At 35.9% G+C, this 72089-nt stretch overlaps 2 protein-coding genes across 2 annotated transcripts; both read left to right on the top strand.

The window, feature by feature from the left end:
* The first annotated feature begins 6554 nt into the window (after positions 1 to 6554).
* On the top strand, positions 6555 to 7178 carry LOC126690072 (uncharacterized). The gene has a single exon (XM_050385207.1). The coding sequence runs from the start codon at positions 6555 to 6557 to the stop codon at positions 7176 to 7178; it is 624 nt and encodes a 207-aa protein (XP_050241164.1).
* Positions 7179 to 33895: 26717 nt separating this feature from the next.
* Positions 33896 to 45404, top strand: LOC126688405 (3'-5' exonuclease-like). Its single transcript, XM_050383080.1, has 5 exons — positions 33896 to 34304; positions 39081 to 39211; positions 39324 to 39485; positions 44663 to 44773; positions 44867 to 45404. The coding sequence occupies exons 1-5, from the start codon at positions 33926 to 33928 to the stop codon at positions 44942 to 44944; spliced, it is 861 nt and encodes a 286-aa protein (XP_050239037.1). The 5' UTR covers positions 33896 to 33925; the 3' UTR covers positions 44945 to 45404.
* Positions 45405 to 72089: the final 26685 nt, after the last annotated feature.

The following is a 72089-nucleotide window of genomic DNA, read 5'->3' as shown; positions in this document are numbered from 1 at the left end:
GCCCAACCCTAAGATTGGCCTCCCATCATTATGTCCTATATCTTAGCCCTATTAAAACCATTTAAATACTTGTATTCTAGACTCACACACACACTAACATGCATCCAGCAAACAACATGGCATCTTTAACCCTAAACATATGCTTATCCATCTATCCAAACAAAAGAGAGCCAAACATGTAAAAGAAAACCCTAACATTCATCTAAAACAAAATAGCAACTTAAACATGGCAGCAAGCATATCATCAAACAAAACATATCAAAAACAAAACGTAAACATATTAGAAACCCTAATCATACATCTAAAAACCCTAACACAAATGCATGAACATTGCTAATGCATGACTTACGCTTTACTTACCTCTCAGCAACATAGCACCTATGGCATCAATGCATGAACATGTAAATGAATGGCATTAAAACTAAGAAAACCCCAACCTAAACCCTAATCTAAGCATGTGATAACAACCAACATGTTAAAAAGGTAAGCAAACATTTTTATGGGGATTAAAAACAAAAGAGGCATTGTAGACAAACATATAAAGGCAGAACAAAACAAACAAAGAATTAGCGTTTTCTTGGTAACGGCATCACGCACACTAGAACAGGTCTAGTACACATGAGTTTAGCCTACGTGCGTAGGCTAGATTGTGCATACGCAGATCCTTACCTAAAAACCCTAATCAACACAGAAATAAAGCAGAAATCAAAAACGTAAAATCTAGTAACCTATCATGCTTGAAGATAGAAAGAAAACCTAAAACTAACCTAAACAAACAAAAGTAAACATAAACTAAGCAAAAGAAGTAGATTAAAACAAAGATTAAGGCAGAAAAGAAAAAGAAATTTTTTTAAAACATACCTTAAAGAAAAAGCTCCTGGGCTTGATTTTTGACTGTTCTCTTTAGTCAAATCTATCACAATTCAATGAAATAGTGATTAGTAATCTTAAACTCAAAGGATTGGGACCAGAAAATGTCACAATCTGGTCCCAATCAAATAAAAAGAGACTTGAGTGTTTTGTGAAAAACTCCCTTTTGATTCACTATTTTCTAGTAAATCTTAGGGTTTTCCGTGTGCTTTCTGTGTGTCTTGAAAATGTACCATGTAAGGCCTTTTATAGTGGGAAAAATGGGGTTTGGAACGACTCCCAAACGATGTAGGATTCATTCCAAGCCTGAGCCATTTTTGCAGAAAACTTGCCTTCCTTATACTTCTGAAACCTTAGCTACGTACGCAGGAATGTGCCTGTGTACGCATGCTTTAGCCCGCATACACAAGCTGCGACTCACGTACGCAGGCCGTGGGCTACTTCGATCATTTTATTTCCAAAAATAGATTTTTGCTCATTCAAAAGGTTATATTTTCTATTATTAACACTCCTTAAGTCAACTTAATATTTAATTGGGCTCTAAACTGGCCTTAGGCCTTAGAGTTCGAGCATCATTGGGGAACAGAGGCCCGAGTTATAAGGGGTACAAAATGCGGTGTCTACAGTATCATCAACATGCTCCACAAAAGATTAAGAAAGCTATTGAAATGGACATCTAGTTGTGTGCCAAAAAGTCCAGAATAGCCCCACATACAACGAGCTCTTTGACAAGGCCAAAAAAGATGGCCCAAGGACTTAGAACTCACCTTACATTCCTCACATAGATCATCATTTAGAACATGTCTCTAGCATAAATTCTCCTTAGTGGGGAGAATATTTTGGCAAGCCCTCCAAGCAAAATGACTAACCTTATAGGGGACTGGTAGCTTCCATAATCGCTTCCACAATTTTTGAATTGGCCATCCTCAGAGCTTAAGCCACCCACTGAACCATCAAATAACTTCATTGCCACCTTATATGCATTGCGAACCATGAATGAGCCATTTTGAGTCTTAGCCCAAATAAGTTTATCATTTGGCAACCTACTACAGAGTGGAATAGCTCTGATAACATCAATTTCGAAAGGGAGAAAAAGAGAATCCAACAACCCAGACTTCCAGCAGCATAAGTTTTGATCAACAAGATCTGAAACTTGAAGGTCTGGAGAAGAATCACCACGTGGAGAAATCACCTTATGAATATTTGCACTAGGTAGCCACTTATCACTCCATACCCAAATCCTAGACCCATTACCCACCTGCCATCAAATTCCCTCCTTCACCACTTGTTGAGTTGGCATAATACTCCGCCAAGTATAAGAAAGATTATTACCAAGTGAAACTTGAATAAATACACAGTTTCGAAAATATTTAGCTTTAAAAACTTGATACACCAAAGAGTTCTACACCATCTAAAGCCTTCAACCTTGTTTAGCTAAAAGGGCTAAATTAAATTGCTTAAGCTGTTTAAAACCCATCCCTCCACAAGATTTCGGCAAACAAAACTTCTCCCAACTCAACCAAACCATTTTCCTCTCCTCTTGTTTTTGCCTCCACCAGAAATTCTGAATTAGACTCGTCAATTCCTTACAAAGGGAATTGTAGACATTGCATTTTGTACCCCTTACGATGATGCTAAATTCTAAGAACCAAGGTTGGTTTAAGGCCCAATTAGATGTTAAATTGACTTGAGAAATGTCAAAATGAAAAATATAATTTTTAATGAGCAAATAAATTTATTTTTGGAAAAGTAAAACCAAGGAAACCCTCGTTATGCACACGCAAGAATCAGCATGCGCACGCAGGCATGATCTTACGCACGTATAGCAGATTCTAGAAACATAAATAAGGTAAGTTTTCTGCATTAATGTTGAGATTTGGAACGAATCCCACATTGTCTGGGAGTTGTTTCAAACCCTTATTTTCACAATATAAATAGTCATACATGGTATATTTTCAAAACACACAAAAATCCCATAGGAAAACACTAAAATTCACTAGAAATAGTGAATCAAAGAGAGTTTTCACAAAACATCCTCAAGTCAATTTTCTTTTGATTAGGGCATTTTTTGGCCTTGATTTTTGAGTTTAAGATTACTAATCACCTTTTTATTGAATTGTGAATAGATTTGCCTGAAGGGAACGGTTAAAAATCAAGCTTGAAGGGCTTTTGTTTGAGGTATCTAACCTAAACTTTCCTTTTTCTTTTCTTTCCTTTATGTGCTTTAATCTTTCTATTTGTTTTAGTTGTTTGTTATTTTATGCTTTAACATGTTTATATAGCTTAAGTTTATGTAGTTGTATGTTTTAAAAGCATGTTAGGTTGTTAGAATTTGTGTTTCGAAGCTTTGCCTGTTTGCTGTGTTTCTAGGGTTTCTGGGCAGAAACCCACGTGCGCATAATCTTGCCTATGCACGCAGGATTGTTCATGCATGTGCATGAACCAACCCGGAAACCTTAATTTCATTTCATCTATTTTTGTTTCTGCTTTCACATGCAATACTTCTATTTAGACTCTTTTCCATGTTTTCATGCTTTTAAGCTACTGTTTCGCATGTTTAATTATTTGTTTGTCTTTCACATGTTTGAATTAGGGTTTGTTCTATGTTGTCTTTATTTCAATGCCATGAACATGTGAATAATGCCATGAACATGCATTCACATGTTCATGCATAATGCTATAGGTGTTGAGTCGCTGCAAGATAAGTGAGGTAAGTCATGCATTAGTATGAACATGCATTTTTGTGTTGTTTAATGCTTGATCTCATGTTTAAGAGTTGGAATACATGTTATGACCCATGTTTGATTGCCATGCCTATCTTTCTGCCTTGTTTCTGTTGCTGCCTTGATTGATGATGATATATTTTGCCATGATTAGATGAATGCAAGGATGAGGTGACATGTATGCTAGATGAATGTTAGGGGATGCCATGCTAGATGAATGTTAGGGTCTATGATGTGATGTGATGTTATGCATGATTAGATGAATGTTAGGCTTTGGTTAATTGCCATGATAGATGTATGATTAGGTCTTTTGGGATGATTGATGTCGTGTTGTGTGTTTAGATGTATGCTAATATGTGTTTGAGTATAGATGCAATATTGAGTGTGCCTTTAATAGGGTTAAGACATAAGACACAATGAAGGGAAGCCAATTGTACGTGCAAGTTAGATTTGTAAAACTCGTGTGGAAAGTGTGTGAGATATCTAACAATACATTTTGATGAAAAAGCTCAAAACAATAAAATGGAAGCTTTAGCACCATGTTGTCGAGAGAAAAAGAAAGTAATGCAAGGAAAGTAAAGATGACAATGGGATGTACGTGGAAAACCCTTTGAAATGGAGGAAAAACTACAGGTGAGCAAGGATGAATATCCCTTGCTCTATCAAGCTTTGTATTATGTAAAAATGGAGGTTTCCCTTGTACAATGGTGATATTCTCACTAAAGGAAGGACATTTTCTCTACCTCACTTCCTTACAAACTTTCTACCATTTTCTCTATTGTTCTATCCTGGTTCTTCCCTAATAGTCCAACAACATGTTCCTCTTATAGTCCGAGGAATGTTGCTAGGTACAAGACAGATGTCACATTGTGATTCCCCCATTAGAACCCTAATACAACTGTTGTACTATGTAGTAGTTGGAGGAGAGAGAATAAGCATGTTGAGGTCAGTATAGCGGCATAAAAAGTAACCCTACCACTACGTGAAGAGCAATCCTTGGATAAGGAAAGGGACATTAGGGGCCTTGAGAGCAATACACATGTCCCCAATAGTGGTCCAGCACAAGCATAGCCAATGGGAAGGAAGGGATGGATTCTTTGAAAGCTGCGACAGAATCAAGAAAAACCTTGGCACTCTCAATAGGAACTTCGTGAAGGAATGGGGAAACTTCCCTTATTATGGCTTCCCTGAACCTTGGGTAGGCAAGAATAGAAAGGAGTATCCGGGATGGGAAATGTTCTTTAATGAAAAGCTCACCTTTAAGGAGAAGCCTACTGTTGTGGTCAAAGAGATACAAGAAGAGGTCAATTGAGTGAACTACATGGATGCTGGAGCAATGAAGACCATGATGAAGACAAGTGGGGATGTGTTCGCCATCATCAACGAAGAGCCAAGTGATCCTTCCAAATTCATCATGCCTATTGTGGGGCCCATTAATAATTGGACTTAGGTTGGGTTCTTTGAAAACATGGGGAAAATGTTTTGTAATGCAAGTTCCAATGTACTTTTCAATATTTTCAATAAGATGAATTCTGATTTGGCTTACTTTGATGTGTCCTATAACATTGAAATTCTGCACTTAAATGATTCAAATGAATTTGAAAATGAAATTAATAAACAATTGGAAAGGAATATTGAACCTATGGAACCAATTTTTGAAACTATTAATTTGGGCAATGATGAGAATCCAGGCTTAGTTAAAATTGGCTCAACTTTAAATGAAAAAGAAAGAAAAGATCTTCAAGAACTCCTCATGGAATTTCAAGAGGTGTTTGCATGGTCATATGAAGATATGCCTGGAATTGACCCCGAGATTGCTCAACATCTCATGGATACTCATAATCACATGGTACCCATCAAACAAAGTTGAGAAGAATGAGGACCAAATGGCTCTTAAAAATCAAGAAGGAAGTCACTAAGCAATTAAAGGTAGGGTTCATCAAACTCGTACACCAAGCCGAATGGATAGCCAATGTCGTGCTTATACCTAAGAAGGATGGGAAGGTGAGAATGTGTGTGGATTTTAGGGACTTGAAAAGGGCATGCCCTAAGGATGACTTTCCTCTCCATTACATTGATGTCTTAGTGGATAACACGGCAGAAAGTGCCTTGATGTCTTTCATGGATGGTTTCTTAGGGTACAACCAAATCAAGATGGCTCCCAAAGATATGACCAAAACCACTTTCACTACCGAATGGGGAATCTATTGTTACATGGTGATGCCGTTTGGCCTCAAGAATGTTGGGGCAACCTACCAAAGGATGGCTACGACCTTGCTACATAATATGATGCATAAAGAGGTAGAGGTGTATGTCGATGATATGATAGTGAAATCCAAGGATAGAGGAAGCCACATCGTAAACTTGAAGAAGTTCTTCGAGAGGATTAAAGAGTATAGGCTAAGATTGAACCCACAAAAGTGTACCTTTGGAGTAATCACCGGAAAATTGCTAGGCTTCCAAGTGAATGATAGAGGGATAGAAGTTGACCCATCCAATATTAAAGCCATATTAGAGATGTCTCCACCCAAAAGTGAGAAAGAAATAAGGGGTTTCTTGGGTCGATTACAATACATTAGTCAATTCATTGCTAAACTTACCTCTACTTGTGAGCCCATCTTCAAACTCCTAAGGAAGAATGAACAACATACATGGAACGATGAGTGCCAAAAAGCCTTTGAAATTATCAAGGAATATCTCCTCCACCCACTTATCTTAATGCCTCAACAACATGGGAAACCCTTACTCCTATACCTTTCCATCATAGGAGATGCGGTTGGAAGTATGCTTGCACAAAAAGACGATGACAAGAATGAAAGGGCCATATAGTATTTGAGCAAGAGGTTCCATGATTATGAGACTAGGTACACTCCCATAGAAAAGTCATGCTTCGCACTTGTTTGGGCTGTACAAAAATTGAGACATATCATTTTACCTTTCCAAATATGGGTGATAGGAAGAATGGGCCCATTGAAGTATCTCTTTAAGAAACCCACTTTGAGTGAAAGATTGTCAAGATGGTTGATCTTATTGGCAGAATTCGATTTGAAGTATGTGGCTAGGAAAACTATCAAAGGAAGCGTTGTCTCAGATTTCTGTGCCGAGAATCCTATAGAGGGAGAAGATGGTAAAGAAGACTTTCTAGATGAGGAAATTTTGGACATTGAGTTAAGGGTGTGGAGAATGTACTTTGACGAAGCTATAAACCAATATAGGAATGGGATAGGAATACTCTTGATCACTCCCGAGGGATCTCACATACCTCTAGCAATCAAGTTGAACTTTGAAGCAACTAATAACATGGTTGAATATGAAGCTTGTATTGCCAGAATGGAAGCTTTTCAAGAATTGGGGGTAATGGAGGCCGAACTCTTTGGAGATTCAACTTTGGTTATAGCCCAAGCACAAAAGTTGTGGAAGGTGAAGGAAGAACATTTGAAGCCTTACCAACAATACTTGGAGGACATAACCAAGACCTTTGACAGAATTGAATACACAATCATTCCTAAAGCTCCAAATCAATTTATGGATGCCTTAGCTACCTTAGCCTCCATGGTTGAAATACCTGAGGGAGTATGGACATGACCTTTGGATATTGAGCAAAGTTATGAGGAAGTGCACAAAGGGAAGACTGAAGCTGCTGTAATGACCATAGAGGAAGAGGAAATTCCATGGTACTATGACATCATGAAGTTCTTGGAACTAAGGGCATATCTGGATGGTGCCGACAAGGGAGAATGTCATTCCATTAGGATGATGGCAACACAATACATCCTATGTGAAGGACAACTCTATAGAAGATCCTATGATGGTATACACCTTTGTTGCTTGAAGAAGGAAGAAGCCGAGAGAGTAATGGAAGAAATTCATCAAGGGATTTGTGGCCTTCATTTGAATGGAAGAATGTTAGCCAAGAAAACCCTAAGGATGGGGTACTTTTGGAATACAATGGAGACTGATTGTGTGGACTATGTGAAGAGTTGCCAAAATTGTCAGACGCACGCCAACTTGAGCCATGTACTACCTAGAAAGTTGTATAGTATGACTTTTCTATGGCCATTCTCGGTTTAGGGCATAGATGTGATTGGAAGGATAGCTCTTAAGGCTTCAAATGGGCATCAATACATTCTTGTGGTAATTGACTATTTCGCTAAGTGGGTGGATGCAGCCTCCTACTTTGTATTGAAGGCTAAGCATGTAGCTCGATTCTTAGAAAACAACATCATATGCCGGTTTGGGGTTCCCCATGAGATCATTTTTGATAACAGTTCCCACTTTGAGGGGGAGGTTCGAAGGATTATGGAGTTGAACAACATTGAGCATCACAAGTCTCACCGTATCGACCACAAGCTAATGGTGTCGTAGAAGCAGCTAATAAGAATGTGAAGAAAATCCTAGCCAAGATGGGAGTGACATACAAAGATTGGGCCGAGAAGCTTCCATTTGCCTTATGGGGTTATAGAACTTCTATCTGTACGTCAACTGGGGCAACACCTTACTCTTTGGTTTATGGTAGTGAGGCAGTGCTTCCTATTGAGGTGGAGATACAATCTTTGATGGTATTGGTGGAAACCAAGGTCCTAGAAGAGGATTGGGCTAAGGCAAGATATGAACAATTGGCTTTGATAGATGAGAAAAGGGCTAGGGCAAAATATCATGCACAAGGGTACCAAAAAAGGATCGCTAGGGCATTCAACAAGAAGGTGAAATTGAGAATCCTTAAAGAAGAGGACTTGATCCTAAAGGTGCTTAGAGATGAGACTTTTGACCCAAGAGGGAAGATGAGCCAAGGTGGTCTAGGCCTTTTATCATTAAGAAGATCATGTCTAGAGGTGCTACTAGAATCATAAATTTGGATGGGGAAGAGATACTTCACCCAATTAACGTGGATAGACTCCAGAAATACAACATCTAAAAAAAAAAAAAAAAAAAAAGAGATAAAAAAGTCTGCTAGATTGAAAACCTGAAAGGGCGGCCTAGGCAAAAATTAAGGCGAAGGAACCCCACTAAATTGAAAACTAGAAAGGGAGGTCTAGGAAAAAATTAGGGGAAAAGACCATGGGCATGGCAAAAATTCCCAAAGGGACGTCACGGGCAAAAATTAAATGGCAAAGGAAAAAGAAAAGAAAAGAAATAGAAAATGAATAAATGACAATAAGCAAAGATAATAAAAAGGTGATTCTCTTATTGCTCAAATTAAAAGATGATATGACTGTTTTCATAGGGGATTTGGAACATTCTAATCCTTTATTAAATTCAAAAACAAAAACATGAGAATCATAAAAGTACAGAAAAGTAAAATATGAGGCACATCAAGGTGGTCACTCAGTCCTCCTTGCTTTCTTGCTAGTCTTCATGTAAACTTTCTCATCCCTCAGAATCCACTTCATGTCATCCTTCAACCATTGCTTGTACCCCGTTGTGGGATAGATGTATCAAGGAGGAATAATGCCTTTTGTCATCCTACAGCGTGGCCAAGCCTTACTAATCCTGCCCAAGATCCTATTGGTAAACACCGTAGTATGGAAGGCACCTTCATCGTAAGGAGTTCCTTGATGTTCTCCAAATTGCCTTGAGATACAACAAGTGGAGTAGTATGAGTAGGAACGAAGTCCAACTAGAGTCACACAACAGTCCTTGCAGCAACTATGGACCATGCTTGAGATGTGCCATCACTTCACAATCCACTGAATGTCGGTATTCTTGAGGTGACCCATAAGTTCCATGTATGCCTCAAAACTCATGTCATTCTGATGAAGTCGGCAGTCCTTAAGGTGCCTAGGAAGGTGAGTGCTGAGAGGAACGGTGGGAGGTTGAAGCAACCGAAGCCTCTCTTGCAGCCATATCTGAAAAATAGAGAGAGAGAGAGAGAGAGAGAGAGAGAGAGAGAGAGAGAAGAGCAAAAAAATAAGAAGAGAGAACATGAGTGAAAAAAAAAGTAAATGAAAGACAGTATAAGGTGCCTCGATGGGTTGAAAACCGAAAGGCAACCCATGCAAAAATTATAGGGATCCCGCTAGGTTGAAAACCTAGGCAAAAGTTAGGGATTATACCTGAAGGAGAAAAGGACTTCCCACAAAGTAGCTTACTTCCTTCCTATGAAAGGCATCCAAACCATTGAGGGTCTCCGCCAAGATCAAGCCCATTGGGTTACCTCTTTTTAGTTCATAAGCTACAATGCACATCCAAATGTCCACATAATACGAGTTTTGAACCAAGAAATACCTTACAAGAGCATATAAGCAAAAGGCGTGAAGAAAGTACGAATGTGGACTCTCACCCTCGGGAAAGGCCGAACCAAAAAAATACTTAAAGACCAACCTAAGGTTGAGCTTGCCAAAAACACACCACCTATTTGCCGTGGCAGCAGGGACACCCAACACAACTTGCAACAAAGAAGGAAGATCCTCACCCATGGTAGGGAAAAGGAGATATCAATCTCCGGTTCACCCTTGATAGCACAAAATTATTTAATAGTGGGGCATAGTTCTATTCCATTGAAGTGGAATACATGCTGAGAAAGAACCCAATAGTTGGTAGTAGCACGAAGAAGAGGCTCATCCACCCTAATTTGATGGTATGAGAAGATGTAAGAAAGACCATAAGGAGCGATGGAATCCTTGAAATCAGGACCAAGCCTCCTAATCCAAGTCGAGACATCAAAAGGAGAGTTTTCTGCCATTAAGGGACCTCAAAAAGGGTTCTCTGGGTTGAAAATACGTTGGTGAGGGTTTTGAACTCAAACGGCTACTTTTATACTTAAATAAGTCGGTTAGGGTTTTTTTGATTCGCGGCTCGCATACGCAAAGTCAAAGCTACGTAAAAAGGCTCATCTCCATGTACGCATGGCACTTGGCAGAAGCCCATGTTCCCCTATTTTAAGCAGAGTTTTTCACTCCAAAGTATTCCTAGGGTTCCCATAGCCTAAGGGATCATCCAAGACACATTCCAAGCACAAGATTTCAAGCATCAAAGAAGCAAAGTTGTATAGAAACATACATAAATGCTAAGTTCCAATCAAAAGCATAAATGTAAAAATATGTTCTAAATACTATCCTTTGTCTCAAACTAAATCCAAATGTTTGCTAAGGGGAATAAAAGAAAAAAACCATAAAAGCAAAAAGAAAAAAAAAAAAAAAAACTGTGTTGTATGTCTATATGTCTTGAACTGTAAGTAATCAATGGTGTCACCTCTTCCTTGGTTGGTAGCTAGGAGTTGCCCCCAAATCCTTCTCATCACCTCTATCATCATTATCGTCATCATCATCACCACTGCCCGAGTGGGCTACTCCTCTAAGACCGTATAAGTGCCTTGAATAGTTGGTCACCTCCAACTTGAGAGTCCTAGCTAACCATACCAACTCCTCATGCTCTTGGATAGTGAACTGCAATTCAAAGAGAGAAGGGTTAGTGACAGAAACAAAAGGAGACGAATGGAAAAGGAGAAGACCGAAGGAAGAAAGAACTTACCACCTAAGTGTTGGGAGGGAAAGGATAGCCTGTGACATTAGGATTACGGGGCAAGGCATGCTCCTGAGCAAAGCCATCAAGACCATATGCATAGACCATCCAAGGGAGATGTAGAGGGTTAATGGGCTCATTGACAATAGGTCCCACCCTGTTACAATTTCCCACATTAGAAGTCATGAACAGTAAAAATAAAAAAATAAATAAAAAATAAAAAATAAGAAAAAAGAACATCTCAAGATTGCCCCATTTCGGCACAAAATTATCAAAGGACTCCCTAATGAGCAGTAAAGGAAGTAGAAGACTCTTCCCCCAATAAAACATGTACATCCCAAAACCATCCCTAATGGATCAAGCACATCAAGAACACTATCCTCAGCAAGGAAGCAGTAGACTCTTCCTTAATAGTTCAAGCACATCAAGAACATTATCCTTAGTACGAAAGCAGAAGACTTTTCCTTAATAGTTCAAGCACATCAAGAACACTATCCTTAGTAAGGAAGCATAAGACTCTTCCTCAATAATTCAAGCACATCAAGAACACTATCCTCAGTAAGGAAGCAGAAGACTCTTCCTCAACGGTTCAAGCATATCAAGAACACCATCCCTAGTAGGGAAGCAGAAGATTCTTTCCTAATGAATATCATCCCCATGGAAGAGGCAGGAGATTCTTCCCCGATGAACTCAAGCACATTTAAACAATCTCTAGTGAGGAAGCAGAAGATACTTCCCCAAAGTATCCCTAGTGAAGAAGCAGAAGATTCTTCCCCAGTGAGTCAAATACACAAACAAACAAAAAATCCCTAGCGAGGAAGCAAAAGATTCTTCCTTAAAGTCCTTAGCAAACCATGAAGGAAACAGAAGATTCTTCCCTAGTGGATCTCACATCTACACTACTCCTCATACTACTCCTCAACAAGTTTCTCATCCCCAAGTAAGTCATAAGAGGCAGAAGATTCCTCCCCATGCACATCTACTCCTTAGCGAGTTTTCACCATCTCTAGTGGGCCCAACAATCAAGACTACTCGTGCACATATCCTCCGGGAATTGAACATGCAAGCATGGTAGAAAAAGGTAGAGATAGTGATAGAGAAAGAGACCAAGGTCAACCCAAGGCAAGAGCCCTAGATGGACACCACAAGGACTATATCCTTTTGTTGTTTATTGGGTTAGCTCGTAAGAGCACCTTTGTTTATTTTCTTTTTTCTTTTTAAGTGACTCTAGGATAGTGAGTTACTCACCGTTTGCTTGCAAATGGCAAAATAGGTTTTGGGATAGTGAACTTGCCATTGCTCATTTCCCGAGCAACAAAGGTTGGCTTCGAATAGACAAATCCCACGCAACTCTTTGGAGTTGCACCCCGCCCCATGTATGTGTGATGTGTGTCGTGTGTGTGGGTTGGGCCCGAGCCGTACATCGAAACAAATGTTTTGTTTCTTATTCTTTTGATTCCATTAGCGAAGCTCACGAATCAAAAGAGGGGCCTCTATAGATACCGTATTTTGTACCCCTTAGGACTTGGGCCCCCATTCTCCAATAATGCTCGAACTTTAAAGCCTAAGGCCAGCTTAGAGCCCAATCAGATATCAAATTGACTTGCAAAGTGTTAAAATGAAATGTCACTTTTTTAAATGCACAAAAATATATTTTTGGAAATAAAAGACCAAAGTGGCCCTCGGCCCATGTACGTGGGCAGAAGCTTGTGTACGCGGGCCAAAGCATGCATTCGTAGGCATAATTCTACATACGTAGCTAAGGTTTCAGAAGAATGAAAAAGGCAAGTTTTCTGCAATAATGGCTGAGGTTTGGAATGAATCCCACATCGTCTGAGAGCTGTTCCAAACCCCATTTTTTCAACTGTAAAAAGTCTTACATGGTACATTTTCAAAGGGGACACACAGAAATCCCACAGGAAAAACTTAAGATTCACTAGAAAATAGTGAATCAAAAGGGAGTTTTTCACAAAACACCTACAAGTCATTTTTATTTAATTGGGACATTTTCTAGCCCAAATCCTTTGAGTTTAAAGTTTCTAATCACTGTTTTATTGAATTGTGATAGATTTGACTGAGGGGAACAGTAAAAAATCAAGCCTAGGAGCTTTTTCTTTAAGGTATTCTTTCTTGCTTTCCTTTTTCCTTTTCTGTCTTTCTTTTTGGTTTTAATCCTGTTTCTTTGCATAGTTTAGGTTTTATATGTTTGCTTAAGTTAGTTTTATAGTCATGTTGTGTTCTGAGCATGCTAGATAGTTAGAATTAGGGTTTTTGTTTGTGCTTTATTTTTTGTTTTAGGCTTCTGGGCTAGGGTTCTTGAACAAGTCCCATGCACGCATGTCATGAGCATGTGTACGCAAGTTAAATCCTTCGTACGTAGGCCTCTGGCTGCATACGCAGGCACTTGTCCAAAAACCCTAATCTAGATTCCTTAAGTTGTTTGTTTGGTTTGTTTCACATGTTTTGTCCCTTTTTAAAAGCCTTTTCATATGTATTTATGCCTCTGCCTCACATGCTTGTTTGTCTTTCAATATGCTTAGATTAGGGTTTTATATTTGATGCCATGAACATGCATTCACATACTCATGCATAATGCCATAGGTACTGAGTTGTTGAAAGGTAAGTAAGGTAAGTCTTGCATTCACATGAACATGCATGTTGTTTGTTTAAAACTCCCCTTGATATATGTGTATGGAGTTAATGCCTCATTCATAATATGTGTTGCTAGCTTGATGGTATGCTTGCTGTCATGTTTAGGGCTGCTGCCTTGTTTAGATGTATGATAGGGTTTTGCCATGTCAGATAAGTGCTATGGTTTTTTTTTTTTTTTTTTTTTTTTTTTGTGTTTTGCTCTCTTTTGCTTTATGGATAGATAAGTTTGCTTGTTTAGGGATAAAGATTCCATGTTGTGTGTTAGATACATGATTAGTATGTGTGTGAGTTTAGAATACAAGTATTGAATTAGTTTTTAATAGGGTTAAGACATAAGACAAGATGATGGGAGGTTAACCTTAGGGTTGGGCAATTTTGTGTGCCTAACACCTTCCCAAAAGCTTACCTAAACTCCGAACCCATAACCTGGTAGTAAGATCAAAAGTCCTTCCTTGAGAGGACACTATATATATGGTTCCTAGACCATTACAAAAACTAGGTGGTGACTCTCCCCTTGTGTCCACAGTACTTCTTCAACAAAGCTATCAATCTTCTCCTCTCTTCTTCCAGTAAACCTTTGCTTATCTTAACCGTCATCTTCTTTCCTCCCTCATTGAGATTGACTTCAATGAGTTCCTCCTTGATAGACCAAGAAAGTATTAACCCATTGTGATGAATTAATTGATTAATTAGCCAAGTTTATTAATTAATCAAATTAACATGCAAAATGCGGGGTAGCACAAAAAAATCACCAATTAAACTAAATACAGTGGAAATTAAATTGACACGTTGATTTGTTTACGAATGGGGAAAACCTACACGGCAAAAACCCCACTGGGTGATTTTAAGGTCATCACTCCCGAGAATCCACTATTATCAAAACAAACGGTTACAAGTAAAGGATTCACAGTACCTTATACCAACCTACAGTAGAACCCTTACTCCAATACCTAATTGGACTTGTTTTGTAGTGACAATCTCTCCTTTGGCATGGCTTCCAGTATGTGACTAACCAATAGATGCATAGTACGCGACTTAATCACCAACTTGAGAAGAATGTTGGCTGCAAAGTTCTTCAGTTCATCACACGATGAAGATCAAGAAACCCTTTTGTCAAAAACCCTAAGGTGTACAAACACAGCAGCTTCTTCAAGAGAAAGATGAACTAGGGCAAATTTTGTCTCCGGTCACAGTTTACACGAACAAGACTTTACTTCACACTTGTGCAACTTGTGTAACCTTTGACGACCTTCAAAATAATCCTTATATATGTTTAGGGTTGTGAGAAAAAAAGCCTAAATACATACTCATGGATTAGATGAAAAACAGCTCTGAAAAACTGAGTTGCATAAACCTTGATAGATAGCCAGCTGTCGAGCCACGGGCTTCAGCAGCTTTTAAACCTCGATAGATGCTAGCTGTCGAGTTAGCTGTCAAGCTTTAAAAACCAGCACTTCTTCACTTGTTTCTGGGACAGACTTGCATGACTTTAACACTTGAACTTGAAACCTTATTCCTTGAAGTATTAAACACATCCTAGATCTACCCAATTACAAGTAAAGTGCGTTTTGTCAAAAGATTAGCCAATTACATAAAATAGTGACATATGTTCCTAACATTGAATCACATATGTCCTAACAATCTCCCCTTTTGGCAATTTGTGACAAAACCACAACAAACAAATGAACATATGAGAGAAGTTATAAATCACTCAACTCATACTCACTTGTTGAATACAATAAAATCTATCCTAACACAAACTCTTGAAAAGCTTTGCAAGAAGAGAGTTTACGGGAAGAATAGAGTTTATGGCAAGAAGACTTTGACAACCTGTATTTCTGAAACACTTTAAACAAAACTTATCACGGCATCTTAGTGTAAAACAGAAATAAAAGATTGCATACAATAAATAAGAAACATGTGTATAAAGAGAGAAAAGAAACAACACATGGAGAGATAGGTGAAATAACATACATCAATATATATATATAAACCAAATATAAGTACAATGTATGTCAAATGGTCACAAGACCTATACAAGAGATAATGTATCTAAAATAGAAAGAAAAGAAAAGATACAAGAATCCTCACTACATCCCTCATATAAACACTCCCCTTATCTCCTATACTAACCCTCCTCCTATGAGTATAACTACTCCTATCTCAAAACTACTTCCCTTTTTTGTCACGAGTGACAAAGGGGTAAGTATATCAAGTAGACATCTCATCATCACTAGGTGAGCCAGCATCATCATCCTCATCACTGTCGGAGCCATCATCACTCACATCCTCAGATGCCTCGGGAGAAGGAGAGGAAGCCATAGTGAAACCACCCATGACAGCTTGTCATCACACGATGTGACCAACACGGGTGTTCACCTGACACAACTCATCGCTAAGAGTGTCAAGGCAGGCATCTATGTGCACAAGCTGTGCCATGATGGCCTTAAATGTCACTCTACTCGTTGAAGACGAAAGAGCAGAGGTGGATGGAGCAGTAGAAGCTGGAGGAGCTGCCGTTTCTGTTTGGGGCTACCTTGGTCGAGGCTATGCTGTGCTCCGTCGAAAAGTAGCTACATCTATGGTACACATGAAAGTGAAGTGGGGAGACTCAAGATAGGAGACAAAGAAATGGCGAAGGAGTCGCGTGATAGTCGAAGCGAAAATGAGCTTATCACAGGTCGCCGTATCCTTATAGACATCTATAAGGGAGAGTATGAAATGAGAAGGAAAGTCAATAGAAAGATCCTCAATGAGGGATAACAAAAAGTGAGCACGAGGCTCTGTGATAGTGTTATAGTGTGACAAAGGATGAAGAATAAATGTCATCACCATGTTAAGGAATCTTAGTCCTTCAGCAAAGGCCGAGCAAGGGGTGTTTTGATGCTTACCCTGAGAAGATGGTGTCTCACAAAATAGAGATGCGAGTTCATCTTTGGACACTATCCTCAGATGCTCAATACCAGGGTAGTCAGGATGCGCTACCTTGGGAACGTATAGTACCTCAAATACAATATCCGGAGTAATTACCATGCGTATACCCCGAACGCGAGTGGCAAACTGGGGTATAGAATAATCAAATTGGTGCAAATTGGAGTAGAACTCCTGTATGATCACGGAAGGGCACATGACCAGGATGCCACATAGTGACTCCTAACCCTTATAATAAATGACAATGGGTAGGTTAGTGTTAGAAAAATCTGACAGAACGACTTGGTGTTCCGAATGAATGCCTCGTCATGAAAAGTTCTCTAAGAAGTCTGATTTAGCCTTCTCATCGCGGAACCGTACGTGAGATGGAATGGGGTTAGATGGAGAAAAAGAAGAGGATGCCCCGGAACAAAGAGGGTTCTAGGACGGAATGGATTTACGTTTAGGTGTCATGATGCAACTAACATAAGAAATAGAGAGAGAGAGAGAGAATCAGAAAAGCACCAAACATATTTACTATCAAAAGATAAAAACAGTAAGGTACGTATGCATGAATATGTGACATACAAAATTTAAATGCATCATGGGCTCAGCCCAATCCAAACCTACCAGCACACAACATAGCAACAAAGTAAACACACGTATAAAATGCATGAAACAATATTATAATGCATATGTGATGCAATGCATGAAGTTTTAAACTTATTGAAGCAACACCCATCGCAAAAATTGTAGAAAAACTTCATTAATTTTGAAAAACCCCAAAGTTTATAAAAAAAATCCCAAAAGTTAGGTTGGAAGATATGAAATGCATGAGAAAGAGGGAGAAATCAACATACTAGATGAAGAAAAATGATCTTGAGATCAAAGATTGGGTGAGGAGGAAGTTTAGAGTGCTTAAGAGGTGTTTTGGGAGGTGAAGACGATGAAAGGATTGACAGAGATCGAGAGAAATGAATCTGAAATTGCAAGGCTTCTTTATATAGAAAACTCATAACGCTTGATTGATCGAGAGCTATCGAGCTTTAAAAGGTGTTTTTTAGCTATCGAGATAGCTATCGAAGAGCTATCCAAAGGTTTCCTCAGCAATGAAGTTCGATAGATCGAGGTAGCTATTGAGAAGCTATCAAGCAGACAGAAAGTTTCTCGATGAATCGAACTAGCTATCGAGAGCCATCGAGAATGTGATAAAAAGAAGCTGAAGGGTCTCGATAGATAACTTATCTGTTGAGAGCTATCAAAAAGCTATCGAGATTGCTTAAAAACAGTTTTTCAAAGAAGAGAAAAACACAGATATGAATGCAATTAAGCATGCTACATAACCAAAGATCCAAACAACATTTTAAGCTCTCAAAATCATCTCTCAACAAGAAAAGTGTTAAGCACATAGATCCAAAACACACACACACACTAAACAGGTCTAACCAATTTTATATTTCAAAAATAAGTTAAGACAGTTTAGTGAGCATACATTAACACATGCCTTCCTTGTAATGGCCAAATCACATTGTACCTACACATGTATCAAAAGTAGCAAAGAATATTGCATGTTGTGTGTGAAAAACATCACAAGATTGCATAAGTGTCTACATATTATGACGATTTGAGATATAAGAAAATCACTTTAACTCACACATAATCATAACTGTTTGATGGGGACTATCACCTTTAAGGTACATCCTATAACTCTCACATCTCCTAGAATACATGCTTGCAATCATATATAAAGCATTTTGATCTTTTTGCTTTTATTTTTCTTTGCATATATTTTTTCTTTTTAAGCAAATCATGCATGGGCATATAGGATAAGCATCTGACATTCCACTTTTGCTATGCCGAAGCATACAAATGTCATTTCATGATTGGTAGGCAACAGTGGTGAGATGGTTATTTATGCCTTTCTCTTAAGATTTTCTAGTCCTTCCCGTCAAAAAGAGTGATATGAGTGTTAAGTACAAGAGATTACTTAACCTTACTCATCACAAGCACGAGCCACAAAACTCACTTGCTTAGTTGTGCATAGAGATGCTCATCTAAGTTACAAAAGATACAAAGTTTAGAAAATTTTGTTTCAATGGCCATCCAAGGTACACAAGTACCAATGTACACAAAACACACTATTTTTGTATTTTTTTGATTTTTCAATTTTTTATTTTATTTTTATATATGAAAAACTAAATAAAACAAAACTGAAGAGTAAACAAACAAAAACATATTAAACAAAGCAATGCATAAAACTAGATGCAAACGGATAAGGAAGAAGGAGGAGAAGGAGAGATCAATCCATGGAGATGACACCAATGTTTTGGTGAAGGAATTCAAACTGTTTGCTGTCAAGAGGTTTGGTAAACAAATCAACCTTTTGATCATTAGTGTGAGTACCATCTTCGACAAGCTCCCTAATGAAGTGATGTCGAATCTCTATGTGTTTAGTTCGAGAACGTTGACTTGAATTCTTAGAGATGTTGATGGCACTGGTGTTGTCACAGTAGATAGTAAGATGTTCTTAACAAATACTGTAATCATGGAGGAGTTTTTGCATCTATAGAAGTTGGGTGCAACAACTACCGATAGCGATGTACTCAGCTTCTGTAGTGGATAATGAGATGAAATTTTTCTTTTTGCTCATCTAGGAGACAAGATTATTACCCATATAGAAACAACCCCCCAATGTACTCTTTCTATGATCAGCATTCCCAACCCAATCAGCATCAGAATATCCAGCTAAGACATCATTTGTGTCCTTGCTGTACCACACACCAAAGTCGGCAGTGGTTTTGACATACTTTATGATTCTTTATGATTCTTTTCAAAGCAATCATATGAGACACTTTGGGATTAGCCTGATATCTAGCACACACTCCCACACTGTAACTAATGTCAGGTCTACTAGCAGTAAGGTAAAGAAGACTACCTATCGTGCTTCTATAAAGAGATGAATTTACACTTTTACCTAACAAGTCAACAATGAGTTTAACATTTGGGCTCATAGGAGTTCTAACAGAACTAGCAGATTCTAAACCAAACTTTTTCACAAGATTTTTTAGCATATTTAGATTGAGATAGGAATATACCTGAATCTTGTTCACAAATCTGTAATCCAAGGAAGTGAGTTAGCTCTCCAATTATGCTCATTTCAAACTCGGCCTGCATGAGTTTTGAGAAGCTATGGACAAGTTCATCCTTAGTTGACCCAAAGAAGATATCATCAACGTAGACTTGAGTAACTATCAACTTGCTATCTTCCCTTTTTATGAAGAGAGTTTGATTTGCTTTTCCTCTTGTGAACCCATGTGACACCAAGTATTGTGTGAACCGATCATACCAAGCTCTAGGGGCTTGCTTTAACCCATAAAGTGTCTTCTTGAGATACAACACATGATCCGGAAAGTGTGGATCAATGAATCCTTTTGGTTGAGCTACATAGACATCTTCTTTAAGGATCCCATTCAAGAAAGCGTCTTCACGTCCATTTGATAGAGCTTGAACTTTAAATGACATGTCAGGGCTAGGAGAATTCTAATGGATTCCATACGGGCTACTGGAGCAAATGTCTTATCATAGTCTACTCCTTCCATTTGTGAGTATCTTTGAGCTACAAGACAAGCCTTGTTACAGATCACATTACCCTTCTCATCAGTTTTATTACGGAATATCCATTTTGTGCCGATGATGTGCTCACCCTCTGGTCTAGGTACCAAAGTCCAAACATCATTCCTTTGAAACTGAAGCAGTTCATCATGCATAGCTTTAACCCAGCTTTCATCCTGAAGAGCTTCCTCAACTTTAGTGGGTTTAACATACGACAAGTAACAGAAATAAGACACAAAGTTAGCAACACATTTATCAACCGTACGCTTCCTTAGTGTAAGTTCATTCATGTTTCCCACAATAACTTTAGGAGGATGATTCAATTTGATCTTGGAGGTAGGTCCTTTCTCCTCATGGGATTCAGAATCAGGTGAAGTAGATATGTCAGCTGAATTTTCTACAACACTTGGAGTATCGGGAGTACTTGGAGATGCAGGTTCTTATTCAACAATTTCTTGAACTTCCTTCGGCTTAGGAGGAAGAATTTCTTTGGGGATTTCCTCACCAAATTTATCAGAACTAGATTCTGAGGATTCATCAATAACAATATTCACTGTTTCCATTACCTTCATGTTTCTTTTGTTGTATACCCAATAAGCCTTGCTTATAAAGGAGTATCCCAGAAATATTCCTTCATCACTTCAGGAATCAAATTTTCCCACATTATCTCTATCCTTGAGAATGAAACAAGTACTTCCAATGATTCTAAAATACATAACATTTGGCTTCCTTCCCTTCCACAACTCATATGGTGTCTTCTTGGTACTAGGTCTAAAATACACCCTATTAACCGTATGACAAGCAGTGTTAACGGCTTCTCCCCACAAGTTTCTAGCCACATACTTGTTGTGCAACAGGGCTCTAGCCATTTCTTAAATAACATTGTTCTTCCTTTCTACCACAACATTCTATTAAGGAGTAATAGGAGCAAAGAATTCTTAAGATATACCTGATCTTGTACAAAAGGAATCCATATATGAGTTCTCGAATTCTTTACCATGATCACTTCGAATTCAATCAATCTTCAGGCTCTTCTCATTCTGCAATCTAGTGCATAAAGCTTCAATGTGCTCAGGAGCATCAGACTTGGATCGTAGGAGTATGACCTAAGTGTACCTAGTGAAGTTGTCTACTACAACCATGATGTATCTCTTTCCACCAAGAGACTCGATTCTAGTTAGACCCATAAGATCCAGATGTAGTAGCTCCAACGTTCTGGATGTAGTAGATGTCTGAATGCTCGGATGTTTAGCTTTCATCTATTTCCCAAGCTAACATGGTCCACACACCACATTGCTCACTCTACTGAGCTTTGGTATCCCTAATACTGACTCATGCTTAAATACAATTGAAAGATTTTTGTAACTAGCATGTCCCATCCTTTGGTGCCATAGATCTTCATTTTGTAAACGAATGCTATTACACACAATATCAGCATTAGGAATCAAGCCATAACAATTGTCTAGAGTGCGAAAACCACTTATGAGCTTCTTTCTAGACTCATCCACGACAAGGAATTTTCCTTTTGAGAATAGTACCATGAAGTCTTGATCACATATCTAACTTATGCTCAACAAGTTCACTCTCAGCTCTTCTACATATAGGACATTTGTAATGTCTAGCAATCCAGGTAGAGAGATGATTTCCTTTCCTTTAATTTGTGATTTGCTCCCATCACCAAAAGTAACATTACTACCTTTCTTAAACTCAAAAACCTTGAAGAGAGATTGGTCTCCAATCATGTGTCTTGAGTAGCCGCTGTCATGGTACCACAAGCACGTGTCCATAACTTTAAATGCGGACTTCATCATGAAGCACACTTCGTGCTTAAATGACAAATCAGTGGGAATGGTGTTTTCTCTTATCAGCCTGTTATGAACTAAACCTTTAACTTTCACTCTTCTCAGACTAACTCCTTTGTACTTTTTCATTCTAAGACAGTCTAGTTTCTTCTTTGTCAAGCTGAGATCTTTTCAAATAGTCATCATAATAGAATTCAAATAACTTTTAGACTTGCATTTTTTGATACACTCAAACAAGTAGAGATTAGAAAAACAAGATGTATTTGAAAGCAAAGATCTCTTCAAGCCAGTTGCAGTCATGACAACAAGGGTCAATGGATCACACAGTAAAGATTAACCTTAATCAGAGTGTGCCTACTCTAATACCACTTGATAGGCCAAGAAAGTATTGACCTCTTGTGATGAATTAATTGATTAATTAGCCAAGTTTATTAATTAATCAAATTAACATGCAAAATGCATGGCAATACAAATAAATCACCAACTATACTAAATGTAGCAGAAATTAAATTGACACGGTGATTTGTTTACGAATGGGGAAAACCTACATGGCAAAAACCCCACTGAGTGATTTTAAGGTCACCACTCCCGAGAATCCACTATTATCAAAACAAGCGGTTACAAGTAAAGAAATCTCAGTACCTTATACTAACTTAGAGTTGAACCCTTACCCCAATACCCAATTAGACTTGTTCTGTAGTAACAATCTCTCATTTCAATGCACGGTTTCCAGTATGTGACTAACCAATAGATGCGTGGATCCCGGTACGTGACTTAATCACCAACTTGAGAAGAAAGTTGGCTGCAACGTTCTTCAGTTCATGACACGATGAAGATCAAGAAGCTCCTTGGTCACAAAACCCTAAGGTGTACAAACACAGCAGCTTCTTCAAGAGAAAGATGAACTAGGGCAAATTCTGTCTCTGGTCACAATTTGCATGAACAAGACTATGCTTCACACTTGTGCAACTTGTGTAACCTTTGATGGCCCTCAAAATAATCCTTATATATATTTAGGGTTGTGAGAAAAGAAAACCTAAACACATACTCACGGATTAGATGAAAAACAGCTCTAAAAAACTAAGTTTCATAAACCTCGATAGATAGCCATCTATCGAGCTAGCTGTCGAGCCGTGGGCTTCAGCAACTTTTAAACCTCGATAGATGCTAACTGTTGAGCTTTAAAAACCAACACTTCTTCACTTGTTTCTAGGACAGACTTACATGGGCTTTAACACTTGAACTTGAAACCTTGTTCCTTGAAATATTAAACACATTCTAGATCTACCCAATTACAAGTAAAGTACGTTTTTTCAAAGGATTAGCTAATTACATAAAATAGTAACATATGTTCCTAACATTAAATCACATATGTCCTAACAGTCTTGAACATTCTTTATGACATCATTCATAAACTTAAGGGCTTCCTTGATAAGTTCTTCAACCATGCACTCCCCTGTTGGCTGTTGAGCAAGGCAAAAGAGGTTAGGCCTATCATTCTCCCAACCCCCTTCCTGTAACCGTCAGAATTCATAGATCACCTAGCCATCAGGGTTGGTGATCCTCTGATCTTAGGAGGTCTCTTAGACTCTATGACTTCTTCATCGCCGCTTTCCTCTTGCTTCAAAACAGTAGCATTGAAAGGAAGAATCTTATTTTCTCCTTTAGGTTCAAATTCCTGATACAAGGTTGCCTCAACATAGTGGAGCTCTGCCCTATCAAAAGGCATTCTAGTGGCTTTGATAGTCATTGGCCTTCCTCTCTGAATGACCTTCACACATTGGTGATATGTGGAAGCTACTACTTTATGTGCATTGAGCCAAGGGCGGCCTAAAATAACATGATACGAGGTATCACCATCCATCACGTGCATGAAAGTGCGAGCCCTGATAGGTCCTACCTTTAGGTGCAAAGACACATGTCCTAGGGTATGTTGCTGTAGTGACCTTATCCCTACCACCTAGAGTGGCTCTCGAATAATCCTTTCTCATGGAATACCCAATGAATCCAATGTTGGAAATGGTAGAATGTTGGTGGAAGTACCAGTGTCTACTAAGGTCCTCTTAATATAAGAAGGTCCTAAGAAACCAGTAACATACAAGGGCCTCTCGCCATCCACAGCCTTGTTGGCTAAATCTCTGGGAGAAAAGGTCATTGACTCCCTGGTTTCTTGGTATGCCACGTACAACTCACTTCCTTAGGAGGCAGCTGCTCCTTGGCTCCTCTCCATTACTTGAGTCAGGGCTTGAGCTGCCTCTTTTCTCGCTAATGGCCTGAAACCCATCCCTTCAAGAAAGGCATGCACTTTGTCATCTTGTTGAATTCACAACATCATTTCTTCATCCTGCAATGGTGCAGGTGCAACATTTCTACTGGCCATATTCTCAGCTTCTTCCTTCATGGGGTCATCACATCCTATGAAGAAAGTCGTTGCCACTTCAAGCCTGCATATTCTTTGATCTGTGCACTTTCCATTCTTGATGACCAAATCACCTTGGCCACATTCTCATGGAATATGTTTCTCAGAGCATAACAGTCCATAGTGTGGTGATCACTCCTCCTATGATATCGACAATAAAGCGCTCCTCGCTTTTCCTCTTCTGTTGGTTGAGAGGAGGCTCTAAATGTGACCTTTTGGTCTCTCCTTGAGGTCCTTGGCCACCTTATGGGGCCTGAGGGGTAGCTATCCTCTGGCGTAAGGATTAGATCTCCTCCCACATGGAGGCCTGAGAACACTAGAGGTTCTCAATGGCAGCCACGATGTCTCTGTTATCTGGTTGTTTGACCTCTTCAAATGACTCTGAGCCCTCAATGTGCATAGAAACATGATTTACACTCACTTCTTGTTGCTAATTCTCTCTTGAACCAGCCTGAGCACATGCATTTTTCTTCTTTGGAGGGATTGGATAACTCAAAGAGAAGATGACTAAAACAAGAATGTAGGAGAATATATGGTATACAACTAAAAGGAAGGATACCCAGAGATTCTCCTCAGTGGAGTCATAAAAAATGTACGTGCAAGTTAGATTTGTAAAACTTGTGTGGAAAGTGTGTGAGATATCTAACAGTACATTTTGATGAAAAAGCTTAAAACAATAAAAATGGAAGCTTTAACACCATGGTATCCAGATATTTTAAGTGTCCCACGTGCTCCCACCTACCCACCATTCTCCACCACTCATTTTCACACTATCTCTTTTCTCTCTTTTGGCCGGTCAACAAGGGTCCTCTACTCTTGTTTTCTTTTTCATCTTCTCACAAATACAAACACTCATTTCACACTCTCTCATCCTTTCCCACCGGTGTACCTCCTTCCCCACCATCATTTTTTCTGGCAAGAACATCAGAAAATCCTTAGGAACCTCTAAGCATCTTCATCTTTTATTTGAGGTAAAATTTCTAATCCTTTTGGTGATTTTTATATTTTGCTTGAGGTTATATTTTTATCTAAGCTTTAATAATGATACCCATGTGATTTATGAGCATTGAAAGTGATATTTATGTTTTTATATGTAAGGGTTTTGTATTGGTGAAATTATTTGATGAGTGGGTTTATGGTTTGTGTTAATGATGACTATCTAAGGTTTATTTATGGTGGAAATTTAGGGGTTTTGAGTTATAACATGTGATGGTTGGTAAATCTAATTTTTCCATTGCTATTGGGTTTATTTGGAGTTAGTTGAAGTTCTAAATTTCTTGTCTTGGGGGATATTTTGATTTTGCTTACATGGGTCTCTTGATGATGTTGTGTAAATCTTATGGAAGCTAGTCATAATGTTGGAGATGATATTGAATGGGTTAACTTTATAAATTGGAGTCTATGCCTTGTGAATTAATTTGTTGAGAAACTTTGGAAGAGAAATATGTTATTGATGAGGTTAAATACTAGGCTTGCCTAATTAAGTACTTATTTGGCAATGCCTAAATTGTAACTAGATACAATTTTAAGCTTTATGCTTATTGTGTTAAGTTTGCTTGATATTGTTGAGGTTCTAGCTAATCTCCTTTGGAGCTTGGAGAATTAGGCTTTTTGTGGGTTATAAGGTAAGTAGCTTTTTAATGGGATTTTTGAAAAGTAACCATGTTGCATAAATGTTGTTTTTGGGTTAGACACACTTTTGGAAACTACCTATGTAAACTATATTTTCGTAAAAACTATTCTGTCTTAACCTTAATATATATATATATATATATATATATATATGATTATATATAAAAATGCATCATATTTGGTATTACATTTGGGGAAATGCATGAATTGTTGATATGAAAAAATGAGCATCTTTTATTTAATCTTTGATAAGGAAATCATGAATTTTATGGTATATTATAAAATTTAAAGATGCTTATCTTGTCTTGTTATATGGGAAATTGATAGAAAATCTCTTGACAAAAATGAAGTTGAAAACCTTACAAACTTTGTGGAAGTTAGATTATTTAAGGTTTTTCTAAAATTACCTAGACATGAACTATGTGTTTCAAAGTATATGTAACTTGTGAGCTTTATGTGGTTTTAACATCATGCAATGTGTGATTTCTCGATGATCACCCAATTTGGTTTCCGTAGTCTTTGTAACAATAGAATCAGATCCAGGTCAGTGCCCTTTCATTTTGGATGACGCGTTCTTCCCTACTGCCCATGGGGGGAAGAGGTTCCTTGATTGTGTGTGGGTGAGGCTGCTGCCCATGGGGCCAAAAGACCACATGCAAAAGAGGTCCTATTTGATGCGCTCTCTCTGCTGCCCATGGGGGGAGAAAAAAACCTTGAGGGTATGGGTGAGGCTGCTGTCCATAGGGCCAAGAGTCTGCATACCAGAGAGGACAATATCATACAAGTTGTGAATGGGTGGATCCCCTGATCAGTCTATGTGGTAGTGTGGTATATTTGTGATAATTTATCTTATGTTAGATATTATGGTTTGGAAATTATATTGTTGGTGCTCACAAATTATAGTATATAGTTTCAAGGTATTTACTTTGAGAAACTTTGTGTTTCAATATTCAATCATTCTTGTCCTATCATATTATTATTATTGAAGATGAAACTTGCGTTTCCCCCACCCCTATTAATTATGCTACTTACTGGACTCTGTCTCATTCCATTATTTTATAAACTTTTTAGAGTAGGCAACAATCTTTTGAGACAGCTTTTTGGTGGCTAACAGTAGTTAGACTAACTACTGATGGAGGCTGAACTTTTGTAATGGAGACATTAGATGATGTACACCTTAGAATAGACTTGACTCATTCTTTTGTATGTTACTGGACTCTGTCTCATTCCATTATTTTATAAACTTTTCAGAGTAGGCAACAATCTTTTGAGACAACTTTTTGGTGGCTAACAGTAGTTAGACTAACTACTGATGGAGGCTGAACTTTTGTAATGGAGACATTAGATGATGTACACCTTAGAATAGACTTGACTCATTCTTTTGTATGTTATAGTGGTTGTGACTTTATTCCCCACCGATGGGACAAGCTATTGATATGTAATTGTTTATTCAAACCTCTATTCTCTTGTGGCCAGTGATCCTTGTAATTAATACTTAGAGCTTTGACTTACTTTGAGAGTATATTCAATGAAATTATTATGATAATTCTTGATGTTGGTACTTAATATGATTTATGTGGATTGAATTGTCAAAAAGGAAAAATCTACAGGTACTTTGAGACATTTTTCTCATGCTTTGGGGATTGAGGCGTGACAATAATGGTAAGAACTCAGTATAGAAGATACTATAATATTTAGTCTAGTGTACACGATTACCTAGAGTCATGTGTAGCCACATATCATCTACCAACAAAAGTTTAGTCTAGTAGTACTATGATACAAGACACCCTCCGCATGGAATGCACGGCTTGAAGCCAAGACGAGGTGTTTGCTCACACCATTATAAACCTGGAAGTTCAATCTTGTAGTACCATGAAATAAACACCTTCCACATGGAATGCAAAGCTCGAAGCCAAGACAAGGTGCCTACTTCACACTACTATGAATTGGTAATGGAGGCCGTGAGAGTCAACCCTTGAATCTCTCTACCACTAGAAATTTTAAAAGAAAAGTTTTTATTTGGAAAACACGTGTAATCTCATTACACACAGCTTTTCACTTTATCTATGTTTTAACTCTTAGTGAAATTTCAAAAAAAAAGTTCATTCGATCGGTCGAATGTATTTCTCGATCGATCGAAATATTCAACAAATCCATTTTGAAGTTTTTGGATGACTCGCTCAATTCTCGATTCCTATTCAATCGATCGAAAGGCAAATCCGATCGATCGAAAGGAATTCTCGATTGATCGAAAAACTGAAGAAATTCATCATAAAGTTTCTGGATGACTCGATCAATTCTCGATTCCTATTTGATTGATCGAAAGGCAAATCTGATTGGTTAAAAGAAATTCTCAATCGGACGAAAATTGTGAAACTGATTTTTTTCAGATTTTTCTGGTAACCGTTTTTTGACATTTCACTTGAACAAAACATAGTTTCTTAATCATATCAGAATGAGATTGAGATCAAAATTGAATTTCATTAATGCTATAATCTTAAAGTTCAATATGGCATGGTTAAAATCAAACTTAAACAACATCATAATATCAATATCAGTTTTATCAAACCATAGTTATAAAACTAAAATGCAGAAAAATCTACTGTAGAGTTTTCAAAATCATGAAACTAGTTTTCTTTGATTCTAAAACTCACTCAACATGTTATGCAAACATGAGATTGAAGACCGCTCTGATACCAATTGTTGGAAAAACACATGGAAAAAATAGTTTTGTATCTCATATAAAAATACACAGCGAAATATGAATGGATCTACTTCATTTATGTAAGATAGCATGTAGCATCTGAGTTTTGGAAACAAAGAATGAAAGGGCATACCTTGATGCAGTGAAATTTGAAACAAATGAAGATTGGTCTTGAGATGCCTTTCAATATTCACTTCAATTCCACAGTGTGCCCAAGATGTGTGGTCTCTTAATCAGTTCTATATGTGATCTTTCAAGAGAATAATCAAGTGTCTCCCTTAAGAAGAACTCTTATTCTTTCTCCTATTTTAATCACACATATATTTCTACACTTAGGCAGTTACTTTTTCTTTAATAACTCTTATTAAATAGATAATTGATTATCTAATTGGGTTAGCTTTTTGGGCTAGCCCAACTGGGCTTTAGTGTGTGGCTTGGAGTGGGACTAAAAGGGACAAATAAAGCTCTAGCTCCAATGGGCTTTGGACTTATCTGTTAACTCTTGACAAGCCCAAAGTTACCATTAATTATATTTAATACCACTATATAAATATAATTGCATTCTAGACCTTATTAATAAATTATATCCCAAGACTTTATTAACATTTAACCTCTTCATGAAAATATTTGTAGTAATACAAAATCATAATGTGTAACTGTCACTTTGTAAATTACTGCCACTTGATCCTTGAGTACCCAGTTTAATCCTTTAAGTTATTCATATATATTTTATAAAATCTAATTTCATAAAATATAAACTTTAGTAACTCTTTACTAAAGTAGTTAGGCCTAACACTCTGAATAACCAAACCCATTAAACTTATTTCAAGGGAATATTTTATATCTCTATAAAGAGACCATGAATTTCATTTTGAGAATATGTATTCCTTCAACATTACATGCGGTTGCCCAACATACTGAGGTTTTGACCATTTGTCTAGATCTCACTCCTAATATATTAAAACAACCTACATTTCATGATCGGGTTCACTATTCTCTCAGGATTGAGATTTTATGTATATGACAAGTCATGAGATTTATTATTCATTTGACAGTTATTGATAGAATAATAAATCTCACAGCGGTCCAGTTCAATATATTTTATACACTTAAAACATATTAACATATCAAATAGAAGTCTCTACTTCCATGATCAAGACAAATCATCTTAATTGATATGTTACAGTCTTTGCAGATAAAATGTCCAATTTCATCATTGACTACGAACTAAGATTTTGAGTTTACAAAGAACTTGTGATTTATATCTTCTGTGACTAAATCACATACTATGCATCTCAAGGACTACATGATAATGTTCAAACATTCATGCTATCATTATTTTAAATAACAATAAAACAAGTTTATTACATAGAACATAATGTCATACATGGCATACAATAGGATTTTAGGGCACTAATCCTAACACTCTTCTCGTCGACCACCTTGCTGACCATTGCAGGAGAGATTATCAAATCATCTTTCATACCAGCCAAAGCAATAACTAGTGGCTTACTAAAACCAGCATTTGATTTCTTAGAGCCTAACGAAGACTGTGGATCTATATCATGTCGAGAAGTAGAGAACCTTGAGTCAAAACCTTTGACCTTCATAACTGTCTTCCTATTCAGATTAAATTGAGAAGAACACAACCACGTACCAAATTGCTGATCTTTAGATGATAATAAACCTTTAATCTTCAGCCACATATCACATTCCTTATCTCCATGGTCAAGCCTACCACACCAGAAGCAATAGTTTGGCAACTGCTTATACTTAAACGAAATCCAACCGTTAGAGTTCTACCTAAACGTAGCCTTCCTTCCTCTACACAACGATTTAGTAATATTCACAATAACCTTAACATGCATGAAATCCACCCCCCCCCCCCCCCCCCATATGAAGTTCCAAATCATTGTTAGGCATTATCACCTTTCCATGTGAATACCCCAGATTTGAAGCCACTTCTTTTGTCATAAACAAGAAAGGTAGATTATGGAGCTGGACCTAAAATAGATTTGTCATAAAATCCAATTCCTGGACTGGCGTGGAACCATCCATCTTTTGAAAGACAACCAGGTGCCTATCAAACGACCAAGGCTCCCCTAATAGAACTTTTTTAGCATTGGCCATTGCCTCAAAAGCAAAAACCAAGTGGTTATTACCAGCATCACAAATTTGAAAACCATAGCGCATACGCCATAATGGTTTAAAAGTTCTTGCCATAGCTTCCATATTCAAAACTCTTCTTGTAAAGAACTTTGCAACCAGACCAAATTCCCGAACTTGATCATAGCCTTCCTTCCTCTACACAACGATTTAGTAATATTCATAGCAACCCTAACACGCATGAAATCCCCCCCCCCTCCCCATATGAAGTTCTGAATCAATTGTTAGGCATTATCACCTTTCCATGTGAATACCCCAGATTTGAAGCCACTTCTTTTGTCATAAACAAGAAAGGTAGATTATGGAGCTGGACCCAAAATAGATTTGTCATAAAATCCAATTCCTGGACTGGCATGGAACCATCCATCTTTTGAAAGACAACCAGGTGCCTATCAAACGACCAAGGCTCCCCTAACATAACTTTTTTAGCGTCGGCCATTGCCTCAAAAGCAAAAACCAAGTGGTTATTACCAGCATCACAAATTTGAAAACCATAGCGCATACGCCATAATGGTTTAAAAGTTCTTGCCATAGCTTCCATATTCAAAACTCTTCTTGTAAAGAACTTTGCAGCCAGACCAAATTCCTGAACTTGATTATTTGTCTATAAATCCACATTCTTCCCTTCTTTCTCATAAAGAGAAAGGTCACTCCAACTCTTTGTAAGATCCTCCATCCGACAAAAAAGACCCAAAACACACTACTCTGCCATCTACTAAGTCACTAAAACAAACAGAATGAAGTTGTCTTCAGAAACAAAAAGAGATACTACCACCTAGAGGTTTAGAGCGACCAAAACTTTAAGAACTATTTCTAAAAATTCCATACTAATTGAATTTGATGTGGATGTTTTTGAAACGTGATTGTGTAAAATAGAAAAAGTAAGTTCTAATACTAAGTGTCCGTTTGACAAAGATTATTTTTGCCAACTTATTTTACTATTCAACTTATTTGTGCTACTATTCATGGGTCTCAATGTACTATTTCAACAAACCTTTACCTTTATTTACAGTACTTTCAGTAAAAAGTTTTCAGTTTTAGCAAAATAAGCAAATTCTAATCGGACCCTAAAATAGACAAAAAAAATTACAAAAATTGATATGAACTCTAAGGCGGTTAGTATGCCATGCAAGCATAATTTGAGAAGTTTGATCGGGTTCTCCAGTCCTCCTAAATCACTTGTGCACAAAATGTTTTAAGTCAAAATAAACACAATTATTTATTTATTTTTTTTTTTTTTTATGAACGAGAATGTTATCTATACTACTATTTAAGGGGCTTCCCCTGTTTGGACTGAATTTTTTTTTTTGTTCTAAAATACCCCTACATCCCTAGGTTTAAGTAGAGATAAAACTAAATGATAATTTGGTAAATATACATGTCTAACTTGCACTAAAATATTGCATACAAAATAGGAACACTTTTCCACTAACCTACTTCCTCAAAATAACTATACGTTTATTTATTTATTTTTAAATAGAAAAATAAGTTAAACAACCCATGTTGCTGCTGTTTTTTCCCTTACAAAAAAACACCCCATGTTTATCCCAAAAAAAAAAAAAAAAAAAAACTACGGTTGTGGTGAGTATTATGTGTGGTGAAATAATTTTTTCAATTACACTCCTAAATTTTTTTGTGATTGGAAAATATAGTAATCTCAAATTATAATAAATACTCTAAATTAATTCTTACCCAAGCGCGTGTTGAGAGGCTAGTAATTTATAACTTCAGTTGTAAACTTGTAATCCAAAAATAGTACACCCTGAATTTTATCCCAAAAAAAAAAAAAGTACACCCTGAATTTGCCTCTTTCAATAGACAAATTAGGCATGGGAATTGGAATTAACCACTTTAGGGTGCGTTTGTTTCGCCTGAAAAGCATTTTAGGAAATCATTTTACACCCTGCCATGTGTTTGGTTACGCATGGAAAATTTGGTCAAACGGAAAATCATTTCCGTTGATTGTAAAATCACCCACTTTAGCCGTAAAATCAATTATACTTTCATTTTACCTTCAAATGATTTCTAGGACTCACAGAGAGAGAGAGAGAGAGAGAGAGAGAGAGAAGAAAGAGCACAGGGGTCCGAAACCCATCTCCCCTTGGCTCCACCCCATGCACCAACAAGAGAGAGACGCAACTCCACCCTACACGAAGACGTCGGTCTGAGGTCCCCCACACTCTGATGAGCAGCGCTGCCGTACCCGATCCACTCAACCTCACCTCTGCCCACTTTGAGCTCTGCATGTACCCGATCCACCAAGGCAATACTCTCCCTCACGCCAGTGAAGCCCATCTCACCTCCAACATCTCCGATCCGTCGCTCCCACGTTGTCGGTGAAACTCTTCTCTCAAACCCCCCCCCCCCTCTACAATACCTGATCCACATCCCTTCAAACCCATCTCCCTTTTCTTCTCTTCTCTCACTCAACCTCACCTCTGAGATCACGCCGCCGAGATCGCAACCCAGCACCGTTGAGATCGCGCTGCCGAGATTGTTACCCATGACCAATCTCTCTCTTTCTCGATCTACCTGTCCTTTTTTCCCTTAATTTTTGATCACTCTCTCTGCCTCCCTCTCTCAGTTTAACCGAATTGTTTTAAGTTTAAGGAATGGTTTTGTTTTGATTTTTGTTTTTTTAAGTTTATATATTGAAATTTTCTATTATAAAATTTGTTTGGAAGTTGAGAAAGTGGCTGAGAAAATGTGAGAAAATAACATTTTCAGAATGCAAACAAACACATAAAAATATTTTCTAAAACAATTTTCATAATGCAGTCAAACACTTGAAAGTATTTTTCTTCCCCAAAAATATTTTCACTTTAAAATATTTTACACTCAGAAATCATGTAAAACATTTTACATTCAACTAAACGTAGCCTTAGTTCTTCCGGTAAAAAAATCCAGTAACAAAAAAAAATGAAAAGAAGTTAAGGCTAAATTGTTTATTACTATCCAAACGTAAAACGTAAAAATGGGGGGACAGGACGAGTGGGAAGGGGAGCAAGGGTTGGCAGACGAAGATCTACGAGCAATCGACGACGCAATCGAATCGGCTACCAAGAAACGACGCTCTGACGACTTTGTGGAATCATCAAATCCCCAAAGAAGTAGAAGTCGGCGGTTGCCAAGATCCATAGTGGCTCTCCAACACCCAAATCCAAATCCTCTATCTCGATGTGAAATGAGATTGTCAGTGATGAAGTTTGGGGGTCGCATTCTGTACAGCAAGACAGCCATTGATGTAGAGCAAGCTGCAAACCACCTTCTTCACACCATCGCTAACTCCAAGTCCAAGAAGACTCAATTCGTTCTTGGATTCGACATTGAGTGGCGACCCAGTTTTACTAAAGGTAACTGCACCGTTTCTTCTTTCAATTAATCTGTCAACTGGGATTTCTTTGTTTATTATATATATTTTTTGGACAATGAAATGATGGAGCAAATGGCTCTAGAAAGTAGAAACATTAACTTGTTCATTGCTATAATCATCTTGTTTTGTAATGCTATTTGCTGATACTGAAAGTCTTGGTTAAATGAGGTCTATCCTCCTTTTTTATTGGGTTGGAGGGTGAACATGAGTAGAAGTGACTTTGCTCTATGTTATGGGATTGCAAAGGTGTATTTCATGTCCTTTTTATTCATTTATTTATATGAGTTCAATTTTTCTTCATATGGTCAGATATTTTGGGTAGGATTTTATCTAGAGCCTTAACAAAAAGGAATATTACTTTATTGAATTGATGTTGCATCTGAAAATGTTATACTGATTCAATGATCGTTACTACTATGTTATGTTTTGAGAGTTGTAGTCATCAGTATTTGCTTTATTTGGGGTACACGCCTTAGAATATTTCTCTAGTGTATTGTTGAGGTAGAGTAAGTTGCAAAAGACCTTTTGTCGAATTTTGAAGTGAGGAAGGGAGATTTGGGTCGAGTTGTACTTGGATTCAACATTGATTGGTGACTCACTTTTAGAAAATTTCAGCAATGGAGGACCGTGGCAGCAACAATTAAAGACATATAACAGGTGTCCCTAAGCTAATTCTCATACCCAAGCATTGATTTGGTACATATCAGACGTTGCCAATGCTACTTGGGAGCTTGAAAAGGCTTGCTAGCAAATCTTGAGTCTTTATTTATTATATCTTTTATCATTAATTAGTTTTTGGTCACATATATTTAGTTTTATTATTTTTTAAGTGCTAGAGGAAATTCTGTAATTTTTTGGTTTTGGATATGGACTGTGGTCCATCCATTGGGTCTTATTTTGGGTTGTATTAACTAGTCACTAATCCGTTTGTAAATGATACATAACTAAATATATATGAATTAATAAAAAGTCAATTCATATTAAAGAAAACAATAAATACTAATCAAGAAAGAAAAAAAAAAAACTCAATTCCTCGCATCTCTTATGCCAATGTCCCAACACCTTTCATATTTGAGGAGGAAGAGAGGTTGTTGCTAGAGAGGGAATTCACGAAGGAGGAAGTCATCCAGGTTCTGAGTGAGATAGAGGGGGATAAAGCCCCTGGTCCTGATGGTTTCACCATGGCCTTTTTCACAAATGTTGGAGTGTAGTGGAAAAAGATGTCATGGTTTGAACGGTCTATGTATGCTTCTTTTCTCACTTTAGTTCCCAAGAAATGTAATGCTTTGAATATTAAAGACTTTCAGCCTATCAGTTGGTGGGCAGTGTGTATAAGTTGCTATTCAAGGTGTTGGCTAATAGATTGAGGGTGGTGTTGGACAATCTCATCTCTGAGTCTCAAAATTCCTTTGTCAGTGGAGGCAAATTTTGGATTCAGTGCTCATTGCTAATGAATGCTTGGATAGTAGGTTGAAGAGTCATTTACTGGGTGTGGTTTGTAAGCTTGACATTGAAAAAGCATACGATCATGTGAACTGGGATGTCTTGTTTTATCAGTTGGGTAGGATGGGTTTTTGGGTGAAACGGAGGGGTGGATTAAGGCTTGTGTCACTTTGCTTGTTTTTCATATGGATCCCTCGAAGGTCTTTTTGGAAGCTCATGAGGATTAAGACAGGGTGACCTTTTATCCCCTCTTATTTTTCTTTTGATTATGGAGGTCTTAAGCAGGATTCTGAGGAAGACAGAGGAGAATGGTCTTATTCGGGGTTTTCATGTGGGACCAGTGAATTTTGTCAGTGTGCGTATCTCCCATTTGTTGTTTGCAGATGACGCTATTTTATTTTGTGATGTTTCTAGGGAGCAGTTGCTTTCCATAAGGTTGACTTTGTTTTGTTTTTAAGCTTTTACGGGTTTGATGGTTAATGTGGGGAAAAGTGAGATTGTCCTTGTTGGAGAGGTGAATAATCTAGACTCTTTGGATAATATTTGGAACTTCGTTTAAGACAACCTCTATTTGGAACCCTGTTTTGGAGAAGATGGAGAAGAAATTATCTAAGTGGAAGTGTCTCTATTTATCAAAGGGTGGTAGACTCACGTTATTGAAGAGTACTCTCTCAAGTCTCCCAAATTACTTTTTATTATTGTTTACCATTCCTAAGTTGTGGCTGCTAGATTGGAGAGTATCCAGAGGAACTTTTTATGGGAGTCTTTAGAGGGGTGCTTCAAATACCCTTTGGTGGCTTGGGAAAAAGGTTTGCTTACCTATTGAGATGGGCGGTTTGGGGATAAGAAATGTGGTGTCTTTTAATCAAGTTTTATTAGGAAAATGGCTGTGGAGGTATGTACATGAAGTTACACATCTTTGGCAGAGAGTTATCTCCACTAAATATGGAGAGGGTCAAGGGGGTGGAGTACTAAAGTATGTAGGAGGGCTCATGGATGTGGTTTATGGTGAAGTAGTCATAAAGGGAGGTAGAGCTTTTCTAAGCATTTGTTGTTCGTAGTGGATGATGGTACTTGTATCCTCTTTTGGCATGGTAGGTGGGTTGGGGATAACCCCCTTAAAACTCTCTATCCTGAGCTATATGAGTGTTTAGATAACAAGGAAGCTTGTATTTCTGAGGTTTTGTGTCTTCAGGAGGAGGGTGGAAATGTTAGAGTTTCGGACTTGAGATTTTATAGGGATTTTCAAGATTGGGAGCTAGATGTAGTTTATTCTCTACTTGATTTTATCCAAGCTTGTATTCCTCGGGGTGTAGGGAGTGATACTCTATGTTGGTGCCTCAAAGGTAATGGTAAATTTGACACTCGGTCCTTCTACCATGAGATCCAGGATATTCCTAATTCTTTGTTCCCTTGGAAGGGTATTTGGAAAACAAAGGTTCTTAAAAGAGTGGCTTTCTTTTTGTAGATAGCAACTCATGGTTGTATTCTTACTTTGGATAATCTCATGCTTAGGGGTTGCTCTTTGGCAAATCGGTGGTGTGTGCCGTTGTGATGGGGAATCTGTGGACCATCTACTTCTTCATTGTCCTGTAGTACACTCTTTATGGGTGTTTATGCTTCAGGTTTTTGCTATCCAATGGGTCATACCAGGCTTTGTGGTAGGGTTTTTATTTTGTTGGAATCACTGGCTTGAGTATCATACTACAGATACTTGGAATTTGATTCTAGGCTGTTTGATGTGGATTGTATGGATGGAACAAAATTGTTGCTCCTTTGAGGATACTAAGAAGACGTTAGTAGAGTTAAAAGATCTATGCCAGCGTAATTTTCTTGATTAGTCTCAGTGCTAGGGTTTTACGGATTGTTCCCCTCTCTCAGAGTTTATGTCTTCTCTTAGAATAGCCACTTTATTTCTTTTTCTTTGTTGTCTGTTTTTGTTTTCCTGTATTTATCATCATGAACACCTTGTATTTTTCCTTTCATTTTTTCATCAATAATATTACTCTTATTGCCTAAATACCTATCAAAAAAAGAATACTTTGAATTTACATTGGGAGACTGGAAAAATAAGGACTAATGAATTGGTACTGAAAAAGTTAGCTGACTACCTTCTATTTGACTGCTTGGTGATCTATTACCTTTTCTAACAGTTTGAATAAATTTTCCTCCAATAGGGATTAAGCCAAAACCACTAAAAAGGACTCTTGAGGACAAATTAGGGTTTGTCTAATGTTTAGTTGTGGTGGGTTTAGGGTTAGGAAAGAAGAAGAATTAGAGAGAAGTTAGGGCTGTTTAGGGGCCATGTGAACAGTACCCCTGAACAGTAACCTTAGAAAGAAAGAAGAGAAAATAAAGAGAAGAGAGAAGGAGAAAGAAACAACAAAGGCCAATATGCCTTTTGCTCAAAACACTCAATTTTATTAATCAACTCCTTCTACTCCTTGAATACATTGAGCACAATATATATAAAGACTCTTACTTGTTCTAGTAAGGGTTTGTTTGGATACCGCTTATTGCTGAAAACTGAAAACATTGTAGCAAAATAATTTTTAAATGTATGAATAGTGCCGTGGACCCAGTTTTAACTAAACATTTGCGTTTTTTCGTACTTGCAAGTCCTGTGAACAGTGTAAAGGACCTACAGAAAAAAAGCCAAACGCTCCAACTTTCATTTTTCAGTGCAATCCAAACTCAACCTAATACTAGGATTCCTACTAGTACTAGGACTACTATTTAAACGTAATAAATTAAATCAAAGCCTATACATAAAGACCCATAATTGAATAAGACTAATCAATAAAACCCATGGTCCATAACTATGGCCCATACCCAACAATTGTAAAATTACTAAATTAGCCTTGACTCAAGAATAACCAAATAAAATATAAAAACTTAATTAACTACCATGGACACTTATTCTTGGGCTTTGCCTTAGCCTTAGGCTTCCAAAGAGAATATCCTTTCTTTAACCATGTTATGATTCTGCCATCAACTCTATCCACAGTTCCCAGGAAATGGCAGCAGATGAGGCAGAGCCTTATGAATTAATCTCTGCTGTGCTTTCTGACTGTGCAGATATTTTAAAAGAAAGTACCAGCAGAATTCTTAATGTTTGTTTTGGAATTTGAATACACATTTGCAACACTCGCTCTAACACCTAGTCAACAGAAATTAAGACGTCATGGGATATCCAATTGACATGCTGCTGTGTGGATACAAACCCAACTTTATGTTCTGTCATCTGTATCAAAAAGCTTTGTGAACATAGGAATTTGTTGCTTGGACATTGAAAGAAACCTTAACTCTGCAGGTGTTTCACCTGGGAAGGCTGCGGTTATGCAGATATGTGGGGACACTAGTCATTGCCATGTAATGCATATTTTTCATTCTGGAATTCCTAAAAGTTTGCAACTTCTTCTTGAGGACCCTACACTTTTGAAGGTTTCTAAGTTCTAACACATCTGCTCTTAGTTTTTTTTTTTTTGAAAATAAAACGCTCTCCATTTGCTATGTGAATGTATGTAGTAGGATAATATGTTTTAGACATGCACAGGTTGGAGCTGGCATTGCCAATGATGCTGTCAAGGTTTTTAAAGATTATAATGTATCCATCAAAGCTGTGGAGGATCTTTCTTATCTTGCTAAACAAAAGCTTGGTGGAGGTCCCCACCAATGGGGTCTTGGATCCCTAACCAAGAAGCTTATATCAAAAGAGGTTATCTATCTGGGTTTCTCTGAGAATTGATTTCTGTATTTTCTGCAACTCTTCATTGCTTATACTTATCATGCTGTCAGTGTTTTTTATTTTTTAGAGCATCATGAAGAATTTTTAGTTATAGTTCATGCAAAATTCCACTTGCAGATCATCCTTCACTAGGTATCTTGTGTCTAACTGTTTATAGGTGGCAATTTTTCCACTTGGAAGTGAGTATTTGCTAGTTGCAATGCAGTGGTTCATTACAAACTTACAGCTAGCACTGTGCTGACATCGGTAGCCATTTTACTAGGAATTTTGAAATGAACATGCAAGTAATTTTATTTGTATATTGTAGGATCTTTTTGGAACTTCAACTACAAGGCACTTAATTAGGCTAAAGTGCAAACTACACCTATAACATTTGGGGGCTTTAGATTTTTACACCCTAAAGTTTCAGGATTTGGATTTTACCTCATAAAATTATATTCTGTTTGCATTAGTAGCCTTTACGTCCATATTTTTTGTTAAGTACCCACATAAACTTGCCACCTGTGTTTAGTTCGTCCTATAAAATGATGCCACGCCATTTTATTATGCCACACCATTCTCGTTATGCCGCATGGAATTATTTTATTGGACGAACAAAACTCGCAGTCCAAACTTATGTGGCGCTTAATGAAAAATATGGATGGAGGGTTGTTGATGCAAACAATATATAACCCGCAGGAGGGGGAGACCTACTAGCGTCTCCTTTGGTTCTTATGTCATCCAGAGTTCAGAATAACACCTATATCCTTTGTGTATATGAGTACCCAAGAAAAATATTTAAGAAATCAAAGGTCTAGTTTATCACCTCCATGACCAAAAATATAAACAAGGAAAACAACACTACCACCACTAACAACAATAGAGCCTTAGTGATGGAGGAAATTGGTGAAAGGAAAGCTGTTTTAGAAAGCTAAGTTGCTTAGAGAAAAGAAAGAATGAATTAGCTCTTCAAGAGACACACTCTTGGAATAATACCTTATAGGTAGAGATTTCTTGAATTCAAATTCAACTAGTTACAATGAGGGCAACCTTGCTTATTTATAGTTACGTAAGCAATCTGCTGAGTTAGTTACAAGGACCCACCATGTGGATGCCATGTGTTTGGCCAAATTCTAACAAACTTCTCTAACTAACCAATAAGCTATTGCACTAATCACTAACAATCTTATCAACAAACTAACTTTCTGTTACAAGTAAAAGGAACTACTTATCATACAACATAAGCACTAGTAAACAGCTAGCTTTAAAAATGAACTGTATCACTTAGTTCCAAAATTTTTGGGGTTGGCAACAAAGCAAATACACCCAAAAATTTCAGGAGATAAATGGAATAAGGGTTTATCAAGAGACATCGCATTGTGGGCATGTGATTGATTAACATGCTACCAAAATAACATCACTCCAATAGGCTTAAGGAACACTCATTTGAAATAAGTGCGCTTGAGTCACTCCCAACAAATTCCTTAATTTATATTTTGCCTCATCATTTTGTTATGGGTATGAGCACAAGAAGACTGATAAATTATGCCATGGCCAAGAAGGAATTGAAATAAAACCCCTTTAAAAAAAAGAATTGAAATAAAAAAATATGAAAATATTCATGAGCATTATCAGATTGAAAAACATGAATGGAAGAATGTAAGCATCAAATTGAGTCTTTATTTCCATATAAAATGATTTAAGAATTGAATACAAATCTGACCTTTCCTTCATATGGCAAAGGTGACTTTAAAGAAATTATCAACAACCATGACATAATATTGAAACCAAATATGAGGGGACTTTTATAGGACCCCAAATGTTTGAATGAACTAGGTGAAAAGGAATATTGGCTCAATTCTCATGTCTAGACACAAAAGGCAATCAATGGTGTTTACTCAATTTATAAGCTTCTCAGTTTAATGACTCAATTGCATGACATGATGGAATGAACAATTACAAGTTTTGAAGATAGGGTGTTATGACCCCACCCAACTGTGTAGATATTATCCTCTTTGGCTTCATTAGGCTGCAAAGATTTGTTTCTCCCCAAAGCACACAACAGTGGGGAAAACGCATCTTCACATTGAAAGGATGCCTAATGAAATTGAGTCCTCATCTCACGAGTCCCTCATTACCTGGAGAAGCACGTGGTAATGTGCTTAAAAGGGGTGGCCTCCCTTTAATGTGAAGACATGTTCTCCTCGCTATTTTGTGCTTTAGTAGAAACAAATCCTTGAGGCCTAACGAAGTTAAAGAGGACAATATCATCCCGGTTGGGGTGGGGTCATGACAGAGGGATTACCAAGACGACAATGATGCTGAAAATGTGATACTAATGATGAAAGGGCCACTGAACGAGATAAATCATGAAAATCTAGATAGTATAGACCGTTAGACTTATGTTTTCTTTCGGGAGGTAAGAATATTGCAACAATTAAGATCTTCTTATGAACATATGACACTAAAGACAAGGAAAGAGTAGGAGTAATGTGAGTAGTGCCCAAACTAAAAACAATAGTGGTTGAGACATCTGCCAATGTAGCAAAGGGAAGAGTTGAGGGTTTCCAAGTTAGAGAGCAGACCTGGATTACCAATCATATGATCAATCACTCCTAAGTTAATGATGTAGGGTTCTTGAGTGGTGAGACAAGCAATGGCAGTACCTGTTTAAGTTAGAGTAGCAGTAGAAGAGTATGCAGGAGACTGCGACTGTAGGGACACAAGGTGAGAAAAATCTTCCTCAAGAATAAACACCACTCTAGTAGTGGAAAATGGTGGTGGAAAGGGGTTGTGAATCATTATCCTCTTCCTGAAAAATGATCTTCTTAAGATGACCACGTTCTCTACCACAACCTCCTCCCCAACCTTAACCCCCATGACCACCATGGCCACTCCCTATAGAGGTGACAAAAGCAGATTTATCACTAAAGGGTAATGTAACAGTACTAGAATCAGATAATGAGGTCTGTCTAAGTCTACCAAAAGCTTCACTCAAAGAAGGGAGGTCTTTCCTATCTAAAATTTGTTCTTATCAATGGTTGTGGAGATATACTATCTCTCTGTTTCTACATGGTTTTTACATCAAAGATGGGTTGGTAAAGATTAAGTTCTTCACATATACCCTTAAAATTTCCATAATAGTCTTCCAAAGACAAATGATTGAGAGCAAGGGTGAAACAAGTTTGATAAAGATCATAAATTTTCATAAGATTGTTAACACCCAGAGTACAACTCCTTGGTATGTTCCCAAACAAGTTTGACAATTGGTAAGAAAACCAGACTCTAACTGATCTTAGACTCCATGCTATTCCACAAGCAACTCCTAATTTGGGCATCTTCAGCTTTCCAATCAGCATATTTAGAGCCTATGGACCCCGCGTGCACGCGGGGGCGGGGAGGGGGGGTGTCATCGGTGTAATGATATTGTTTTCTTCCCAAGAGAAAGACCTCAACAACATCAGGACATTGTGCATAATTGTCCCCATTAATACAAATGGAAGTAATGGAAAACATATTGGGAACAACAAAAAATTTGGTTGGATACTGTCTTTAAACTCCATAGCACCACACAAACACGTATCAGGAATTAAATAAAATCAACTACCAGCACTACTGTTTAACACCCAAACCACTGACTGGTCTCCAATACTATCCAACCACAAAACTCTAAACACACAAGGCAGCAGCATGAACCACCCAAGCATTGGATTGCACATACAATAACCCATATCACATTGCTACAAGCCTACAACTATAGAGCGATAGAACTAGAGGACATACTAAAGTTTGAGAGGCACAAAATACCAGATTGGCACAAAAGAAGGTTCCCATGGGTCACCGGTAGTCGGTGGTGCTTCCAAGTGAAATCTTGAGAGCTATGGTGAAGTTTCTAGCCTATACAGATATGGTTGTCGGGTTGCGAAATACTGAGATTTGGTTATGTTGACTTGACCCATCAACTCAACTAGGTTGTGGCGAAGTAAGTTCAGGTTTCGGAATGGCTATAGGAGCCTTGTCGGAGTCACAATGGCATAGATGACACAATGGTGCTCTCTTAATGGTGATGGGAGCCTTGTTGTAGTTTTGAAGGTGTTTTTTTTTGGAGTGACTATGGTCAGCAAAGTCAAGGGTTGCTATTACTATACTCGCCAGGGATTAGGAATGGCGGAGTCAACAACAGATGTTAGTGGCTGCAGTGGTAGGCGTCTTTGTGCTCTCATATCATGTTAGTCTTGGTAAGTGCGTTTAGGTTTCATTAATATACCCTAACACATACTTAGTATTTATACTGATAGCTTTAGTACATTATTATAGATTTACCCTTAACAATTAAATACCACTCACAACTTTAACAAATTTTATTTAGTTCTAGAATTGTGCTCTAAGACGGCATGGATGATATACATATATACTGCTTCTGAATGGACAATTAATGATAAGTATTATGCTTTTACAATTCACCTCATAGAATATTCTTCAATCTTTCCTTCTTCAATATCTTATCTTCTATCTCTCTCTTGTTAGTCCTAACCTAACCCATGGTTTCCTTAGTTGAAAAATTGTATGGACACTTTGAGACTGCCATGGCTAACACCGTCTTATTGAAATTTGACTGGTTAATAGTATATAAATCCCTTCAAGATTCTTAAAATTGCTCTTGTTCAAGGTTTTGAAATATATGGTGTGGACAACAAATTTGACCGGTTTATACAAACTGATTTTGTTGGACTTGATTGATCGTGGTTGTTAATTGACACTGATTGGTGCTATTAGAGATTTGATTGCTAAATGAATTTTATTTCCATATATGATGTAATTACATAATGATATAATGTAGGGACTATTTAAGGGTCCAAATTTCACTATTATAGGCAGTTGATCATGGATTAATGAAATTTGGATCAAAAGTTTTCTTCCAGTGCTTGATGTTAATACCAAGCAAGCTCAAGTGTTGATTCTTGGGTTCCTATCCTTATCCCAAGCTTGGGGTTGGTTTCAAGCAACCCTAGGTGCTGTTTTCTAGGTTCTGTTTTTGTCGCTTGGTGCTATTTTTAAGGTTTTATTCCCTTTTTTTGTTCTCTCTCTCTCTCTCTCTCTCTCTCTCTCTCATTTTTTCCCAATCCCATGTTCCTCCTGAGACTTCATTGTCCTGCATCATAATGCAGCTTCGTAAGCCCAATAAAATTAAGCTGGGAAACTGGGAGACTAATTTTTTGTCAAAGGAGCAACTAGATTATGCAGCCACAGATGCTTTTGCTTCTTGGTATCTGTATCAGGTAATTTGTTATCATCACTTTATCATCTTTTTATAACTTTAAAGGCTTTCAAAACATTTGTGCTGCATAATAATTTTTTCCTTTGTTACATAGGTATTAGAAGGCCTCCCCAATCTAGAAGTTGCTGCTTGCCAAGGAAGTGAAAAGTTGGAAGGTGTGACGTCAGAATGACCTTTGCTGGTTATATCTGACTAATATTTTCTGTTCGGCTTATATGGACAGAATGACATTGTCAAATTAGTCTGATAGGCTTCACCACCATCATTGGCAGAGCAGTAGTATTTGTTGCCTTAGATGCTTCAAATTATTTATTGGCTTATGAGGCTTTGAGTTTAGAAGTAGGTAAATAAAGACATCAATTAAGAAAGTAATTTGTTGAGGATCCAAAGCCGACTTTGGATATAGTAGAATAGAAGAAATGAATACATGTGGTTGACTCTCACTAATTTGCTGAGGATCCATAGCTTAATGTTGTTGTTGTTGTTGTATATGAGGCTTGGTTTCATACTTTGATGTTATATAGGAGATTGCCATCACTTCTGATTCAAGTTTCACTTCCTTTGAAGTGACAAAATTTTATTTGATTAAAAATGAATGGTATGTTTTAAGTGCATGATCACTTACATTGCAATATTGACTTGACAAGCAGCAGCGATTGAAAGTGAGCCTGATTTTCATACTGTGCAATTTAACCAGTTGCTTGGTTCTATTTACATAATAATTTGGAAAGTTCCATCGATGTTTATTGAGAATATTTTTAAAAATAAAGTAAAATAAAATCATGCTTTTCCTCAATGCCATTGTTTAGTTCCTTTTTTTTTTTTTTTTTTTTTTTTTTTTTTTTAAGCAAAGTTCCTATTTTCTTTAATTTGTACTGAAACAGGGAAATTGTGGTATGTTCCAACAAGTTCACAAATTCTTGACATAGTTGTGATTTTGCCTTTGCATGCTCTTTTTTTTCCAAAAAATTGTTCTCCCCCCCCTCCCCCAACCCCTTTTGGTTGGTTACAGGCACATCTATACATGCTCTATATAAAATCTAGCTGATTATTGGAATTGGAATGGCTCAATCCTAACCATCTGCTTGAATTTGATTTGAGCTTCAATCTGGTTCATATATTTTTTGAGAAGTTATGGAACTTCTGACAGGCCTGGGATTATGAGTTTCTGAGCCGTCTGGATTGGCTTTTATAGTGTGTAATATTCGTAGCAATTGCAGGCCCCTGTTTATGTGAGAACACTCTCCTCCTTCCAATGCCTAATTTAAGATTTGAGCTTGTGAAGATGGTCAACTCAATCTGAGGCCATAGTCTTACCTTATTTCGTGATGCTCTAGCTGAAGCTTTATGTTCCTGCTTTAACCTCTTCTACGCTTGGGATGGATCGGCCTGCCTAGAACACCAGTCCAATAAAAGAAGGAAGCATAATTCTCATAATCTATTAATAAATCATTGAAATAAAAACTAAATATGGCAGTTATTTTACAAACACCAAATCTGGCCTTATGATGCCGTCATGCTCCAGTATGACTTGCAAAAGCTGAAACCAATATAAATATGGTGATACGATTTAGCATTTTGTTTGTTTTTGTTTTTAACACAAATTATTTGGTGTTGTTTCTTATAACTATAACCGTATGTTCTATTCATGAAAGTATATACTATCGGGGAACTTATTAAGATCATTTGTAATTAGTTTCTTTGGAGATCTTCTAGTTCAAAAAGGCTTAGCAAAGAATTTATGCCTACAAAGTGCTCTCCTTTTAAGTTTTAACACTGATCAAGTTTAATTAAGTTTCATTCAAGTATAAAAAAAAAAAAAAAAAAAAAAAAAAAAAAAGTATTTAGTTGTTAGTCGTGTTTGATTTGAGCTGTGTTTGCTTCGAATTAGTTTAGTGTTAGCGTGATAATCTGGGCTTTGATATGTTTCAGTTTACTTCAAACTAGTTGCTAACTAGTGCGATGCACGGGGAAGCTATTATGTATAAAAATGTAAACTCTTCTTTTTCTTTTACTCTTTGATTGTACATTAGCTTTTCAGTCTTATAGTTTCCTATCCTTGATATGAAATATTAATCTTGATATGAAACATTAATTTATGTAATGAAAAATAGAAATCAAACACAAATTAAAGTTTAAAATAAAATGAAGAATTAAATCTTTAACCTCCTCAATTATTCATAAAATGTATGAAACACAAATTTAAAGAACTACTTAATCAATATTTCAAATAAATTGAAAGACAACTTTAAAGTGTTTTTTGTATCTTCTTCCTTTGTTGCTTTGTAGTAGTCATTGAATGTATCCTTTTGTTTTACTTTAGTACAGATGTTGGTGTGAGTTGTGCATTGCTTTGAACATCAACTTTTTGAAATTTTGTAGAATCACCACCTTGTTCACTTTGATAAGTTGCTGCTACATTCATTTGAAGCATCACTAATGTAAGACTAGCAATAGAACAGGTTGAGGAATGTCTTACAACACATACAAGTTAAATAGCATATTTGTAATTTTGCTATATTAAAGAGTACGTACTTCAGTCATTTTATCAAGCTGAATTACTTTGTCAGTTTCTTCAAAAGATTCAAAAACTTTCTTGATGGTGTAGAATTCTCATCCATGCTTGAGATTATAGTTATTTAGTTGTATTTGGAAAACAAAATTTTCCATTCATATTTTCTATTTGCATAGGAAGGACAACTTCTTCGGGCACCTAACAAAAGTAATATTTTTCAAATTGTACAATCAAATAAAGTTTAGTAAATATTAAACACTAATTTTATCTTCCATATTCTCACCTCTAAACATTTGTTCAAAAGTTCTTTTGCCGATATATTGAGTAATTTTTCTGCTTCTAAATCAAATAAAATGAATATGGCCATTCCTATGCTATCTTCAACCTTTAATTGAATTCTATACTTGATTAGAGAAATGACATATGTAATATTAATATCATATTAGTTATTGTGCATTTTAATATAAAAGTAAACATTTTTATTTTGTGTACCTTGAGATTGGGAAGCATGCCTTTTTGTTGTAATTGTCGCACCATATAAATTCATCTCTTGATTTTACCTTTTTATGACATACTTCGCAAGAGATAAAGTACCAATTAGAATTATCTATCTCAATGTTTATAATCTTTCCCTGATAGGCGAAGATAGTTTCCTAGAAATTGAATTTTAATTAATGAATATCAATCAATTCATAATTTTATAGTTAAATTTTGTAAAAGCAGGTCTATAGTACATAAAGCAATGTTAAGGACACAATGTTATTGTTCAAGGTTTTCTTTTTTCTTACCTCATCAGAATCTCACATAATTTTTGTTATTTCACTTATGGTTCTTCTGTTGATGTTCATCTCTTCTTGAATTGTCACTTGTGGTTTGAATTGTTTTGGCATTTGTACTATTGGTTGGTTATTTTCCACTAGCTTGTTATATATATAGAGGTAAAACTTAGAGAAAATTTAATTAGATTCTAAAAATAAAGTCCAATTTTACACCATGTGTCATAAATTATTTATTTTTAGAAAGAGTTTTATTTCTTAATTTTGGAGTTAAATGTGAGACCACATCATAAATATCTATCCAAGTGAGTTATTACATACAAAAATCAAATAGTCTAGAATTAATGAGCATAATTTTTTTTTTTAAATGGATAATTTACATTTTCTACCTAATAATATTATTATAAGACTTTTTAAAGAGTAAAAAAAATGATTATCAATAATATTTAAATTATATATGTAAAAATATACTATGCATCTTAATGTATATCTTTTAAGTATAACCATGCACTTGCATAGGGTTACAAGCTAGTATTACATAAAAGATATTAGACATAGTATTAAATAAAAATGTGAATCCAAAACAAAGCACTTACTGATATTTGAAATTAGTAGTCTCAGGAATTTCCAAATCAATATAAACTCTTGTTCCACTTATTGACGATAAGTTATAATCTCTTGCAATGTATGAGAAAGCTATTGATTATGAAATATATATATATATATATATAACAATGGATGAAGAATTTAAGCTATCACTTATGTAAGTGAAGCTACTAAAGCATGCTTCTAATCTATATATATATATATATAAAACCGAAGTTTTTGAAACTTCCACAAATTTCCACGTCAGCACAATATTAAAAAAAATAATAAATAAATAATAATAAATTTTTTTTAAAACCCTACCCGATGCTCTGCGTTCTCTCACTATTATATTTTTCTTTTTATTTTAGGCTCCAAAGAGATCGAATACTCTTTCTCCTTTGCCGTTCTCTGCTTCTCTCAATTCTCAGAATCCCCAACCCGATGCTCTGCGTTCTCTCACTATTTTATTTTTCTTTTTATTTTAGGCTCCAGAGAGACTGAATACTCTTTCTTCTTTGCTGTTCTCTCTGCTTCTCTCAATTCTCAGAATCGCTAAACCATAGCCCATGGTCACTCTCTCACTCCTTCAGTGGCAAAAAGTGCCAGCCTCCGGCCGCCACCGTCATATATCGCCAAAGCCACTACCAGTGCAGGTATTTTATGATTTAATTTTTGCTATCTTAGATTTAGGTACTTGGATTTGGTTTGATTATCTTTAATTTAGGTATTTGGATAATTGGTTTTGATTAAGGTTGAACCCGTGCAAAATCGAAGATATCTACTTCTTCTTCAACTCTCTCTCAGCCTCCATCTTTTCCCTGAAAAACACAAAACACGAACTGATCTCTGACCTCTAGGTTATTGGTGTTAAATTTTTTTTTTTTAAATTAAATAGGAATTATTGAAGCTTGGCTTAGACTATATGGGAGTGAAACACAAGAAAATGATGGGAAAGTTAAGAAGATTCTGCCGTGCGAGCCTTTTCAAAGGAGATTCTGACTTTGTTGGTGTCATGGTGGGTTAACCCCTGAAAATCTGTCTTTATTAATCTTAATTTTCTTAATTTGTTTTTTTGTTTTTTTTTGTTTTTTTTTGTTTGGTTAGTAAATGAATTATGAATGAATATTGGCCTCAGTGTTGTATCAATATGGCTCTCTTTTTTTTTAGGTTTGATTTGTTCAAGTTTAGTTGAAGCTGCTAACTCTGTTGGTTGACCAAATTTGTTGATTTAATGATTTTAGCATCATCTTCTTAAATCGTTTTCTAGGGAGGGTTTATTACTTTTATTTTATTAGTTATTGAAGAAGACCTTTGTTCATGTTAGGCACACATTCACGCAATGTTTGAACCAATCTTAGATGCCTAAACTGTTCTTTCCTTTTTATGGGGTTTACAATAAATGGATTATAGGAATTCAAACCTAAAGTCTTTCTAGAGAGAAAATTGAATAACACCATTTACTTATCATTGGAGAGTATGTTGTTCCTATGATACAACCTCATAATTACGAATAGCTACTTTTCATTTGTAAGGGCAGGAAGAGAAGATGTGGAAATTTGTGGTGCTTTGGTCAGCCAAAACTAAGTTACTGGTGAAGGATCTGTCAATTGCATGCCACAAAACCTGCATAAGTTTGCATACTCCTAATTTGGCTTTCAATATTGGTCATTGTCCCTAGCAGGCGATACAACAAGACTTCTTTTGCATCTCTCATGCCCACATGAACCACATTGTGAGTGTCCTTTCTGTGTTTTTCTTACTTTCTCTTTGTTTATATTGCTCTTGGTATTAGAAATTTTTTGTATACTTCATTGTGTGTGTGATAAATTACAGTGGTTAGATGTTAAATACTTAGTAACTATTTATACATTTGTATTTTGTTTAAAGTTGTACTACAAGTTGAAGATTTTGGTTGGTGACTATGTTATTTGCTCCCCAAAGCATTTGTAAAAATGCCTAAACCAAACTTTCCATCACTTAGGAAGTACAAGGAAAAAAAATCTAATAGAAAACTTTCCATCCTTACTGAAAGTTATTTTGAATCTTAACTTCAGTGTGAAGGGTTCACTGAATTTTTTCAGATAAGCTTTCACTTTGAGGAAAATATTTCCTATTAATATAGCAGTCCTACACTCCTAATGTTGAGTGCTCTGCTTATGGGGATATTTAGATTTGCTTAGGAATTTTGATTCATGGAAACTGTTTTTGTTAAGGTGGTGCTGTCTTTGTTAGAAAAAGAGGAAAAGGAAGTTTATAAGAAGCCTAAATCTGAGATAAAGAAAGGGTATTTCTTTCCCCATTGTTACTTCCCAGAAATGCCAAAAATAATTGTTTCACTTGAACTTGGGACCTATATGGCTTGAATTGTTTAAGAACTTTGTATGTCTGGAGCAATTTAGTAATAATTTTCATTTTTTAATCCTACTTAGTTTCTGAAGATATTTTTTTCATCTATTCTTTGTTTGCCGATATTTATTTCTTTCAAATGGTAAATGTTTCAGTGACTCTACTTCTTTACACTATCGATGTTAAAGTTGTTCTCTATATATGAGTGAAAAGGCTCCACATGTGAGGCTGTACTAACACTAGCATATATATAGTTTGAATGGGGCTCTCTTGATTTTCCTTATCTTATTGATGTAATTGAAATATTTAACTTTCTCATCATTGATGCAAAATTTCATAGTCTTCACTTTGGTTATATTAGTCTTAACTTTGTATTGCTTTGTTCTGTTTATTTTTTTTTGAATCATTTATTTGTTTCTTTTGTTACAATTTTATATAGTGTTGAGGTTAAGGTGTATATGACCATATCTACATTACAGCTAATTTCACATCATGTTTTCCTGGCTTACAGAGGGCTGAGACCTTGGGAATTGCTGAATTCCCAATACTAGGCTGCATCAGGAATATCCAAGTTAGGGTCAAAGATACAATCTTTTCATCAAGGTAAACGTATTATACATGTTTGTATTATTTTATTGTGAACAAAATAAATTAAGAACTTATTATTGTCACTATCTAGAATAATTTGTGCATCATGTATCATAAAGAGCTTAATTGTGATCATAAATAAAACTGTCTTTTTAATATATATTGGAAGACTCCTAGAATAACCTATCGTAGATGGGTGGAATCTCATTAAAAATCTTGAGGTGAATGGGATGTATGGTCCACCATGGTTAATAAATAGACTTTAACAGGCACATGAATCAGTAATGAAATTGGTCTGTCCAGTTCACGCTGATTTGTTACTGTGATGATTTCCTTGAAACTTCAATATTAATGAAATGGTAGTGAAGTGATTTGTGTTGTTGCCTTCCATTTCTTTGTGTATTGGCAGTATACACACACACACACACACATTACACTTCAATCAATAACTTCCATGGGAACGTCCTGTAACTTCTGTTTATGTAAGAAATATGAAGTTGAAATCAAAAGCTGCTTTTAAGCAATAAATGAGTAATCCATCCAATGCTAGGTAACAATAAGAAATAAAGAATTGAAGGAAAATTCAAGTCTAAAACAATAAAGCTAATCAAAATCGTAGAAACCCCATAAGAGATTATCCTAAAGAAAACAAAATAATTTTCTCTCAAAGACTATTTCTTTGGCTACTGATTTTATGGCTACTAAATTGGATATGTCACTTGATGATCTTATTAAAAATAGAGGTTCCCGTGAGAGAGTTAGATAAGTAACAGCTATTTGATTTAGTTTTATAGATTTTTGTAGATTAGGTATTTTGTTGTATATTTGCTTCTCATAGTGCTTATTAAAAGTGGCTGTATTGGATATTGCATGATGGTGGTAATGATTTTTAGAGACTTTTAATTATTGATTTTGTCCTTTTCAATGTTGGGCTTTTCTGGGTTTTGCATGTAATGCTATTCTTAAAATTTTAGTTGATAATCTGTTTGAGTGATGAGGGGAGAAAATCAAATGTCTTGATTTGAATTATATGGAGTAGTAAGTATGGTTAAGCTATATATAGGTAAATCATTCCAAATTTTTGCAGCATTCCCTGTTTTAATGTTTTGAAGATAAAATGTTAAGGATAGTCTTTAAAAAAAAAAAAAAACCATGCAGAGGGTTGTAATTTACTGCTTTAGTTTTTTAATCACATTTATGATGAATATTTCTAATCATGGCTTTTGATTAAAATTTAATGGCCAAAATTGCACCATATTTGTCACAAATAAAAAGATATATGTTGCAACTAACAATGGCAAAATTGCTAATTGATGTGCATCATTAAAATGTTGAATTTTGGTTAAAAGGCTGATATCAACCTAATTTTTAGCATCTTTCACAATTTTAAGTGAATACATGTAAATTTGTTCAAAAGTTAATTTTTATGCCTTACGGGGTTTTGAGGAGTATATAAATTTAATCCTAGATGATGCTGGAAAAGTCAACATCAAGAGGAAGAGCAAAAAACTTTAGATGGGTTCATTTTCCTTTACTTTTAATCTCCCAAATGTACATGCTTTGAACATGGTACATCTATTTTGTTATGGGTTGATTACATCAAAAAAAAAAAAAAAATGTAAAGGGTAGATTCTTCTTAAGAGATGCAACACAACAGCCACCTCTCTCTCTCTCTCTCTCGCAATAATGGAAAGTGATGATTTTAGCAATGGTGTAAATCGGCATTATGTTGCCTTTTCAATTCCATTAAGGTCTAGCATCTTTGTTTACTGGCAATGTTAGTATTTAGATACATCTTGGACATCAAGAATGATTAATATAATTTATGAAAGATATTTGATTGAATGAGTATGAAAACTATATTTGTGTAATTAATTTTATTGGATAGTACTTATATCAGTTATATATATTTTAAATATGATTTCAAGCTCTTGGTTATCACGATTTCTCAGTGCATGTGATAGATTTTATTATCATGCAAGTGATAGATTTTATTAGTTTGGTATATAAATTACACCATGATATTGATTTTTTTTTTCATATTAGGGAAGTTATCAATAGCTTTCCCGTGCATCGCACGGGTTAGCGACTAGTAATATTTTAATATCAAAATCTCTATTTGGTGAAATTCACTTGCCGGAGCATTGCAGTATGTTTACTTTATTCCTTTAATTGCAAATATACCCAATTATCACCTTTTAAAAAAACATGAAAAAAGAATGTGTCACTTCTAAAATATGATTTTAGAGAATCAACATGGTGACATGAATATACACATTGGTATGATTTAGAGGACAAATGATAGGAGACTTGTTACAAAACCATTCCCAACTGCCATATATGCAAGAAGAGGCACTCAAAAAATAAAAGAAGAAATATATATATATATATATATATATATATATATATATATATATATATATATATATATACATATATAAAAGGCCCATTGGAGCTCAAAAGAGTAAAATACTACAATTCAAATAAATCTTATACAAATTATACCCATATCATTTTGTAATTGGATACATATGCTTTAAAGTAAAAAGTCACATACTTCTTAAATGCTCCCAAATTTTACATAGGCACAATCCCAGAAACAGATATAGAATAATGTTTGAAACCCACCAATTAAATTGCAGAAGATTGGAAAGGTAACACAAAAGTTAGACTATATAGTTTATATTATATGCATTAAGTTACCTGAATTGCAAAAGGGAGTTATGATATAAATCTTGACATTTTTCAATCGTTCAAAGCAACAAATATACTATCAATAGAAGCCAATAATTGGTTGGACTTATCAAAACCCACTATGTCTCTAACCCCATCAATCCATGAATTCAATTTCTAATTCATCCATCATCCAAGTCTATGCATAATGTATTAAAATAAACAATAGCCAATATAGCAGATTTAGGGGAAACACAATTATTAAATGATGAGCACAACTTTGACAAACAAAGAAAACAGATCAATGTCAAAACTTAAGAAAGAAAAAGACAACAAATGCCATTTTGATGATTTTGATCTTATCATTTGTCAAATAATTTTGATCTTATAGGGGGGGAAAATGGTGAGAGAAGCAAATATTATTTTCCTTGTGTTTTCTTGAAAGCACCAAATACTTTTGAAAAGCCTGTTGCTCATCAAGATTCAAGATATAAAATGGTCTAAGTGCTCAATTCTTCTTATGCAGGCTACCCTATTCTACAGAAAAATATTTTATGCATTAACTTCATCACTTTAAAAAAAGGTTGCTACTTGATGGTTTTGGATTTTGTTTGATTAATTTCACAAAAAATTAGTTTCGCAATTCAATGAAATTCTTTAAGAATCCTATATTATCCTTGATACTCAGGGACCATTAATTGGAATTGAGCACACGCATGTTCCAAAATTTAGTCCTACTACTGAAACTGAAAATCAAATTGAATTTCATGTTTCAAGTTGAGGAACTAACTTGCCTAAAAACACGGTAATTTAGACCAAACAACAGTAACTACAACACATACCATTAGTCTTAGCTCCCCCCAGAAAGTCAGACTTTAACATGAGAATCCAAGGAACATGCCCACAAAATTTGTCAGTCTGAGGTTTTTTTTTTTTTTTCATCATTATTTGTAAAAATCGAGCTGTAATGATGAATAGCTGCCGCATGCAAAGAAAAAAAAAATGAGAGGTGCACAATGGCAGCAAAGAAAAAAATTGATTCTTTTGCTTGAAACATACATAAAGAATGGCTTAAATAAGAATAATTCTAGACAGAATATTGAAGCTTGAATAAGGGCTACAAAAATATAAAATAAACTCAACAGAATAAGAGGAATTATAGGAATAAAGTTGATTAGGGAGAGAATATTGCATCATCTTGGATCCTACCTGTATAGATTATTGAATTTGAAAGTTTATAAAAATTAAAACTTTCATTTAGATACTTCATAGAATAAATGCTATTTTGCAAATGTAATATAACAAAATTGAACCCAAACACAACAAAGCAGCATAACAAAGATACAAAAAAGTAATTAGCTTGTCAAAGATAGAAAACAATAATTAGCTTGTCTTCAGTTATCTTATAGGTAACATCTAATTTAACAAAATGGTAAGCAAATACAAAGTGGCTAAATCAATTTGGAGGAGACAAATACAAATATAAATTGGTGGTAATAGTACCATCTTCATTCACTAATGGACTTCTACTTTCATCATTAGTGTTATATTGTCTACGTTGAATACTCCTTTCAAATGGCTCGTCATCTCTTGTTCTTGATTGGCCTAGGTTACATACTAATTATGAGTGACGCATTATTAGAAGAACTAATTTTAATTTTTTAAAGAAAAATACTTTTTAATATCTTAATATCATACTCCTTTTGTTTCTCTTTTGTGATAAGATTAATCTTCATCTCAATCTTGCATAGAAAGCAAACTCCATGCTTAGGGAATAAACTAAACAAAAAACATTCATGAAAATTTAATTCATAAATAAAACTATATAGGAAAAACATATATTACAAATTAACATTTATATGTTATAGAAAGGGGAAAAAATAGAAGAAAAATATAGCATTCACGTACTAACTTCAGAATAAAAAAAACATAAAAACATGATTCTTTGATAAAATACAAATTGTACATAGAAGTAATAAAAACAATGGAAATCTTGAGATGAAACAATTAAACCAAGTTTGAGATTGTTGGGTTAAGAGAGCTTGACCCCGGTTAATTAATTCAATTACTCAAGTTGATTAATTAGGTTCAATTGCATGCAAATTGTGAAGGCACCAACAAATCACCATTTAAAGTAAATGTAGTGGAAATTAAATTGACATGGTAATTTGTTGACAAATGGGGAAAACCTCCTCTCGCAAGGCAAAAACCCCAGCGGGTGATTTTAAGGTCACCACTTTCAAGAATCCACTAATCAACAATCAAACGGTTACAAGTATAAGGAATCTTACCAACTACCCTAGCCTATCCTGAAATACCAACTTACAGTTGAACCTTCGCTCCAATACCCAATTGGACTTGATCTTGTAGTAGCCTTCTTTCCCTTGATGCACAAATCTCCAATCTGTGACTAACCCTTTGCATGGATCCTAGTACATTACTAACTTCAGCAACTTAAACGATGTTGTTGGCTGCAAAGTTTTTCACTTCATCAACAATGAAAATCAAGAAGCACTTGGTTACAAAACCCTATGGCGTACAAACGCAGTAGCTTCTTACAGAGAAAATAAATCTCTAGTTCTTTGTATCTGTGTGTTGACGGCTTTTAAAATAAGCCTTATATATGTATAGGGTTGTGAGAAAAGAAACCCTAAACAAATACAAAAACTTGGGCCGAAATTCAAATATAGAAAACTAAAAATTGTAGTTCTCGATAGATCGAGCTTCACATTAAGTCTCGATAGCAGGCATCTGTCGAGCTATCCGTCGAGACTTAATGAACAATTTTTCTTCACTTGTTTTTTGGACCAATCTTCATGACTTTTAATACAAACACTTGATATGCTTTGAACAACATAATTCTTGATGTATTAAACCCACCTTAGATCTACCCAATTACAAGTGCATTTTGTTAAAGGATTAGCTAATTACATAAAATATGACCCTAACAATCTCCCCCTTTGGCAATCCGTGACAAAACCACAAGCATAATTATGAGAGAAGTATAAAGCAACAACTCCATAACTAATACAAAAAGCCAAAAGTACATAAGCCTAACTAATACAATGAGCTCTTGAAAAACTTTGCAAGATAAGAGATCATGGCATAATAGACTAGGAACCTGTCTTATTTGAAACACTTAAACAAGATTCATCAAGGCATTAAGTGTGAAACATTGACAAGTTGTATAAATGAAGAAACATGTGTATAAAGAGAGAAAAGAAACAACACATGTGAGACAAGGGTAAAGAAACATACATCATGTGTGTGTATATATATATATATATATATATAGGAAAAAGCACTACAATGTATGAGTAAAAAGGTCACAAGACCATGGTACATGAAGTGAGAAAAGATACAACAAACCCTCACTATATCCCTCAAAACACACTCTCCCCCTAACTAGTCTATCCCTTTGTTAGGTCTTCCCTTAACAAAAAGACTACTCTCAAATACAAAACTACTCCCTCTTTTTGTCACGAGTGATAAAGGATGAATCACTGAGAGGCAGTCATCTCATCATCAGTCTCGGAGCAAGAAGCATCATCATCATTATCATCTTCACTATCCGAAGAAGACTCAGCTAGCTTGGGTGAGGAAGACGAAGCAAAACCACCAAGGCAAGACTGGCGGCGAGCAATGCGACCAATCCTGGTGTTCATCTAACACATCTCATCAAAAAGATGGTCAAGATGACTACCAAATCAGCACACATGAACTGAAGTTGATCCATGATGGCAGTGAGAGAGACTTCAATTTCAGAAGAAGAAGAGGGAGGAGCAAAAGAGGGTCTAGAGGCAGGAGCAGCATCCGTCAAAGTAGACTCCACACGAGGCCGCTTAGTAGCCAGTTGTGCATCACTCTTTCGAATAGATTCCTTGCTGATGGTACCTATGACATAGAAAGGCAAAGAGAAAGGAATAGTGATGTGCACGTGTGATAGCCGAAGGAAAGATTAGCTTATCATGTGTGTCAGTGTCTTGATAGCAATCTATCATAGATTCTATCATGTGTGAAGGAAAATCTATAGAAAGATCTTCCATGAGAGAAAGAAGAAAGTGAGCACGAGGCTTGATGATAGTGTTATAGTGAGACCGTGGAGTGAGAACAAAGGTCATCACCATATTAAGGATCCTTGGACCCTTAGCAAACTTAGTGGTGGAGAAATTTAGAGTTTCTCCCCACACCATGGCCTTCTCACAGAAGAGTGAGTTCATCTCGTCTCGAGAAACAGAATTGAGACAACAATGACTAGGGTAATCCGGACGATTAACCCTATGAACATGTAGTACCTCAAAAATGAACTCTAGAGTGACTATGATACGTGTACCTCGGAATACCGTAGTAAACCTAGGTACAAAAGTATCAATGACGTGCATGTTGGAGTAAAACTCCTGAATGAACACACTAGGACACCTCTTGGGTATCTCACATGGAGAAGCCAAACCTCGATAGCTAAACGCATAGGGTGGAGGAGTGTCTGGAAAGTCAAATAGAATAACCTGGCGTTCTGAATGAATCACTCGGTCAAAGAAGTTCTCAAAGAAGTCATCTCTCGCCTTCTCATCACGGAACCTCACAGAATCAGGAAGAGAGGGAGAAGAAGAAGAAGAAGAGAAGAACACGATATCTTATCGGGTTCTTGGAGGGAACAGAATTTTTGGGTGCCATGACAAAGAAACTAAACCGAGAGAGAGAGAGAGAGAGAGAGAGAGAGAAGAGAAACACAATAGGAGTATAAGGCACAGGAAAGAAGAAAAGAACGAAGTGCAACGCATGACAATGCATGAACAAGTTACGTGCTAAAGAAAATTGCATCATGGGAAAAAACTCAATCCAAAATACAGCACTCACAAGGTATAATCAGTCATAATCCTAGAATGTACGAAACATTGTTATAATGAACATAAAATGCAATGCATGAGCATGTGGGATCATCTTAACAGAACCCGACCTAAAAATCTTAGCAAAACCACAAAAACCCCAAAAAAAAAAAAAAAAAAAACCAAAACCTAAAACCTAGGTCACAAAAAATGCATGAATGCATGAAAGATGAAGAGAAAGAGAGTTTAGAGAGACTTACCAACAAATTGATGCTAGGATTAGGTCAAAAACTTAATGGGTAGAGAGATTTGAGAGAAGAAATGGTGTTTGGGTTAAGAGAAAAGAGAAAAGAATCAAGATATTTGAGTGAAAAGCAAACTAGGTTGAACCTCAAGTATATATAGAAACAGGTAGCTTGATAGATCGAGTAGGTATCGAGGAGGTGTCGAGAACTAAATCTCGATAGATCGAGGAGGTATCGAGAGCAAAACAATCTCGATAGATCAAGGAGGTGTCGAGCAGTTATTGAGTAGACAAAGACTATAGAGTAGTAGCTTGATGGATCGGGCTATTTGTGGAGAGGTATTGAGAAAACCCAGAAATTATCGATAGATTGAGGAGGTGTTGAGCAGCTATTGAGTTGCTGTTAAGTTTTTATCGAGAGATCAGAAAAGTTTTTTTCAAGGAGGAAAACAATAAGAGATGAATGTAATCAAGATAGACACCAAAACAAGCAATCAAAGAGCATGTTAAGCACTTAAACACATCATCAACTCTAGATGCAAAGCATTCCTAGATTAAAAAAGCACTAAAAAAGTATAACCAATTTTATTTCAAAAGCATGTTTAGACAGTTTAGAGAGCATATACTACTACATGTATTCCTTGTGATGACCAAATCACATTGTACCTATACAATAGTATCAAGAGTAGCAAAGAGTATGCGTGTTGTGTGTGAAACTTTGCAAGAGAGTATAAGCAACTCATTATATGAACAGTAATGATATAGGAGGATCAAATACATTCACACACAATCATAACTATTTGATGGAGACTATCACCTTCAAAGTACATCATATAACTCCCATATCTCCTAAAAACACGCTCGCAACTATATTGGAAAGTATTTTGATTTTCTTTTTTTTTTTGCCTTACATGTTCTTTGCATATTTTTCTTTTAAGTATAAAATGACATAACATGCATGGGTATATAAGAAAGAAAGGAATTACCCAATTATGTAAGCCAAACATCTTGTTTTTATTGTGCAAGTGCTACACCTTACCCAGTACGGCTTTTATGAATTGCACACAAATGTTATATGATTGACGAGTTTTAGTGGTGAGATGGTTATTTATGCCTTTATCTTAGGATTTTCTAGTCCTTCCCATAAAAAAGAGTGATTTAAGATATGAAAGATAAGAGATTAACCAAATCATACAAATCACATAAAAGAGCCACAAATCTCATATTGCTTAGTTGTGCATGAAGATTCTCATCTACGCTACAAGAGATACAAAGTTAAGAACTATGTTTCAAAGGCCATCCAAGGTACATAAGGACCAGTATACACAAACACACACTATTTTTGTATTTGTCAAATTTTTCCCTTTTTTTTATTTATTAAAAAACTTAAAACAAAGCATAAAGAAAGAAAAAAAAAAAAAAAACAAATAAAGCATAAAAAACTAGACTGACTCAAAGCACAACTCACACCATGCATAAGATCAGTAAAGTGAAGGAATCACTTGGAATCTTTTTCCTTCCAGATGGGAGACCTGGATGGAGAGCCTTTGTTTTGCTTGAACCTTTGTTCAGATGGATAAGGAGGAGAGTTGAAACCATTTGGGTTAGAGAGTAACATGACCGCCTTAAGAAGTTCTCCAAGAGGGGCTAAAGAAAGTTGGAGTTGATTTTGGTTCCCAAAAGATGACACATTATTACTTTGTTGAGTGTCGTGTCAATTTAGTCCCTACCGTTATCATTTGGATGGAAAAAGCTTATGTGTCAAATGGAATAATAAAATCTTATTTTTCATGCACTATCAACGGCCAACTATATCGCCATACCAGATTGAAAAAGAAAAAAGAAAAGAAAAAAAAAAAGAGACGCGATGAACCTCCTCTAGGTGGGTATGTACAAACACGTATCAAAATCTCTTCTTTCTCTCTTTTTAAAATTTGTTATGTATTTCTATTCATTTTCATAGGCTCTTTAGATGAGACATTAAGAATCATAACTTCGACCCAAATACCATTCCATTTCGCACACGTTATGTGCTTTGGCAAAGATGGTCTACAACGAATATGGCAAAAGAGATTTGGACATTGCTAATAATGCTAGGGTGTCCAATTTTTTGGATCCCAATTCACGTCCTTTGTTTGACAGGGGTCGGCATAAAAACAAAAATAAAGAACATAAAATTAAACACCAGCCCAAAATTGGCTTCAAAACCACACTACCAAAACAAAAGAAAATACCTTTCATCTCCAATGTTTTCTTAGCTTAGCAAGCAATGGAATAATAGAATAAATAAAAAATAAAAAGCCCAGACTAAATCAAAGAAACGAAAAAATCATCAAAACCCAGAAACCCAATGATCAATGGATGTTTCAGACTGGGTGGGTCGCCTCACCGTCGGTTGGGTGGGTAGTTGTTGCATTGGATGTGTATCTCAAGTTCTTCAATCATTCTCCTATCCCCCTCTTTGTTTTTGTCTCGCGGTTGGGACTAGGGATTCAAATCTGAATTATCAAAGTCTTAGGTGCATTTTTGTGATTTAGTTGGCTGATGTTTTTATAAAAAAATAATAATAAAGAACATGTGGCAGTCTAGTTGGAAAAAAAAAATTAATATTTTAAATGTCTGTTAGCCATGTCAATTTTTTCAATTCATCACTTAACGGCAAGGACCATTCTGACACAATTCTTGATAGGGACTAAATTGACACATTTAAAACGTTAAGGATTGAATTGAAATATGGTGTAAAAAATAAGAACTAATTTTGTAATTTACACTATTTTTTATTGTATCAGTAAAAGCTTTGTGCTCTCTAATATATATATTTTTTAATTAAAAAAAGGTGAAAAGCATTGTGTATGTAGATTAAGCTTTAAATGAATTTTTACTTGTAAAAATTACATTTTGTTTTTGAAAATTAAAAATAGCAATATTTGGTGACACAGTCATGCTGCTAAATTCTTTTAAGTTATTATGAATTGCGCAACATCTTGATCCATGTTGGATTGTTTTCATTATTATCTTTATTAGTATGTAACCCATGCGTAATGATGAACTATAGTGGTGATATTGATGCTAGTTTGGGTTATTAAACATATAGGACATAGTTCGACCAGGACATTTAATTTAGAGGTATTAAAATAGTTTTTCCTTGCAATTTTCATGATATTGGTTATGCCAAATTTCTCATTACATTGCTATTACATATATAATTTTGAAAATCACTTTTGGATACAATATATATGTTAGGACATATGTGAATCATGTTAAGAACATATGTCATTTAAAATTGGCTTATCCTTTGACAAAATGCACTTTACTTCTAATTGGGTAGATCTAGGATGGTTTAAGTCTTCAAGAAACATGTTGTTCAAGTAAAAAATTAAAGCCATGCAAATCTGTCCAAGAAACAAGTGAAGAAGTGCTGTATTTTAAAGCTCGACAGCTAGTTCAACAGATTGTATCTATCGAGGTTTAAAAGGCAAATTTAGCCCGATGCTCGACAACTACTTAACAGATACCCTATCTATCGAGATTTACGAAAATTAGTTTTTCAGATCTGATTTCACGCATATCCATGTGTATGTGTTTAGGTTTTCTTTTCTCACAACTCTAAACATATGTAAGGATTATTTTAAGGGTCGTCATCAGGTTGTTGCACTTGTTGTTGTAAGCATATTATGACCGGAGACATATGCCCTAGTTCATCTTTCTCTTGAAGAAGCTGCTGCATTTGTACGCCGTAGGGTTTTGTAACCAAGGAGCTTCTTGATCTTCATTGTGTGGATGAATTGAAGAACTTTGCAGCCAACATCCTTCTCAAGTTGATGTGTTAGTCACGTACTTGGATCTGTGCATCAATTGGTTAGTCACGTACTGAGAGTCGTGCATTGAAAAGGAGAGATTGTCACTACAGAACAAGTCCAATTGTGTATTAGGGTAAGGGTTCAACTGTAAGTTGGTATAAGGTACTGGGATTCCTTTACATGTAATCGCTTGTGGTGATAATAATGGATTCTCGGGAGTGGTGACCTTAAAATCACCCGGTAGGGTTTTTGCCTTGGAGGTTTTCCCCATTCATAAACAAATCACCGTGTCAACTTTATTTTCCATTGCATTTAACTTAGTTGGTGATTTGTTTGTGCTACCACATGTATTGCATGTTAATTAACTTAATTAATTCACTTGGCTAATTAATTGGTTAATTTATCACAAGGAGTCAATACATTCTTAGTCTATCAATATACAATATCAATTCACATTTATTGTCTGTGAAATTCTACTAAATATAACACAAAATAAAATAATAAATTGGTCAAATAGTATCTCCTAAATTGAATGAGGATATGTGCATGGGATCGTTAAGCTCAATTACAGTTTACTAGTATGTAACCCGTGCTTAAGCATGAGAATAGTCAATTGTGGTGATGCTATTAATGTTACCTTGAGAGAGAGAGACAGAGAGTGAGATAAAAAGAGAGACTATCAATGTTTATGTTACTTATCAAGTGCTATTTATGGAAAAAAGGAGTTTCAGGTATCCAATTACTCAATTCCAATTCTTATAACCATTTAATCCTTAAATTTCTTTGTAAAACCAGTGACCAAGTAAACAAAATTCAGCTACCCATCTACCCATATGTCAGTAAACAAAATTTCTTTCTCCCAATTGCAATTTACAAAGAATAAGCAAAATACACAGCATCCATAACCTACCCATCTATTGATTGAGATTAGAATTTCACATTCTATGAAACAATTTATTAAACAACATAATGGCAAGCAATAACAGAAGTTGAAGAATCAAAATAATATAGAAACACAAATTATTGTCCACAAACTCCCCAAGCATCAATATTCAGTCCCATACCCTCCATTGGAACCCCAACTCTTCCTATATCACTCACAATAATACAATTACTAATAATTTTGTACTTATCAAAGAAAATTACTCACAATAATCATTGTCAATATAAAGCCCTAATAATTGAAAGAAGGGTAAGACCTAAGTACAATACTGGAGTGTTTTTTAGTTAAGTAGTCACATGACAAAATTTTAAGAGGAGAACCTAAGGGACAGCACCTAAGGTATTGTACTTAAGTTTTGTCCTTGAAATAAACACACACAAGTAAACCTAACTTAAAACTCTAGAATTAGAAAGAAAAAAAAAATCAAAATAACCTAATAATTATGGTCTAAGAAACAATATAAATATAAATATAATTATAGTCCTCAATATAAATATAAAGAGAGAAAGAGGGGGGGGGGGGTACTGTGCTTGAGCAATTAGAGGAAAGCGAGGAAAGAGAGAGTAGACTTGACTGATGAGAGAGAGAAAGAAAGGATTTCTGTGGATTAAATATCCTTTCCTTGATTTTGAAGGGGGTAGTGGTAACTGAACAGGAACGAAAGAGCTGACTGGGTTCAATGAATTGGACACAATATAGAAAAGAGAGAGAGAGAGAGAGAGAGAGAGAGAGAGTAAAAAATTGCATATGTTATATTGTCATTAAAAAACATAACCTATAAGATAAAGTATCGCATTGAACCAAAAAGAGCAAATAATGTAGATCATATACTTTTGTATGGCAATCATATTCTTGCCTTTCAAATATTTACGGTTAAACACAACATCATCCCACCCATTTAAACTAAGCTCCATCTGAATTATGTATGTTTCACTAAAATTTTAACAAAAATCTCCCATCTATATTCTTTTTTTTTTTTTTTGGGTTAAAGGGATAATATATATAAACTAAGAAGCCAAAATAGCTAGGTTCGCGGCTATAAGCCTACAATAGTTAGTCCTATTTACATCAGAGCAATTTAGAGCTGTAACAAAAGATGGGGGAGCATAAAAAACACAGAATTCTACATCAAGATTACATCCATTCTTTGCTAGAGCATCTCGGGAAAATGTTTGGAAGCCTTTTAAAGCATCTCAGGAAAATGTTTGGAAGCCTCTTAAAGCATCTCGGGAAAATGTTGGCATCTCCCATTTATTTTTCGCAGATGATCTAATATTGTTTGCTAAGATTGATGAGGAAGCTTGTGAGGCGATTTCAGAGGTATTGTGGATTTTCTACAATGAATCTGGGCAGAAGGTTAGCCTTGAAAAATCCAGGATTTATTTCTCTCCAAATGTGGAGGCAGAAGTTAGAGATGAAGTGTGAAAAACTAGGAATCTGAGCCACAACAATGATTGGGAAATATCTTGGTTTCCCAATCAAACACAGAGGAGCTGCCAGAAATCATTTGAACTTCATTGTGGAGAGAGTGATGAACAAATTGGCAGGATGGAAAACTCAATTCCTTTCCTTTGCCGGAAGGTCGGTGTTGGTGAAATCAACTATGGCAGCTATTCCTAATTATGTAATGCAGGGAAGGGTTTTGCCAATCCATTTATGTGAGAAGTTGGATACAGTCAATAGAGATTTCCTTTGGGGCACCACCAATGAGAAGAGGAAGATGCACTTAGTTGGGTGGAACAAAATCATACAAACCAAGGAGAATGGGGGACCTGGAATTCAAGAAGCCAGGGCAAAAAACATTGCTTTGTTGGCCAAGTTGAACTGGAGGATGAACCAAGAAAAGGATGCTTTATGGTCTTAGGTAATCTTGAGAAAATATTGCTCTACAGACAGGAGGAGTTCTAGGGACCCGGATAAACTCCCTGCTTCTCCTAATTGGATAGCAATTAAGCTTGGGTTCCAAACCTTTGTTAAAGGTATTTGCTGGGGTATAGGAGATGGAACCAGGATTAAAGTTTGGTCTGATTGTTGGATAAGAGGAGAATCCCTTAGGGAACTTGTGGAAGGCCCTTTGACAAGGCATGAGAGTGACATAGTGGTTGCTAATTTGATCAGTGGTCGAGGGCAAGGGTGGAACTGGGGTGCTGTTTCTTTTGAGCTACCCTTTAGCATTAAAGAAAAGATTAGTGCTGTCCCATGTCAAAAGTTTGGAAGGGCAAATGACACCATTCTTTGGAAATTCTCTAAGGATGTTGATTTCTCTGTAAAGTCAGCTTATGATATTGCCAAGCCTCCTCAGGATCAAGATCTTCAATTTCAGGGGCAATGGATTCGGAAGTTGGATTTGTTGCCAAAGATTGTTCATTTCCTTTGGTTGTGTCTACACAATAGTATACCTGTAAGGGAGGTGTTAGCATCAAGAGGAATTAATTGTGAAGAAAGGTGCCCACTATGCAAAGACCATAATGAAACAATTACTCACTTGCTGAAGGAGTGTGTATATACTCGGGAATTCTGGCACAGGTTGCATATTCCTCCTCCTTTGGTTGGTTCTTTTAATTATGAAGTTTAGGATTGGCTCAGAGTAAATTGCCAAAGCAAGGAAAGTCACCTTTCCTCAGCACCTTGGAAGTATTTGTTTCCCTTTGCTGTTTGGAATCTCTAGAAGCATAGAAATAGGGTTGTATTTGATAATACCACCCTACATCCTAATTTGCATAGGCAATGTGTGAGCCAGGCATTGGAGTATTTTTTCTGTGTGGGGAAGATTTAGAGGCAGCGGAATATGGTGGCTATTCCTGTGAAGTTGAATAAACCCCCACCTGGTTGTTATAAGTTAAATACTGATGGAGCATCATTAGGCAACCCAAGGAGAGCTGGGGGAGGCAGACTGATTAGGGATAGCTCGAGGAATTAGGTAAAAGGATTTTCTAGATCCATTGGAAGAGCAACGAGTATGGTAGCAGAATTTTGGGCATTAAGAGATGGTCTAATACTAGCCAGCCAACTGGATATTCAGCACCTGAAAATAGAATTAGATGCAAAAGTTGTTGTTGACTTGATTAACTCCAGCAATTCCGTTAATGCTGCTTATTCTTCCCTGTTGGTGGACTGCAGGTGGTTGCTAAACAGGGTGCCTCGAGCCATGGTGAAGCATGTGTTTCGGGAGAGTGTTAGAGGGTTGGCGTTTAAGAGCTTTGGATCCTCTCACTCCCAAGTTTTTAAAACTCTTGGATTTTAAAGTCATTGAAGCCTTACCTCTAGTCCCATCATTCTTTATGCTATGTGTTAGTTTAACTTGAGAGGGTAACTTGTTTCCCTCACTCTCACCCTCGGGAATGACCATCACGTGGTGTTGTTGGACCAAGTTCTCACGTTTTGAAGCAGCCTTATTGATTGGCAAATCTTCTTCCAGTGATACTTATGGTGTGTCATCATCCATGCTGTCCAATCTAGTCCCGGCAATTACCAATTTACCCTTTGAGTTATCTACTTTTCCCACGTTAGGCTTCATGGGGATTCTAGCACGTCCATTCCTAACTAGATTTTTCTTCCTTGTCACCAGCACCCATGGACAATAGTTAGGATCCAATTGGCTGTCCTCCTGACTTCCCTGATTCATATTTTCCACATTCTCCTCTCTAGTTTTCTCCATTTTCCTAACAATATAAGGACAAATTTCTTGCTTATGTCCTAAGCGCCCACAACAGAAGCATAAAGTTGAAATTCCTTCATACATCACCCGTTGAACTAATCTACCCACTTTAATTGAAGTTATGAGAGGCTTATCCATATCAATTTGGATACATAATCTTGCATAGCTGCCCCTTGAACTCGTGGCTGTGTAGGAGTCAACTTGGAGAACTGATCCAGTAACACTACCAATTTCCTTAAGCACTTCAAGATCATATTCAATAGGCAACTCTGGAAACCTCACCCATACAGCTATGGAGTTCAGTTTTGCCTCTGATGCCTTAAAATAAGGTTCCCATGGCTTGATAGCTAGGAAATGTTCCCCAATAAACTAGGGCCCTCCTCGGAGAACTTTGTCATAGTCTTCAGAGCTTGAGAACTTTATCAAGAAGTAATCCTTTCCTAAATTCACACAATCCATCTTAGTTGTTGAATTCCATATAGCATTGAGCTTGAAAGTGAGGTAGTTGAATCCTATAGTCCTACCAAACACTTTCACTATCAAGGCTTTGGACCAAGGAGCTCAGATACGAGCTTTAGTTGCCTTAGAAAGCTTCACTTCCGCCGTACCTTCCACTAATGGCTCAACATTTGTATCAGAATCTTCCCCATCGTCCCAAATTTTCTCATATCTGAATGTTTGCTCATACGCACCTGGTATATCTCCTACCAGTTTGTCTTTATAGCTGACAAGAGTCCGAGGAGGAACAAACTGCCTCGCACCCCTACTTTCTTTAAATTTCTTAACGCTGCGCCCCAGCTCATCTTCCTCTTCGTTCGACCTACATGGTTCGTTGGAGAACTCAGCTTCCATCGTGGGATTCTTACGTATCTCCCATCTATATTCTTAAACTAAACTCAAGTTCTCTAGAATAAAAAAAAGTAAAAGAAAGCCTTTAAGAAAATAAGCAATGTCATAAACGAGCATCTATCTTGCAAGTTAGTATACAAAAAGATACAAATAAACCATATCAGTACTTTTTTTTTTTTGGGTATAAGTGGAACCATAACAGTACTAGCTAGTCGCTAATTTGTGCGATGCACAGGAATGCTACCAATTTTTTAATTAAAAATAAATAAAAATTAAGATGAACCTCCAAATGATGTGACATTAGAATTGTAACAGCCATCAAATAATAACAAAATATACATTTTTATAGATTAAAAAAATGACACAAATAGCTCAGTCATTTGCTTGAGTTATAGTGTTGCACTACTCCCAAATGACACATACACCACAAAATCATTTGGTTGCTTGTTTAGCCAATCAAACAGCAAGCCATTCTTGGACAAGTTACCTGATTGTTTTACTATTGGACCAACTAGGTACACTAGTCTTTTTAATACATAACCAAATATTTTATCATCTCTTAAAGCCGCAATTGTTTTAGGCTGAAGCTCCTACCAACAGTTTTTTATTTGCACACATTGGGCAAATGTCCCAATACCATGTCTTTTTGCTGTGGCTTTTTTTATTTTTCAATTTCATTTATTTCACTAAATATTCAATGTATTCATTATATTAAAAAAACGTTGAAGTAAAGTTGTATCCTCAAATAACTAAATATAAGTTTAATCCTCTCTGTTTCAATTTAAAACCAAATTGTATTTTCCCCAGCACATAAAGATATTAGACATAGTATTGTAGAGACTGTAAATATATTAAAAATGTGAATCATGTAAAAAAGGTAACAAATAGATTTCAAAAGTAATGATACCACTTAATAATAAAACATACACAACTTATTTTAAAAGGCTAATATATCACAACCCAAAAAACTTGACTATTGCACGTGTCCTTTTAGAAATTACTGCATTCTAATTTGCAAGTTGCAAGTTGAACTTCTTTTTGACAGGATCTTATTAAAAAGACTCATTATCCATGTACTGCCAAAACAACCTTTATATCAAACAAACACTTTCCCATATTTTGTGCCACTTAGACTTTTTTACTTTAGGCCTTAACGGACTCCAAAACCTTACCTAATATACACCCCTTTATTCTCACATGGGAAATATGTCTATCACCAGCATCAAATAGTGAACTAAGATGTGCCAAGACACCAATATTATAGTGTGATCATCCCACACCTTTCAAAGTAATAATAGCCCAAAAAGCATAAAGTTTGTGAGATCTCTGAAAAGAAGTTAAAACAAACAAAAAGGGATAGTGAAGTCCTCTCCAAGAAAAAGAACTCCAAAAAGCATATTACAATTTTCAAATGATGTTCCTTTGAGTGCCAATAAATCTAGATCAGAAGGGAAAATAGAAGAAAATGATGGTAAAACTGAGAAGGAATCAGGACTATCAAATGCTAAGAAGAATAACAATGCTAGGGCCAAGCCTAAGAAAGTTCCTGTGTACTATAAAGTCAATGAGCATTACATGAATCTTGAGGTGCATAAAAATACAATCAATCTTGAGAACAAAGAATTTGATGCTAAAATTCCCTTGCATTGGGTTACCAGCTTAACCAACATAGCTGACACTGAATTACTTCCTGAAGATGTTGGACATGCATAGAAATTTAGAATTTTTTATGCTTCTTTTGGAAAGTTAAGTGTTTAACTTTGATTACAGTACTAGTATACCAAAATGCAAAGCTAGCAGCTTATTGTTTAATGGCTAAATTAATGTTCTTTTGCCAAAAAAATTAAGATTATCTAAATAGGTAGCCTATTGCTATAAATCATGCTCTTAATTGCATATGGTCTCCCAATCAATTTAAACACTCTTATACTTCTACAATCTCCAAAAACTTGGGTCACATGGCCTACAAAAAATCTACCCCCATCCAATTTTCTCACCCCTAATATCTTATTCTTTATTAGAGAGAAGTGTTTTAGTAAGAGGTAATTACCATAAAGCATTCAAACTAAAAAGAATTTGCAACCTCAATCCATGCTTAAAAATCCAAACTAAAAGAAACCTAAGAAATCCAAACTACTCTAAGTCTGAACTTAAAACAGTCAAAACATAAACCATGAAGGTGTATTTTTTCTGCAAAAAAACTTTCATGGCTTTTTAGTTGGGTGTAGAGAACCTAAAATGAAATAAATTAATATCCTCCATTTATAAACTATTTTTTGAGCTACTGTGCATTACATTAAATGGATCAAGATCCTCCATTTGCAAAACTGATATAACTGATTTAGTGATATATGCCAAATGTGTTTTCGCTCATGTTCACTTACTTTTCTAACCAATGAATATTCATAATTGGGAGAAACCCAACATCAGAATCAGTTTAGAGAAATTATAATCAACATTAACGTTCAAAGTCTCTCATGTTCCTTCAATCAAACTATAAAAAACAGAATATTGATTTAAAACAGCAACCATATATTTGCTGTGCGTTTAGAAGAGAGCATACCCAAACAACCTTCAAGGATCCTTTGTTGTTTCTTGAAATAATCAACTAACCAGTTTCCTTTTCCTACAATCAAATGCATAAGATGAATGAATGCATCAAAAATCATCAAATTTTGATTTTTTACCAGGTAAATAACTACCCAGATAAATAACTACTTGAGTTTAGTTTATTGCATATTTGCATAGTTTATATTGGATATATATGTTCAGGAAGACAACATTTAAATCTACTTCTTTTGGGTGAAAAATCCATAATCAAACTAAACCTGAATCTAATGCAAAATTATGAATTGTAAATACCATGAATTGGTAAATGATAATTTTATCAGCTGTAGTAAAATAGTATTTCCTGAAAAAAGAAAATCATTGGCACCACTTAAATCACCCAATGAAATCTTAATCAAACCCATACTATCAAAATGAAGAATGCGCATAGATTTTAGCAAATTTATTTTTCTAAGATGTATATGAATGTTTTGCAAACATAACTTTTTAAAGAAGATTTAAACAATTTTTTTCTTCTTCTTCTTGTTTGATTGCACATTAGCATTGCAATCTACAAACCCTTGCGATGCATGAATTTTTTTTTTTTAAAATAAAAAAAAATACAAAATAATAAATTGACTCTTTCAATGATGATAACTATAAGGTAAAATTGTAATAGGGATAGATATAAATTATTTTATAAACCTACTCCATATCTGTATATCATCTGAAACTAAGACTAGACTGAGAGAGTTGGAAGAAATTGAAACCAAAAAATTAACTACATTAAAATTCATAAAATATATATATATATATATATATATATATATATATATATATATATTTATACATGATAAGTTACAATTCAAATTGAGTTATATGAGTTCTTTAAATGTAAATAGAACACTACAATATTAGAAATTAGATGTACATAGACAAATAGATGCACTAAAAAGAATTCAAA

Source organism: Quercus robur, chromosome 6 (assembly GCF_932294415.1).
Source record: "Quercus robur chromosome 6, dhQueRobu3.1, whole genome shotgun sequence".
Lineage (NCBI taxonomy): Eukaryota > Viridiplantae > Streptophyta > Magnoliopsida > Fagales > Fagaceae > Quercus > Quercus robur.
This window is presented reverse-complemented; position numbering and strand designations above follow the sequence as displayed.

Excerpts from the sequence above, each read along its gene's own strand:
- LOC126690072 (XM_050385207.1), top strand. The coding sequence starts at position 6,555 with ATGGGCCCATTGAAGTATCTCTTTAAGAAACCCACTTTGAGTGAAAGA.
- LOC126688405 (XM_050383080.1), top strand. The coding sequence starts at position 33,926 with ATGGGGGGACAGGACGAGTGGGAAGGGGAGCAAGGGTTGGCAGACGAA. Across the intron at positions 34,305-39,080 it reads GCGACCCAGTTTTACTAAAG|GTGTTTCACCTGGGAAGGCT; the intron begins GTAACTGCACCG and ends TTAACTCTGCAG. Across the intron at positions 44,774-44,866 it reads CTTCTTGGTATCTGTATCAG|GTATTAGAAGGCCTCCCCAA; the intron begins GTAATTTGTTAT and ends TTTGTTACATAG.